Raw genomic sequence first — 72,089 nt, forward strand, 5'->3', positions numbered from 1 at the left:
TAAATTTTATTGTAAAAATAACTATTAATTTAATCAACTATAAGCACTGATTATACATTTTAACAATATTTAAATAAATATAAGTTATTATTATTATTTGTTATTTTATTTTTGAGTATCAATTGTTACAATAAAATTAAGTAATTTAGTTATTTAAATATAATATATTGAAATATATATTTATTATTTTTTAACTACAAATACAATAAACTTACTTGAACTATTATTTATAAATATTATTTATTAAATTTAATCTAATATATTTATTAATCTTATTATTGTTACTAATATTAATTGAATTGTTATTAATAATAAATTATTTTTTAAATTTAATAATTTTTATATAAATTTAATAAATTCTTTAAAATATTTGTTTATTTTATCTWATATTTATTATTTTATAAAATTATAAAAATATTACATAATATTAAAATTATTTACAATATATTTATTTTATCAATAAAACATTTAGGTTTACGTATACATGTTTTTTAAAAACATTTATTAGTAATTAAATAACTAAATAATAATTAATAATAATATAATTCAAATTAAATTTTTAGATTTTTTAAATCACTAATTAATAAATCAATTTTATAACAAACAATTTTTTGTATTATAGTAGTTGTTTATTAAAAATTCAAAAAAATAATATGCAAAATAAAATTTAAATAATCATTTATAATTATCAACTACCAATTAATTTTTTTATGTAATATACATAGTATATTAATTATATTATTTTCATAAAATAATATTTGTTTTTTTATTAATTATTTTTTGTTTATCTTTACTATATTATTTAGATAATTGTTTTTAAAATACTAATTTATAAAAAATAAAATTGACTAATAAATGAATTAATTTATTTAAACGATTTTTTTTGTTGACAAAACATATTGCTATATATATGTATAACTAGTGATAGGATTAATGTTAGGACTGTCTGTGTAATAGATGTACGTTTTTCGCGCCTATCGGACACGTATTGATGATCATTGTCTACACGTAAGCAATGGTGTTGTTGTTGTAGTAATAGGTCGACAATCGGTCGGCTATTCAGGAYARCCACTGCATAGGAACTGTATGTCAATATTGCATAACTCATTGTTGAACAGGTGCTCAATATTTGTAGTAATTTTTGTTTAGGTTGTAAATTATGATTTAATTGATTATTATTATATCTATTATTATTATTATTATTATTATTATTATTAKTAGTAGTAGTAGTAGTAGTATTATAAGCTAATAAACTAAATTATATATCCTTATAATAGCAATAAGTTATTAATAAAAAATTAATTTTATTGCTATTATTATGGTTACCATTGAAATTGTTGTTTAAATTATATCCAAAATAAATGTTATTTTAAAGTACATTTATATGATTGTGTATTTAAATGATTTTTAAAAAAAAAAATGTTTTTTATTAATATAAATGTGTTAAATCTAATTGATAATTACTGTATAATCTAAATTTATCAAAAATTGTCTATAGCTTTATGGTATCAGATTGCATGCATATATTAAATAAATTAATTATATTAGACTATCAAATAGTATAGCTAATGAAGTTTGTATATTATTATGACAAATAAACAATTTAGCTAGATTGGTTATCATAAGTAAACAGTGTATTGATATTATAAGCATATTATGAATGGCTAGCAATCGATCAAATTGTTGGACAAATTGTTTCAATCGTAGACAATAGCTATGAATATATTTCAATGTATTTTCGACCAAATATTTTAATTGTTCGCCAATTATCTGGGATTTATAGGCTATGAGTTCCGTAAATATCATATTAGTATTGATAGACATTATATATATAGGTAATACCAGTATATCATATGTTAGGAGTTTGTAATTGTTTGTGAAATAATAGTTTAATAAATAGAAACTATTTATAGCTACGGATAATAATACGGTTAGTACTGTCAGTATAATAGCCGTAAGCGTCTCGCGCCTAACGGACACGTATTGATGATCATTGTCTACACGTAAGCAATGTTGTTGTTGTTGTTGTTGTAGTAATAGGTCGACAATCGGTCGGCCATTCAGGATAACCACTGCATAGGAACTGTATGTTAGTAATGAAGATCCAATGGTTGAACAGGTGCTCAATATTTGAAATAATTTTTGTTTTGGTTGTAAATTATTATTATTATTATTATAATATCTAGTATTAGTATTATTGTATGAATTTAAACTAAATACAATATCATCGTAAAAGCAATAAGTTATTAATGAAATATATACAAAATTCAAATATCAAATTTAAATAAATCAATAACAAATAATAATAATAACTTATTATTCAAATATTTTTAAAATGCATAATAAGTGCTTATAGTTTATTAACATTAAAGTAAATTTTATTTTTACAACTTATAATTTAAAATTTGTAAATTTAATAATACAATCAAAATATTTAATATACAAGTTATTTAATAATAAAATTTAGTCAAATATTAGTTTGTATGAGTATTACACTATAGGATAGTATTAGTGATAAACATATTATTAGTGTTTGTTTATTGATTGCATACAAACTATAAGCAGTAAAACACATATCACTGGACAATGATTTCAATGAATTTAAAATAATTAAATTTTTAACACCAGAATCATTATTTAAATTACTGTTATTATTATTATTTAATTGACATTTATTTTCAATTGTATTAATAAATTGATTATAACTTTGTGGTAATATATTGCATGCATATACTAAATAAATTAGTTTTACCAGTGCCTCAAATAAACTAGCAATTGTTATTTGAAAACTTAAATTATTAACAATTAATACTATAGTAAAATTAGTTAATAAGTTAATTACTAGTAATATTAATAATAAAAAATTGTGAAATGATATCAATTTATCAAATTGTCTGATATATTGTTTTAATTCAAGACAAAACCTAAATATGAAGTTAAGTGTAAATTTCTGGTAATTATCCGTTAGATATTTCAATTGATTAGATATTATTGTAGATTTATATGCTATAAGTGCCGTAATCAACATATTTGTATTGAATGACATCAGATATAGGGGTTCGGTAGCCAATCCATAGACAGTTACTCTGAATTCATCTAAACTTAAATATATCAGAAAATAACTCATTTGCGATAACCATGCCAACAATAGGGTTAATACTGTCACCGTTATGCCCGTCCATTTCTCGTACCTATCGGTAACATATTGATGGTCGGACTGTCCACCGACTACCACTAGTAATAGGTCGACCAGATGGCGGCCATTCCAGACAATCACTGCATAGACACTATATGTTTGCAATACAAATCCAACTAGTGAACAGATATATAATAATTTTAGTAATTTATTTTTCGATGATATTAACTTTATGAATTTATCATTATCATCATGGACCATTAATAAATTTTTAATATTAATAACTGTTAGTAAACATATCAACAAAATGCTAATAAAAAATTTTAAAATTTTTATATAATTAATTTTAAATTTATTATTATTGTTATTGTTATTATTAATATTATGGCCAAAATACAAATTGCCAGTAAGATTAAAATATTTTATTAGTATTTTCAAACCATTATTATTAGACATTTTAAAACAAGATTTTATTTTTATATTATTGTTAATATTTATTAAGTAAAAATGTTGTTAATAATTTACTTAATATAATTAAACAGTAAAAATATGATTATATTTAAAAAAAACAAATTTATTTATTTATACAATAATTATTATTATGTTTTATTTTTAATATATAAAAACATATGTTTATGAATACATCTAGTTTTTGTTAACTTTAGTCAATACTACTATATTATTTTATTTTCAAAATAATTTTTGTTGTCTAAAATTGTTTTTATGTGTTAATTAATTAGATAATAATTATAATAAAATAGTTTAAATGGATAATTAATATTATATTTTTTACATTAGTTTAATTATATAAATTGTTAACAAATACTTTAATAATTAGTTGTACTGTTTAATAATAATAATAATAAAAATAGTTTTCAAACTAATGATAAACAAATTAATTATTGAAAACAAAATTATATTTGAAAACAAAATTATATTTGAAAACAAAATAATTATAATAATTATTATATATTATAACTTTTTGTTATATAAACCAAATAACAATTAGCAACTTTTTTATTATATCATAATTAGTTGATAATAAAAAACATAACTAATTGTATTATAACTAATTGATCCATTTAATTGACATATTTTTTTTATTAATTATTAGTAAAATAATTAATAAAAAATATTTATTATATGACAAACAAAACAATTAACAATAAAAATTATTAATGAAGTAAACAAAATAATTAATATTATTAACAATAACAAAAAATATACTGAGCTAAAAATAAATTGTTTTTATTTATTATATTTATTTTTTGTTATTGAATACAATTGATATAAAAAACATAATAATAAGTTGATTGTTATAATATTGATTTATTAATTATTTAAAAAACTAAAATCATATAATTTATATTTGTATTTTTATAAATTTTATTCATAGTATTGTTTAATACAAATGTTTTTATTTCACAGTATTTTAAAAAATATGTTTTATTTATTAAATAAAAATATTATTTATTTATCTATTATTAGTACATTTTATACAAATTAATTTATTTTTTTTGTTTAATAAAATTACAAGTAAATTATTAACATCATTATCTATTGAGTAAAAATATCAACTATTATAAATTATAATATAAATATATTTTTAAAAAAATGTCTAATAATAATGGTTTGAAAATACTAATAAAATATTTTATATTTACTGGTAATTTGTATTTTGGCCATAATATTAATAATAATATTAATACTACTACTAATAATTATAATAAATATAAAATTAATTTTATAAAAATTATTAAATTTTTAATAAACATTTTGTTAATATGTTTGCTAACAATTGTTTATATTCATAACATAATACAAGATATTAATAGATTTAATTTTGGATTAACTAAATCAAAATTAATAAAATTATTGCATACCTTATCAATATTGGGATTTTCATTGCAAAGGTACAGTTCCTATGCAGTGATTGTCTGGAATGGCCGCCAACTGGTCGACCTATTACTACAACCGTTTGGACAACCCGACCAACAATACGTTACCGATAGGTTTGAAAAACGAACGGCCATTACGGTTACACTAATAAACTTATTGTTGGCATTGATTACGCAATTTAGTTATTTATCGGTATATTTCTGTTTAAATCACTATAAATTTTCTGTCTATGCTTTGGCTACCGAACCTCTATATCTAATGGCTAGCAATACAAATATGTTGGTTACAGCACTTATAGCCTATAAATCAACAATAATATCAAAACAATTGCAATATCTAACGGAAAATTACCAGAAATTTACGCTAAACTATATATTTAACTATTGTCTTGAATTGAAACAATATATCCAAAAATTTGATCAATTGATATCATGGCATAATAATCTACTTATAATATTATTTACTATTCGCATATTAACTAATTTAACCTTGGTGTTAATTGCTAATAATTTAACATATTTACCAATAACACTAATTGGTTTAATTGAGTCACTGGTAAAACTAATTTATTTAATATATGCATGCAATATATTACCAGAAAGTTATAAAAAATTTATTAATACAATTGAAAATAAATGTCAATTAATTAACACTAATAATAATAACAAAGATATTAATCAGTTAAACAATTATTTGGATATTAAAAATTTAATTATTTTAAATTCATTGAAATCAATGTCCAGTGATATGTGTTTTACTGCAAACAGTTTGTATGCAATCAAAAAACAAACACTAATAACATGTTTATCGCTAATACTATCCTATAGTGTAATACTTATACAAACAAATATACTATAAATTATAACTTTATAATCAAAAATAATATTTAATTAAATTTTATTATTATTATTACTATTATTTGTTGTTATTCTTTAACTAAATCAATGTATAAAATAAATTTATAAACTTATTAAAACTTATAAATTGTTTATTTTTTTTCTATTAATGTTATCAATATTTTTTTTTATTAATAATACATCAAAAAAAATTGTATTAATTTTTAAATAAATTATATATTAAACAAAATTTATAAGTCATTTAATTAATTAGAATTCAATTATAGAAATGTTTTAATTATGTTTACAAAAAAAAATTGTATAATAGTTAATACTTATTGAAAAAAAATATAATTTTAGATTTATATTATTATTTACATTATTTTGTTGGTCTAAAAAAATAAAAATTAATATTATAATCATAATTATTAACATTATATAAAAACATTTATATGTAGAAATAAAATATTTTATATTACTATTTTAAAACCATTATTATAGTTAAGACATTTTAAACAGTATTTTATTTTAAAATAAAAATTAATTATTAAGTATTAGTTAATATTTATTGAAAAATATATAATTATTACTTTATTAGTATATTTTAAAAATAATAGTCTATTAAAAATATGTTTATGTCGTTTAAAAAAACAATTTTTGTTTAATTAATAAATAAAAAATATGTTTAAAAATAAACATTTAGTATATTTAAAAAATACTAAATGATAATTTTATTAAAATAATTTACATTAAATTTATAGCAATTTTTAAAAAAAAATACTAATTAATAAAATTATTATTATATAAAAATTACAAAAAATATAAAAAATATGATAAATAAATAGCATTTATTATAATATTTTTATTAATAATATTAATTAATTATTTTGTTAACCTATTTTTATTGTTAATTGTTTTTTGTTTGTCATATAACAAGTTTATTGTTTTAATAATTAATTAATTTAAAAAATGTCAATAAAATCATCATTAGTTATAATACAATTAGCTAATTGTAATGTTTTAGTTGACTATTATATATATATATATATATATATATATAATAACAAGCAATATACTAATTATTATAATTAATTATTTTTATTAATTATTTTGATTTTGTTTTCATTTATTTGATGGGAGATAAAAATATTATCATTATTAAGATAAGTATTACATCCAAAAAAATTACAGTAAAGTATAGTAAATTAATTAATATGATTGAAATAACGCAAAATAAAAATATTAAAAAAACAATTAACATAAAAACAAATCATTATGATAGTATGAAAATAAAATAATTAATATAATTGAAAAAAGTACTATTTATTAATATAGTTTTTTGTTGATTTATTTTTAAGTTATACTAAATATTGATATATAAGTTTACAAACAATATAATATTAATTTTTTATAATATTGAAATATATTAAATAAATTTGTATATTTTAAAAATTAAGTAATTTTTTTTTATAATTTAATGTGTGTATTATTTTAGTAATTTATTATTATTATTAGTTTATTATTTTTTGAATACTAAACGCTTTTAAAAACATTTTTTTATATAATAATAATAATAACGTTTCTATAAAAAATTAATATTAACTTAAAAAATAATATAATTTTGAAAAAATAAAATATAGCTAAAAATATGTCTAATAATAACGGTTTGAAAATACTAATAAAATATTTTATATTTTTTGGTAATTTGTATTTTGGCTATAATATTAATAATATTACTAATAATAATAATAATAATAAATTTCAAATAAATTTTACAAAAATTATCAAATTTTTAATTAATTTTTTGTTGATTTGTTTGCTAACATTTATTAATATTGAAAATTTAATAGATGATATTGATAAACTAAATTTTGAATCGACTAAAAATAAATTACTAAAATTATTATATTTATGTTCAATATTGGGTGTAATATTGCAAACATACAGTTCCTATACAGTGATTGTCTGGAATGGCCGCCAACTGGTCGACCTATTACTGAAAACGGTTGGACAGCCTGACCACCAATACGTTACCGATCGGTACGAAAAACGAACCGGTATTACGGTTACACTAATAACACTATTGTTGGCAATGATATCGGAATTTAGTTATTTAATGGCATTAATGATATTAAATAATTTTCAAGTGACTAGCTATATATTGGCTACCGAAACCCTATCACTGATGGCCTACAATACAAATATGTTGATTACAGCACTTATAGCCTATAAATCTACAATAATAGCTCAACAATTGAAATATCTATCGGATAATTGCCAGAAATTTACGCTAAACTATATATTTAATTATTGTCTCGAATTGAAACAATATATCGAAAAATTTGATCAATTGATAGCATTACATAATTTTCTACTTATAATATTATTAGTAATTAGTTTGTTAACTAATTTTACCATGTTGTTAATTTCTAATAATTTAACAACAAATTTACCAATAACAATTGTTGGTTTAATTGAGTCACTGGTAAAACTAATTTATTTAGTATATTCTTGCAATATATTACCCAAAAGTTTTATTAAATTTATTAATACAATTGAAAATAAATATAAATTGAATAATAATAATAATAATAATAACAGTAATTTAAATAATGATTGTGATATTAAAAATCTAATAATTTTAAATTCAATGAAATCAATGTCAAGTGATGTGTGTTTTACGGCTTACAGTTTGTATGCAATCAATAAACAAACACTAATAACATGTTTAGCACTAATATTATCCTATAGTGTAATACTCATACAAACTAATACATAAAAAATTATTATAAATTAAAATAAAAAATATAGATTTTTTAATATCATAATTTAATTTGTAATATTAGTAAATAATAATTTATTTATTATTATATTTATAATTAAAAAAAAATTGAAAAATATTTTTCTAATTAATTTCTATATATTCTAAATATTTTTAATTTCATGTAATATTAAAAATATGTTTATTTTCTAAAATAAATTAATTATAATTATTGTATTACTTAATTAATAAAATATATTTTAATCTATTGAATCTTTATAGCAAAAAAAATTAAATAATTTAAGATTTTTTATTAAAAATATTTGTCAATACAGGCGTGGTTGAATAAAAATATTAAAATTAATAAAATTATTGTCAATGTTTTTATATTTATTATTATTTTTTTTAATTAATAAAAATACTATATATGGCAAAATGGGAGTTATTATTATTATTAGTAGTATAGTATTGCTAGTTATAATATAAATATGATAATATTTATTTTATCAAAAATAAAATAATTGATAAACATTTTAATAATTATAATATTGTAAAATAATTTTTTACTATATATTTATATATATATTAATATAAAACTATATTTGATTTAATTAATAATTTATATATCATATTAAATGTGAATTTAATTTATAGATAAAAAATTAAATATCTTAATAATAGTATAAAAAAAATTTTTGCTAAATAATTATTATCATAGCTAGATTATTAATTTTATTATCTATTGATATTATAAATGTTGTATATTTTGTTGTTGTTGATTATTATTTCTAATAGATTTATCTATTAATTTAGAAAAACAAAATTGTTTTTTTTAAAAAAAAATTAATAATTTACATTTAAAATTAATTAATTTTTTTCTAAAAAATGTTTTTCAAATTATTAATAAATAAATTGAAACAAATTTATTGGACATATTTACTCTGTTTGATTGGTTGCTTATATCAGTCATACGATATAAGTAGCGTATATTTTCGGTACGAAACGACAACAAGTATTGGATACGAATCGGAAAACCGGATTCAATTACCGGCACTTACCGTATGTTTGGATAAAATATTTCTCATATCAAAACAATTTCAACAATCGGTCGTAAATCATACTGGTCCAATTACTAATATTAATGATCATGATAAATTACTTTGGAAATTAAATTCAATGACAATCCAGGAACAATTTCAAATATTAACCAATTATAGATTAAAAATTTATTTGTCCAAGCTTAAAAACGATAAAGATATTACACAATGGGCCAATGCACAAATTGGTTTGGAATCAAACATGGTTTGTTTGACGTTATTTATGAACAACAATACGTACAATGAAAATATCTACGTCTACGATAGTATTGATAATTTTCTGGGAATTAACCTAGATAAATTACAACCATTAAGTTCATTGATGGACCATGTTCAAATTAGATTACATTCAAATGGCTATCTGATACATAAATTATGGTCAACTGAACGTTATTTATTTGCTAATATTAAACGTATTAATGATATTTATTTTACACGTACAACATTTATTGATAGTAGTAGTGGGCAGTGTAGCCAGCTAAATTTGGATGATAAACGTAAATTATCACGTACTGTTTACGATTGTACCTATGAATGTATTATTCGGCAATTTCTAGCTAGACACAATCAGCTATATAAGGAATTAATAATCTATAATAAAACATCCCGGGCAAAATTTCAAACAATATTACGACCAGGTTCATTACGTAAACAATGTCAACAAAATTGTACACTAGATACTACTAGAATATTTCAATGTTATCAAGAATATTATCATCTAGATAATAAAGATAGTAAACTAAATGATTTTGCATCCGATGATGAAAATTTACTAATACTAACTGTACGACCAAATAGTGAATTATTTTTAATATATATATCACAATTGAAACTATCGTTTATTGAATACCTGTGTTTAGTCGCAAGTATTACTAGTCTATGGTTTGGTATATCACTAGTTATATGTATTGATTGGCTAAAAAAATTGACAAATCGTTTGCACTTATATTATATGTCTAATGTTATCAATAATAATAATAATAATATTATAAACAACAAAATAATCAAAATTAAAAATAATTTTTTTATATCTAATAAAACTAATAAAAATAATAATAAAGTCTCTAATTGTCAATTAAATAATTAAAAATAAAAATTTACTTTATAACTAAACAATAAAAAAATAATTTCAATTTTATTATTATTTTATTTATGTTCTAATTTATTATAATAATATGTATAACAGATAAAATGTATTTTTAATTAGTTAAATTAATTTTTTTGAAATAATAATAATAATAATAATAATAATAATAATAATAATAATAATAATAATAATAATAATAATAATAATAAAGATATCAAATTGTCGAAAAACTGATATAAAAACAGGAAAAATATATGAATTAGTAATAATGAAACACATCATTGAAAAACATCAAACTAATGAAAAATAAATTAATTACTGGAAAAAAATTAACTATAATAATAATTAGTATACATTATAACTTGTTATTTAAGTATATAAACTAAATAACAATATTTTATTATGTTTTTTTATTATAAACTAATTAATTATTAAATGTATTATGACTAATTGATCCATTTAATTGATATATTTTTTTGTTGTTGTTATTTATTAGTAAAATAATTAATAAAAAAACTTGTTATATGATAAACAAAACAATTAACAACAAAAAAATAACTTATCAAGTAAACAAAATAATTAATATAATATACCGTATATAAACTGTTAATAATAAATGCTATTTATTAAATTTATTTTTTTTGTTAATACAATTGATTTCTTAATACAAAATAAAAAACATAATAATAAGTTGTTTGTTATATAATATTGATTTTTAATTATTAAAAATATATATTATTTTATTAGTATTTTTTTATATTCAATGCAATTTTAATTATAAGCAGTATTATGTTTTATATATATGTTATGTTATATATATGTTTTATTTGTTAAATATTATTAATTATTTTATTATTAATAATAATACATTAAAAAGACTTTTAAAAATCAACTAAAGTTAATAAAAGTTATCTATTGAGTAAATAACAGCTAATATATCAATTAAAATATAAATTTTTGCAAAAATAATGTCTAATAATGATGGTTTGAAAATACTAATAAAATATTTTATTTTTACTGGCAATTTGTATTTTGGACATAATATTAATAATAACATTAATACTACTACTAATAATAATAAATTTAAAACTAAATTTATTAAAATTATTAAATTTTTAATAAACATTTTTTTGATTAGTTTGCTAACAATTGTTTATATTAAAAGCATTATACATGATATGGATAGATTAAATTTTGGATTGGCTAAAAATAAATTGATAAAATTATTGTATACCTCATCAATATTGGGATTTTCATTGCAAACCTATAGTTCCTATTCAGTGATTGTCTGGAATGGCCGTCAACTGGTCGACCTATTACTAAAACCGGTTGGACAGCCCGACCATCAATGTTATACGGATGGGTACGAAAAACGTACCGGTATTACTGTTACAGTTTTTACTCTATTGTTGGCATGTATTATGCAATTTAGTTATTTGATGACAAATTTAAGTTTAGATGGATTCAGAGTAACTGTTTATTACTTGTCTACCGAACCCCTATGGCTGATGGCATTCAATACAAATATAATGATTACAGCTCTTATAGCTTACAAATCAATTGTAATATCTAAGCAATTGAAATATTTTTCGGAAAATTACCATAAATTTACACTAAACTATATTTTTAATTATTGTCTGGAATTGAAACAATATATCAGACAATTTGATCAATTAATATCATTTCATAATTTTGTAATTTTAATACTACTTGTAATTAGTTTATTAACCAATTTTACCATGATGTTAATTTCTAATAAGTTAAGTTTTCCTGTTTTTACAGTTAGTTTAGTTGAGGCACTGGTAAAACTAATTTATTTAGTATATGCATGCAATATATTACCACAAAGTTATAATAAATTTATTAATTTATTTGAAAATAAATGTCAATTGAATAAGAATAATAACACTAATTTAAACAACGATTCTGATGTTAAAAATTTAATAATTTTAAATTCAATGAAATCAATGTCCAGTGATATATGTTTTACAGCTTACAGTTTGTATGCAATCAATAAACAAACACTAATAACATGTTTATCATTAATACTATCTTATAGTGTAATACTCATACAAACTAATACCTGAATAAATTATTATTAATAAAAATAAAAAATAAATAAATATTAGCAAATAACTATTTATTAAAAATATTTGCCAACAAATTTGTGGTTAAAAATATTTTAAAAATAATTAGATTTAATATTAATATTAATCGTTTATTATAACTAATACTATCATATGCTCTAATAATTATAAAAACTAATAATACAATTAGTTAGTTAAATATAAGATATTTTTTAAAAAACTATTTATTTCTAAAACAAATAATACTTATAATTTTTATATTTTTTAATATTATATTTTAATTTAATTCATTCACTGATAACTATAATATAATACTATTAAATATAATAAATTATTATAATTTATATCTAAAAATTATCGTTTTGTATTATTGCTAACCAATATTGCTATTAAAGTTTTATAATATATAAAAAAATAATTATTTATTTTGCAAATTATTTTATAAGAAATAAATGTTAATTTAATTACTATTATAATTATTAATTATTAGTTAAAGAATTTAATTAAATTATTTAAAACATATAATATATATATATATTCAATACACATGTTTTATTTATTTGTTAAACAATTTTTGTATTTATTTAAATAATATAAATGTCATTGAAAATAGTATTGTTTAGTTTAATATTTTTAAATGTAATAATAAAATAATAATAATTAACAAACTTTGTTGTTAATTGATTGAAAACACATTTGTTTAAATATTTGAACATGCAACTATAATATTATTATATATATATATATATATATATAAATTATACTGTATTTACCAATTAATAAAAAAAACAAAAATACACTTAAAAAAAGTACAATATATAACTATTATGATAATTAATATAATTGTTAATTAAATAAATGTAAAAAATATTTTTTTAAAAATAATTTTAATACACTAGTTATAAACATTTTACTTATATAAAAATAATTAAAAATATAAATATTTTATAACATATATTATACATAGTATTATATGTAACTATTTTGTTGTTGTTTTTTTTAATAAATAAATATTTCAAAACTATAATCAAATAAATTAATAATAGTTTACAACAAAATTAAAAAAAACATGTCAAAAGCTAAACAAAATTGTCTAATATTTTCAATAATATTTCTAATGATTACGACATTAATATTACTGACAATTATTATTTACATGAAATCTGTGCCAAAAACAACTAATAATAATAATAATAATAATAACTGGCCATCGGTTAAGACACCGGTCGGTAAAATTGTCGGTACAAGTGTCCAGCGATTGGGCCGTCGGGTCAACTGTTTTCTGGGTATACCCTATGCTGAACCACCAGTCGGTAAACTAAGGTTCAGGAAACCGGTGCCTAAAAACCGGGTAAAAGGTTTGTTTTTTTTTAACTATTAATATATCTATCAAAAAAAAATAAAAATGTATTAATAAAAAACTAATATACAAAATAATATTTAACTTTTTTTTTTAAAAAAAAGTAACAAAATATTGTCTATATTTTTTCATTTTTTGAAACAATATATAATATATTGTAATATATTTTTTAGTTAAATACAAATTTATAATTCTATCAAAAAAATTATTTTTGATAAAATCAATACAATAATTAATTATTATTATTATTATTTATATATATAGTATATATATAAACTAATAAGTATCATATATCAATATATATTTTATTTTTAAAAATAAATAAAATAATAACATTTTTTTTGTGTGTGTGTGCAATAGTTTAACTTAAAAAAAACAATAATTATTAAAAAACAATTTTTTAAAAAACAATATTATTAAAACTTATATCTAAAATTTTGTTTTAAAATAAACTAATTAATTAATTATTTATTTATTTATTTATATTACAGTAATCAAAGCTATTAGACAACCAAACTATTGTTGGCAAAAACAATGGGATATCAAAAATCATTACGCAATCAAACCATTGCTTAAATGGTTTCCCGATTGGACCCAAACGGCTATTGGTGTCCAACGATCGGAAGATTGTCTCTATTTGAATGTCTATCAGCCGGTGCTTACAAACAATACTACTAATAATAATACAAATATAAGTAGTAGTAGTAGTAGTAGTAGTAGTAGTAGTAGTAGTAGTAGTAGTAGTAGTAGTCATAAAAATAACTTAACGGTAATGGTTTGGATATATGGCGGCGGTTTCCTAAGCGGTGCTATCAGTCTATACGATGGTTCAGTATTGGCTTCAACTCATGAGGTACTGGTAGTTACCATTAGCTATAGGGTAGGTATGTTTGGTTTTTTGGCCGCACCTGCCGATGATGATGACGGCAATAGTAGTAGTAGTAGTAGTAGTGGTAGTAGTTATCATGGATTGGCCGGCAATTGGGGACTTCACGATCAAGTGCTGGCACTCCAGTGGATCAAACTGAATATCCATTGGTTTGGCGGTAATCCCGATAACATTGTATTGTTTGGCGAAAGTGCCGGTGCTATCAGTGTTGGCTATCATATGATTTCCCCTAAAAGTCAGCAACTATTTCATAGAGCTATTATGGAAAGTGGCGATCCATTAGTACCGCTGATAATGGCCTCCAAACAGTCACATACACAGGCAGTGGTTGACTTGATTCAGGCCATCAATTGTTCCCAATTGAGTACTAATTCAACGCACCGGGAGATCATTGGCGATGGCATTGAATGTCTAAGACATGCCAACGTCCGGGAAATGTATAATATATCGGAAATATTATTTCAGAAACATTTGGGCGTATTTATGCCGATTGTCGACAACGACTTTTTTGCCGATCATCCGCAAGAGTTGGTCAACAATCGGTCATTTTATTCGGCAAAAGAGATACTCATTGGTACCAATGCTGTCGAAGGTATGTATGTGTATGTGTATGTGTATGTGTATGTGTATGTGTATGTGTATGTGTATGTGTATGTGTATGTGTATGTGTATGTGTATGTGTATGTGTATGTGTATGTGTATGTGTATGTGTATGTGTATGTGTATGTGTATGTGTATGTGTATGTGTATGTGTATGTGTATGTGTATGTGTATGTGTATGTGTATGTGTATGTGTATGTGTATGTGTATGTGTATGTGTATGTGTATGTGTATGTGTATGTGTATGTGTATGTGTATGTGTATGTGTATGTGTATGTGTATGTGTATGTGTATGTGTATGTGTATGTGTGTATGTGTATGTGTATGTGTATGTGTATGTGTATGTGTATGTGTATGTGTGTATGTGTATGTGTATGTGTATGTGTATGTGTATGTGTATGTGTATGTGTATGTGTATGTGTATGTGTATGTGTATGTGTATGTGTATGTGTATGTGTATGTGTATGTGTATGTGTATGTGTATGTGTATGTGTATGTGTATGTGTATGTGTATGTGTATGTGTATAATACAGTTATTTTTATATGTCTATTAGGTGCCTATTTTTCATCATTTGGACCAATGGAAAAGTATTGGAGGAACGATACTATTTCCGAAAACTTTACCAAACAAGCTATCGATGAATTGGTCAACGAGTCGGTACCGGCAATATTTCGGTCGTTGGCCGCCCAGGCGGTCAACTTTACACTCGACGGCATCGAAGACCAAAACAATTCCAGCCAATTGTGGAACCGTTACATACAGATTGTCGGCGACATTATCTTTGTCTGTCCGGACCAGTTGTTTATCGACAAGTTTGCCGATTCCCGGGATCATCATTCAGTCTATTACTATCGTTTCAATAGGATATCTGCTTATCTATCGCACCATCCGAAATGGGTTACCGGTGCCGTCCATAGCGAGGAAATACAATTTGTTTTTGGTGTACCATTGATTGCTACCGATTTGTATACCCGAGAGGAAAGACAACTGAGTAGACATATGATGACTTTGTGGACTAATTTTGCCAAAACTGGGTATAGTATTGTTGTTTAGTATAGATGTGTGTGTGTTTGTATGACTGTGTGTATGTATAGCTTTTTTTATGTATGTATGTGTATATATGTTTATGTGTGTTGTGTGTGTGTGTTTGTTAAACTGACTGTATGTATAACTATATGTATGTATAACTATATGTATGTATAACTATTTTTATATATGTATGTGTATATATGTTTATGTGTGTTGTATGTGTGTTGTATGTGTGTTGTGTGTGTGTGTGTTTGTATAACTGACTGTATGTATGACTGTGTGTATGTATAACTATTTTTATGTATGTATGTGTATCTATGTTTATGTGTGTTGTGTGTGTGATTTTATGACAGTATGTAGTTATTTGCGTGGGTGTGTTTGTGTATATTTATGTTTGTGTGTATATGTTTATAAAATTGCTTTTACTATAAATTTATTATGAATTATATTAATTAAAAAATATTTAAATTTTATTTTATTTTACATTCGGTTTAGTAATCCAATGCCCGATAATCCTAATCAATGGATAGCATATACACCACAACAGCAGCGATATATGATTTTTGATACAAACAATAGTTATTTAACTAATGGTTTTCCCGGATATAAATGCAATGATTATTATGAAATGGCTATAACTAATGCCAGACATATGATTGCCAACAAAATTATTAGTTAATTATGACATTTAATAAATATATATATATTTATAGATTAAGCTATTTATTTGGTATTATTTTATTTTATGTATACTATAATATATTAAATAAAAAAAATAAAATTATTATTATCATTGTTTTTTTAAAAAATATTTATTTATATATTAACTTAATGTTTAATTATTTTTATAATTATAATAATAGTTTTTTTGTTAATTATAATATACAATGTATTTATAATTTAAAAAACAATATATTAATTAGTTATAATTGATTTTTTGTTTAAAAGTTTTATTTTAATAGATTTTTTTAAAAGTAAAATATATTATAAATATATTTATTTGTAAAAAAATGTTGTATCATTGGTTACGATAAATAAGTTATTAATATATATATAATATATACTAAATTATTGATTAATATTTTTGTTGTTTGTTTTTTTTTGTTGTAAGCATAGTATATAATATTTACATTAAAAAACATTACATTTACTAAATATTACTAAATATACAAAAATATAAACTTTTTATATATATAAATAAATTTTATATACATGTATATACAGGTATTTAATCAATAAAATTGTTTTTTTTTAATATTTACATACAAAATGTCATTTCTAACTAACTTTGGAAAAACAAATTAATAAATCAAATACTAAGTAATATTTACCAGAAATTTTGAATTATTTGATTGATTTAATATTTTTATTTTAATAAATTAAATATTTTTTTATCAATTATTATTATTACTTCAAAAAAAATTATTATTATTAAATAGTTTTATTAGTGTAACTAATTGATACTGTATTTGTGTGTGTGTTTTTTAATAAATTAAAATAGTTTATTACTATTTTTAAAAATAAATTAAAATAATAATGTATAATAATAGTGGCTTAAAAATTATGCTCAGATATATAAACTATACTGGCAACTTTTATCTAGGTTATCAGCATGTTAATAAATTTGGTAATAAACTCAATACAAATCAATTGAAAATATTAAAATTTTCAATTAATTTATTTTATATATTGCTAACAACTTATTGCTTTTATAATGATATTATATTCAGTTTATTTCATTACAATAATAATAACAGTAATAATAATAATAATAATAAACTAATTGATAGATTACCGAAAAATAAATTATTACAAATATTAGCTACTTGTTCAACACTGGGCTTCTCTATCCAGACATACAGTTCCTATGTAGTGGTTGTCATGAATGGCCGTCCGATTGTCGACCTATTACTACAACAACAACATTGCGGACACAATGATCATCAATACGTGATCACCGATAGACGGGAAAAACGTATGGGTATTATACTGACAGTTATAACCATATTATTATCAATAGGTATTCATAGTATGTATTTGATAGCCTATGTAATGCTATCTAATTATAAACTGAAATCATATGATATACTAGTATTTCCTGTATATGTTATGGCTGTCAATACTAGTATGATATTTACCGGTCTTATAGCCTATAAATCCCAGATAATTGGCCAACAATTGATAAATTTATCAACAAATAGTAGTAATAATAATACAAATAAGTTTCGACTAAACTATATATATGACTATTGTCTACGATTGAAACAATTTGTCCATAAATTTGATCGATTAATTTCTAGACATAATATGCTATTATTATCTATACTATCGATTAGATTAATATCAAGTTTAGCTAAAATGTTTATTGGCGATAAAAATCTACAAATTAGCCTAGTTGAACTATTAGATAGTCTAGTACAATTTATCTATCTAATATATGCATGCAATTTGATACCAGATAGTTATAGAAATTTTTTAATAAATTTAGAAAATAATTATCTATTAGATTCTACTACTAATACAACATCAACTAATAATAATAATAATAATAATTTAAATAATGATTCTGATGTTAAAAATTTATTAATTTTAAATTCATTGAAATCAATGTCCAGTGATATGTGTTTTACAGCTTATAGTTTGTATGCAATCAATAAACAAACACTAATAACATGTTTATCACTAATACTATCCTATGCTGTAATACTCATACAAACTAATAATGAATTGTTAGTCAATTAAATTAAATTAATTAAAAAATAAATAAATCAAAAAAAATATTGAATAACTTGTTTATTCAATAAAATAAATTACTTTTAATTTTATTAAACTATATTAATACTAATTAATTAATATAAATAGATTTTTTAGTTATTAATAAAAAAAATTAATCAATAAATATTATACAAATCAATAATTAATTATTTTTTGACATTAAGTTAGATATTGATATTTATAACAAATATAAATTAATAAATTATATACTGTATTAAAGTATAAATAAGTTATTTATTTGTAAAACATTTGTAATATTATTACTATTACTTTAGCAGTTAAAACTAAAATGTTTTTTAATATCATTAAATGTAAAATTATTAATTATTATATACAAAATAAATCTATTAAATGTAATAATTGTTATAACGCCTGAATAAATATTATAATTTTTTTCAAAACAATAATTAATCTTTTAGTTTTTACATATATATATATATATTTGTATAAATTTGTAAAATTATAAAAATATTCATTAATAAAAAAACTAATTACAGTAATTTAAAAAATTTATTCATTTATTTAATTAAAAATATTTTATTAATTTAATATTTTATTTTTAAATCCAAGTAAGTTTGTTATAACTAAGTAAAAAAAACTACTATAGAAAATAACATAAAAAATTATATAATTATTAATTAAAACAAAAAAAACTGTATTATTTAAATTAATCATTACTTTAATGATTTATATGTTTAATAAAATTTTAACTAATATTAGAGAAAATACAGCCCATTGATAGCATTTAAATAAGATTTAAATAATTAATTAATAAAATTAATATTTTTAGTTATTTAAGTATACTATTAAAAAAATAGACATAAAATTCAAATATATTTACAACAAAAAATACTAATAACTTATTTGAAATGAAAATCTATTAAAAATATTTTTAAATATCTGAAAATTTTTTTGTTTAAATTAATTTCTAAAATATGATAACTATACTAAAAATATTTTGAATAGCATTTATTTATATCTAATTATAATATTTTTTGTTGTTGAAAATTTTTACTACTACTATAAATATTGTGTTTAAATAAATATAATTATTATATATTGATCTATAATTTTTAATTAACACAAAAATTTTAATTACAAATTTAGTTATTATTATTATTATTACTAATAATATTTGTATAAATGTATTTTTATTTTTGATTAAATTATTAAATTAAAATATATTAAATAAATATTTTATTTGAATAAAAACTATTTATAATAAATAATTATACTAAAAGAAAAAAACAAATAAAAATTGTTGTTATTGTAAACAATATATATATATATATATATTGTTTTATTTATAAAAAATGTTTGTATATTATTTTAGCAATTTTAGTAATTTATTAAATTTTGTATTTTTTTAAATAATAATTGATTGCTTTTTTACAAATTTAATTAATAAAATAGTATTTAACAAAGAAAACAAAACAATAAATAATTATTTATTTATTTTATTAGTTATCAGTAAATTATCAACTAATATAACAATAATTTTATTTATTTTTTTAGTACAATGCCTAAAGATAAAGGTTTAATAATATTGTTAAAATATATCAATTATACTGGTAACATTTATTTTGGTTATCATATTAGTAATAACAATATTAGTGGCAATAAAAATATCATAAAAATTATTTGTAAATTTATTTTGAATTTATTATTTATTTTATTACTAACTTATATCTATTATTAYGATATTTTATTTAGTTTAACTGCTTATAGTACTACTAGTAATAGTAATAATAATAATACTACTAATAAATATACTAATAATAATAATAATAATAATCAATTAAATCATAGCCAACAACCAAAACAAAAATTATTACAAATATTGAATACCTGTTCAACAATGAGTTTTGCAATACTGACATACAGTTCCTATGTTATGGTTGTCCTGAATGGCCGTCCGATTKYCGAYCTATTACTACARCAACAACAACATTGCTTACGTGTAGACAATGATCATCAATACGTGATCAACGATAGGCACGAGAAACGTACGGCTATTACATTGATAATCCTATCAATAATGTTATCACTAATAATAGAAAGTTTATATTTACTATCATTTTATTTGACAAAATACTACAAACTAACAACTAATGATATACTAGCCTATCCTATATATGTTATGGCTATCAATAGTGGTTTGATATTTACAACATTAATAGCATATAAATCCCAGATAATTACCGGACAATTAAACCAATTGACAACAAATATCAATAGATTTACATTGAATTATATATACAATACGTGTCTCAGATTGAAACAATTTGTCCAACAATTTGATCGATTACTAGCCATACATAATATGMTTGTATTATCAATATTTAACATACGTATGATAACTAATCTGGCTAAATTGTTTATCGGTGATAATTTATTACCAATTTCACTGGCTGAACTATTTGATAGTCTAATACARTTAATATATCTAATATATGCATGCAATCTGATACCAGATAGTTATAGAAATTTTTTGATTAAATTAGAAAATAAATATCAATTAGATATWTCTACTAATATTAATACTACTACTACTACTAACTAATATTTCTAATAWTAATAATAATAATAATTTAAACAATGATTACTGATGTTAAAAATTTAATAATTTTAAATTCATTGAAATCAATGTCCAGTGATATGTGTTTTACTGCTTATAGTTTGTATGCAATCAATAAACAAACACTAATAACATGTTTATCGCTAATACTATCCTATAGTGTAATACTCATACAAACTAATGTTTGACTAAATTTTATTATTTTTTAATAATAACTTGTATATTAAATATTTTGATTGTATTATTAAAATTACAAATTTTAAATTATAAGCTGTAAAAATAAAATTTACTTTAATGTTAATAAACTATAAGCACTTATTAAGCATTTTTGACAATAGTATAATATATACAAGTAATATATAAGTTATTATTATTAGTATTATTTGTTATTGATTTTTTTCAATTTGATATAAAAAATAATTATAAAATAATTTATAAATTAAAACATCTAGGTTATTTTATTAAAATATATAATACTTTWTATATTTAAAGTAAAAATAAATATTTTATTTKTAATTTGACATAAATTTTTTTTAAATTGATTTATTTTATTTTAAAAAAATTTATTTATTTTATTTTAGTAAAGAAATAATTTTTTTTTAAATTAATTGTTTATTTCAAAAAGTATCAATGGTTACAATAAATTTAAGTAATTTAGTTATTTAAATATAATTTTGAAAAAAAATAATTTATTTTAAACTATAAATACATATACATTAAAATTATTTTTATACTATTAAGCTGATTATTGTTATGAAAATTGCTTAATATGTTTTTAATTTAATTTAAAAAAATCAAATAAACATTTTTTTATACAATTTTTCTTATTTTAATATTTGCAATAAAATTATTAAGTAAACATTAATTTTTATTTTATATTATTTGTTTATTTCTAAAATATTTATTATATTTAAATGATTATTAAAGAGAGAGAGAGAGAGAGAGAGAGAGAGAGAGAGAGAGAGAGAGAGTTATAAATCATTTTATAACACAAATATAGTATCAATGGTTACAATAAAAACATATTTACAAAAAAATTTCATATAAATAATATTTACAGAAAAAAACATAATTTATTAAATATAATATTAATATTAGTTTAATAAATGGTTATTTTCATACAATTTTAATATATTTATATAGTATCTAAAAAAATTTATTAGTAAATGGAAATTAATTTGATTTTTATGTTTGTTTTTTTTTGAATAACTTATAAATACATTATATTTTAATTTTACTACTATATCAGTATATTAAATAAAAAATAATAATTTTTATATAGGAAACAATGTCTAAAAATAATAAAGGTTTACTAGTAATGCTAAACTATATAAACTATACTGGTAACATTTATTTTGGTTATCATATTAACTCAAACAAAAACAATAACATCAATGGCATCAACAATAGTGTYWTAAAACATAAAAATTTCAATAAAATTATTAAATTTCTATTAAATTTWKTATATATTTTATTAATAACTTATTGCTATTACGATGATATAGTATTTAGTTTAAATTCATACTATAATACTAATACTAGATAATAATAATAATAATTTACAACCAAAACAAAAATTATTTCAAATATTGACCACCTGTTCAACCATTGGATCTTCATTACTAACATACAGTTCATATGCAGTAGTTATCCTAAATGGCCGTCCGATTGTCGACCTATTACTACAACAACAACAACAACATTGCTTACGTGTAGACAATGATCATCAATACGTGTCCGATAGGCGCGAGACGCGTACGGCTATTATACTGACAGTCATAACCGTAATGTTATCCGTAGCTATAAATAGTGTTTATTTAATAGCMTATTATTTCAYAAACAATTACAAACTACTAACATATGATATACTGGTATTACCTKTATATATAATGGCTATCAATACTAATATGATATTTACGGCACTCATAGYCTATAAATCCCAGATAATTGGCCAACAATTRAAATATTTGGCTGAAAATAGCGGCAATAAGTTTCAAYTGAAATATATTCATAGCTATTGTCTACGATTGAAACAATTTGTCCAACAATTTGATCGATTGCTAGCCATWCATAATATGCTTATAATATCAATACACTGTTTACGTATGATAACTAATCTGGCTAAATTGTTTATTGGTGATAAAATTRTACAAAWTTCACTGGCTGAACTATTTGATAGTCTAATACAATTAATTTATTTAATATATGCATGCAATCTGATACCATCAAGCTATAGACAATTTTTGATAAATTTAGATAATAATTATCAATTAGATTTAACTAATAGTATTTATACGACGACTACTACTACTACTACTACTAACACTAATATTAGTAATAATAATACTAATAATTTTAAAAATTATTCAGATATTAAAAATATAATAATTTTAAATTCATTGAAATCAATGTCCAGTGATATGTGTTTTACTGCTTATAGTTTGTATGCAATCAATAAACAAACACTAATAACATGTTTATCACTAATACTATCCTATAGTGTAATACTTATACAAACTAATGTTAATTGAATGTTATTTTTAAAAAAATAATAAAAAGTTTGTAATTATAAGTTAAAAACCAAAAATAAATTGTCTAAATAATTTTATATACTGCATAAATTATAATATAGTAATATTAATTATAATAATTAAAAATTTACAGTTTCAAAATAAAATCATCATAGTATTATTTTAAAAAATCAATTAAATAAACAATTATATAAATGTTTATAAAATAAATATTTTGCACCTTAATAAAATTTAATTATAATAAAAATTTAATAGAAAAAAATCAATTTATAATACATTAATATATTAATATTATTATAATAATTTTAATAACATAACAATAATAATAATAACGTATTTAAAAAAAATCCTATACATTATCCCAACAAAAATAACATTAAAAATAAATTCATATATTGATTAAACTTTATTATTAGTAATTTTATTCATAAAAATAAAATTATAAATTACAAAAATGTCTAAAAATTTGGGATTAAAAATATTGATCAAATATATAAACTATACTGGTAACATTTATTTTGGATATCATATTAACAACAACAACAACAATATCAATGGCAACCATAATAATAATAGCAATAAAATTAAATACATTATTATAAGTTTAATTAAATTTCTAATTAATTTATTATTCATATTATTAATAACTTATTGCTATTATAACGATATATTATTTAGTTTATTAGCTTATAATACTACTAATACTACTACTACTACTACTACTACTACTACTAATAATAATAATAATAATAATAATAATAATAATAATAATAATAATAATAATAATAATAATAATAATAATAATAATAATAATAATAATAATAGATATAATATTAATAATCAATTAAATCATAATTTACAACCTAAACAAAAATTACTACAAATATTGAGCACCTGTTCAACAATGAGTTTTGCAATACTGACATACAGTTCCTATGCAGTGGTTGTCCTGAATGGCCGCCAGATTGTCGACCTATTACTACAACAACATGTCGTACCCAATGATCATCAATACGTGATCACCGATAGACGGGAAAAACGTACAGCTATTACACTCACAGTCCTAACATTAATCCTATCGCTAGTTATACACAGTCTATATATACTAACATTTCATGTCCTAAACACATACAAACTTCAAACATATGATATACTAGCCTATCCTATATATTGTATGGCTATCAACACTGGTATGTTGTTTACGGCACTCGTAGGCTATAAATCCCAGATAATTACCAGACAATTGCAATATTTACATGAAAATAGTGATAGATTTACGCTAAAATTTATATACAATACGTGTCTCCGATTGAAACAATTTATCCAGAAATTTGATAAATTACTATCAATTCATAATATGCTTGTATTATCGATATTAAACATACGTATGATAACTGATCTGGCTAAACTATTTATTGGTGACTATCTATTAGAAATTACCCTGGCTGGTCTATTAGATAGTCTAATACAGTTTATATATCTAATATATGCATGCAATCTGATACCAGATAGTTATAGAAATTTTTTGATTAAATTAGAAAATAAATATCAATTAGATATTTCTAAATCTACTATTAGTCCTAATATTATTAGTAATAATAATAATAATAATTTAACCAATGGTTCTGATGTTGAAAATTTAATTATAATAAATTCATTGAAATCAATGTCCAGTGATATGTGTTTTACGGCTAACGGTTTGTATGCAATCAATAAACAAACACTAATAATATGTTTATCGCTAATACTATCCTATAGTGTAATACTTATACAAACTAATGTTAATTGAATTTTATTTTTATTTTTTTTTTTGAAAAATAAAATTATAAGTTTGTAATTATATCCTTAACTACTTAACTCTCTAATTAGTTTAATATAATGTACACATTTAAATAATAATAATAATATTTATAATAATTAAAAATTTACAGTTTTACAAATAAAGTAATCAACGTATTAAAAATATTATCTAATATAATAAAATAGTTAGCTTTCAAATAATTAAATCAAATAAATTTAGAAAATAAATAAATAAAAAAAGTAAAAATATTTAGTTTTGGTTATATATTTCCATATATGTTTATTATATATATATATATATATATATATATAATCAATAAATTAACAATAATAAAAATTTTATTGATTAATTTTTAGTTGTTATCAAAATAATTAATGTTTGTAATAAAACTTTTAATAATTTAAAAAAAAATAAAAATTTAGTAAAATGTATAAATTTAATAATAAAAAATAATTGTACATTAAGTTAATTTAATAAAAACATTAATTATCTTATTTTATATTATCAAGTAACTTAAAGTAAATGAAAATTTGTTTATATTAATTTTATTTAAAAATAAATCAATACAATTTATACAGTACATTGAAGTAGATGTACAAAAAAAATCATAACAAAATATTTTTACATTAAATAAATTAATATTACTTATATTAAATAAATAATATAATAATAATAAAAATACATAAAATTTTATTATATTGTATATATTATATCTAAAGTGTATATGTACTGTATTTTATTATAAAAAATAGTTACATTAAATATATATATAGGTATAATTATATATAATAATTATATATATACAGTATGTTATTTGACGCAAATGTTATAATTATATTAAATATATATTAGAAATAACTATTTAAAAAAAAAATTTAAATAATTATAAAATATGTATAATAATAGTGGCTTAAAAATATTGATAAAATATATAAACTATACTGGTAACATTTATTTTGGTTATCATATTAACTTAAATAACAACAACAACAACAGTAATGGCAATAAATATAAAAATTCAACTAAAATAATAAAATTTTTAATCAATTTTTTAGTCATACTATTAATAACTTATATCTATTTTAATTTTATAGTATTTACTTATTTTAATTACAATACTATTGACAACAGTTATAATAATAATAATAATAATAATAATGAGAAATTAAATCAAATTAATTTACAACCAAAACATAAATTATTACAAATATTGAGCACCTGTTCAATACTGGGCTTTTCATTACTAACATACAGTTCCTATGCAATGGTTATACTGAATGGCCGTCCGATTGTCGACCTATTACTACAACAACAACTACATGTCCGACCCAATGATCAGCAATACGTGTCCGATAAGCGCGAGAAATGTATGGCTATTATACTGTCAATCCTAACATTTCTATTAACATTAATTATACATAATCTGTATTTTATAACATATTTAAAACTAGAAAATTATAAATTAACTAAATATCAACTACTAGTATATCCCATATATTGTATGGCAATCAATACTAATATGATATTTACGGCACTTATAGCCTATAAATCCCTGATAATTACCAAACAATTGAATTATCTAACTGTAAATAATGAAAAATTTACGCTAAAATTTATATACAATACGTGTCTACGATTGAAACAATTTCTGGAAAAATTTGATAAATTAATATCCATTCATAATATGCTTGTATTATCCATATTAAGCTTACGTATGATAACTAACCTGGCTAAACTGGTTATTGGCGATAATTTTTTACAAATAACCTTGGTTGAACTAATCGATAGTCTAATACAGTTTATTTATCTAATATATGCATGCAATCTGATACCAGATAGTTATAGAAAATTTTTGATTAACCTAGATAATAATTATAAATTAAATTTTAAAACACCAACTACTACTACTAGTATTAGTAATAATAATAATTTAAATAATGATTGTGATGTTAAAAATTTTATAATTATAAATTCATTGAAATCAATGTCCAGTGATATGTGTTTTACTGCTTACAGTTTGTATGCAATCAATAAACAAACACTAATAACATGTTTATCGCTAATACTATCCTATAGTGTAATACTCATACAAACTAATGTTAATTGAATGTAATTTTTTTTAAAAATAAATAAACTTAAAGTTTGTAATTATAAATTATCTCAAGTAATTCACTATCTATTAAAGTCTCAATTTATTGTACATATTATATAGTTAATATTATTTTTAATAATTAAAAATTAACAGTTTCTAAAATTTAATGTAATCTTTAATTTATACTTATAATAATGATAAAAATAATAAAAATAAATATATTTAAAAAAGTGTAAATATTGTTATATTTTTATATAATATTTTTCAAATATATGTAAATATAATTATATTTCTATATACTATTAATATTTTAAAAAATTATTAATAGTTTTTTTGTTAATAAAATTCAATAAAAAAATTTATATAATCTTTTAAATAAATACAATAATTTTAATTTAAAAAATAATTGGTTATTAATTACATATTACGTTCATATTTTTCAAATAAATTATAATCTAAAAAAACTTAAATTATTTTATAAAAAAAATCAATAATTTTTTATCGATTATTTTATTGTTATAATAAAAATTATTTATATTCAAAAAATTAGTATAAATAAAATAAGATGAATGTACTGATTATTAACTTTTTTTTAAAAAAATGTATTAATTATTTATATAATAATTTTATTTTATATAAAGTACATTAATTTTTTTTAATAAATTTAATTGTAAAAAAATCAATACAATATACAGTACATTGAAGTAGATGTATAAAATCATACATTAAATAAATTAATATTTTTCATATAACTTATATTAATAAATAAATTGCATACAATAATAATAATAATAATAAAATAAAATAATTTATTATATATTAACTAAATTATTAATAAAGTGTATATTTTCATTTAAAAAATAGATTAAAATTAATAATAATAGTAAAAATATGTGAAACACAAAAAAATGTATATTATATTTATAGTATAAAACTTTTAATTAAAATCTTAATTAGTAATAAAAATTTAAAAAATGTATAATAATAGTGGCTTAAAAATATTGATAAACTATATAAACTATACTGGTAACATTTATTTTGGTTATCATATTAACTCAAACAACAACAACAACAATAGTAGTGGAAATAAATATAAAAATTTAACTAAAATTATAAAATTTTTAATAAATTTATTATACATATTATTAATAACTTATATCTATTATAATTTTATAGTATTTACATTATTTGCTTACAATACTAATAGTTATGATAATAATAATAATAATAATATTAATCAATTAAATAATACTATGCAACCAAAACAAAAATTATTACAAATATTGAGCACCTGTTCAATACTGGGCTTTTCATTACTAACATACAGTTCCTATGCAGTGGTTATCCTGAATGGCCGTCCGATTGTCGACCTATTACTACAACAACACAAACATTGCTTACGTGTAGACAATGATCATCAATACGTGATCACCGATAGACGGGAGAAACGTACGGCTATTATACTAATAATCTTAACCATTATATTATCGATAATAATTGAAAGTTTATATTTTATAACATTTCTAATATTACATAATTGTAAACTACAAACATATGCTATACTAGTATATCCAGTATATTGTATGGCTATTAATACTAATATGATATTTACGGCACTTATAGCTTATAAATCCCAGATAATTGCCCGACAATTAAATTATTTACAAGAAAATAATGAAAAATTTACGCTAAAATTTATATACAACACATGTTTACAGTTGAAACAATTTATGGAAAAATTTGATAAATTATTAGCCATTCATAATATGATTGTATTATCAATATTAAGCTTACGTATGATAACTAACCTGGCTAAACTGGTTATTGGTGATAATCTATTATTATTAATTACCCTGGCTGAACTAATTGATAGTCTAATACAGTTTATATATCTAATATATGCATGCAATCTGATACCAGATAGTTATAGAAATTTTTTAACTAATTTAGGAAATAAATATCAATTAATTATTTCTACACCTATTACTAGTACTAGTACTACTACTACTACTACTACTACTACTACTACTAGTAATCGTAATAATAATTATAATTTAAACAATGATAATGATGTTAAAAATTTTATAATTATAACATCATTGAAGTCAATGTCCAGCGATATGTGTTTTACAGCTTATAGTTTGTATGCAATCAATAATAAAACATTGATAACATGTTTATCGCTAATACTATCCTATAGTGTAATACTTATACAAACAAATGTTAATTGAATGTTATATACTGTATATACTGTATATATTAATATATAACTTATACAATAAAAAAATTTGTAATTTACAATATCAATAAATAATATTTTTTTTATACTAATATATCATATAATATAATTGAAAAAATTGAGTGACAATAAAAAAATATAGTTTATTAATACTGTATTTACATTTATAATATCAATCATTATATATATATATATATAACATTGAAAATATATATATGTATAAAATATTTAACTCAATAATAACTGTCAATAACTTAATATTTTTTTTTTGTTTGAAAAAAATTGATTTATTATTTAAATAAATTCATAAATAAATTTTATTTACAATTTTAGTTTATTTAAATTATAATCAATAATTTAGCTCAATCATATTTTATTAATTTTAATTAACATAAAATATTATTATTGATTTTTTTTATTTATAACAACTTTTGCAATAATTTTTTTTTATTAAAATAAGTAAAACCATATAATATTATTATTAAGTAAACATTAATACTAATAGTGTTATGTAAATATTAATTTTCTTAAATTATATTTTATCTATAAAAAAATATATTAATATTTTTATTATTATTGATTAGTTTTTTTTGAGAGAGTAATAAACTTTTTTTTATATACTAGTATATAAAAACACAAATACAGTATCAATGGTTACATAAAAACTTATTAAAATAAAATATTTTTGTTAATTTTTTTACACAATTCAAAAAAAAACATTTTTATTGGATAAATATCTATTAATAATAATTAAAAAATAAAATAAAAAATTGTTTTAATGTATTAGTATTTCTAGTGATTTATTTAATATTTGATTAAAATTAAAATATGTGATTGTTTTTTATTATTCATATTTCAAATAATATATATATAGTGTTTAACAAACAAACTAAATAAAAAACAGTAACTACTCTACTATTAGTTTTTAAAAAAATAATTTTAAAAAATAATAAATTAATATAAATAATTTTAAAAAATAATAAATTAATATAAATAATTTTAAAAAATAATAAATTAATATAAATAATTTTAAAAAATAATTAAAAAATGTCTAATAATAATAAAGGTTTACAACTAATGCTAAACTATATAAACTATACTGGTAACATTTATTTTGGTTATCATATTAACAATAATTATTGTGATAGTAGTGGTGGAAATAATAATAATAAATATAAATATTACTTAAAAATTATTATGAAATTTATATTGAATTTATTATTTATATTATTGATAACCTATTGTTATTATAGATTTATTATATTTACATTAATTGCTTATAATACTACTACTAGTAATAATAATAATAATAATAATAAATTAAATCACCATAGATTACAACCTAAACAAAAATTATTGCAAATATTGAGCACCTGTTCAATACTGGGCTTTTCATTACTAACATACAGTTCCTATGTAGTGGTTGTCCGAAATGGCCGTCCGATTGTCGACCTATTACTACAACAACAACAACAACATGTCGTACCCAATGATCAACAATACGTTATCACCGATAGACGTGAAAAACGTACGGCTATTACACTGATAGTCATAACGACAATGTTATCCATAATTATTGAAAGTATATATTTCTCGACAATTCAAACCATAGATATTAATCAATTGCAAACATTTGATATATTGGTATATCCTGTATATGTTATGGCATTCAATACTAATATGCTATTTACCGGACTTATAGCCTATAAATCACTGATAATTACCAGTCAATTGAAATATTTATGGGAAAATTTGGATAATTTTCAACTAAAATATATTTACAACTATTGTCTCCGATTGAAACAATTTGTTGCAAAATTTGATGGTTTAGTATCGTTTCATAATATGCTAGTATTGGCAATATTAAGCTTACGTATGATAACTGATCTGGCTAAACTATTTATTGGTGATAATCTATTACAAATTACCCTGGCTGAATTATTAGATAGTCTAATACAATTTATATATCTAATATATGCATGCAATTTGATACCCGATAGTTATAGACAATTGTTAAGTAAATTGGAAAATAAATATCAATTAGATATTACTAATACTAATAATATTAATAATACTGAAACTATTACTACTATTAAAATTAATAGTAATAATAATAATAATAATTACATAAATAATGATTATGATGTTAAAAATTTAATTGTTATTAATCTATTGAAATCAATGTCCAGTGATATGTGTTTTACGGCTAACGGTTTGTATGCAATCAATAAACAAACACTAATAACATGTTTATCGCTAATACTATCCTATAGTGTAATACTTATACAAACTAATGTCAATTAAATGTCAAAAAAACTTATTATAATAGTTATTAATTTTTAAAATAAAATAAAGTTTTTTTTTTGGTTTTTTAAGATACTAAGCAATAGTCTAAATGATAAAAATTATATATACTGTATATGTTATTGTGTTTTATTTTTAATTTATAAATTACAGTTTATAACAATATTATTAAAATTTAATTATTTTTTTTAATATTATCAATCTCATTGTATTACAAAAAATAAAACTAATTTTTATATAATAATATTAATTACTTATTAACTATAATATTGTAATAATTATAGAAATATTTCATAATAATAAAAAATATATTTTAAAACAATATATATATATATATATATATTATTTATATATTATTTATATATAGATTATTTAAATGTTTTATTAAATAGACTGTAATTAGTTTAGTATAAAATTATATTATAAAAATTACTAATTAAAAAAAATTACTAATGTTTTGGCAATTTATCAAATTAAAAAAAAAATTTTATTATTAGTTTAAAAATAAACAATACATGTTTTTTTTAATGAAATGCTTGCTAGCATTTTCAAATGGTTTTATATATAATTATTTATTTAACTAATTAACTTCTTTATATATAATTGGTAAATTTATAATATTAAAATAATATTAATTTTTTGATTATTTACAAAATGGGAGATCTATTATTATGATATTATTTATATGTATTTATTAAAATATAATAAAAATATGTTTAAAAAATATATTGATTATTATACAACAAAAAAATCAATTTAATATTCATATAATAAGTTTCTACTAATTAAAATATGTGTATAAATTATTATTAATATGTAATAACAAATCTATTTGTTTACAAAGTGGGAGATATTTTTATTTTAATATTTTTTTTGAGATTTATTATTTTAATAATAATTTAATATTTCTAATATTAATATACATTTGTAGATTATAAACTAAAATATAGCATTTATTATATTTGATTGAATAATATTATAATAAATTAACTAAATATACAACTAATTGTGTGTTACAGTATATATCAATATATATTAAATGAGTAATAATTTTTAAAAAAAATTTGCATAAATTGTTTTTGAACAAACTTTTATTATTATTATTATTCAAAACTACTTAACTAATAAAAAAAATAATGTCCAAAAATGTTGGCTTAAAAATATTAATAAAATATATAAACTATACTGGCAATATTTATTTTGGATCATATATTACAAATAATAATAATAATAATAGTAAATTTTTAATAATTATAAAATTTTTAGCTAATTTTCTATTTATATTGTTGATAACATATTTTTATTATACTAGTATAATAGTAATTGGTTTCAATAAATTTAATGTTCATTCAATTAATTTCATACAACAATCAGTATCTAAATATAAATTATTAAATATATTGCAATCGTGCGCTAGATTTGGCAGCCTATTGTTAAAATACAGTACCTATACATGTATTGTACTTAATGGTCGATCAATTGTCCAATTATTGATGAATCGTCGACATTATCAGTACGTATCAGTCAATTACGAAAAACGTTTGGCTATAGCACTGGTAGTTATTACAGGGATGTTAGCCTTGATATTTGAATTTTTATTTATACTAACAGCTAAACTATTGAATAATAATAATAATAATAATAATAATAAATTTTTAAATACTATATACGATTGGCTAACTGTTCCCATTTATATAATTGGATACAATATGAATATGATATTTACATTACTTATAGCCTATGAATCTTTAATAATTAAATTTGAAATGAATTATATTTTGTCAAATTATTATCATTATGAAAAATTTACATTAATTATAATTTATAAATATTGTATTCAATTGAAACAATTTATAGAAAAATTTCAACAATTATTATCTGTACATAATTTTCTATTATTAACAGTGTTTACAATGAGATTGTTATTTGATTTGACTAAACTATTTTTTAGTAATTTTCTATTATTAGATAATAATTTCCCACTAATCATAAACTATATTTGCACTACCTTGATACAATTTATTTATTTAATTTATTCGTGTAATATAATACCTGAATCATATAATAAGTTTGTTAATAGTTTAGAAAATAAATATCTATTAGTTAATAATAATAATAATAATAATTTTAATAATATAGATATAATTAAAAATTTAATTTTAATTAATTCAATGAAATCAATGTCCAGTAATATGTGTTTCACAGCATATAATTTGTATGCAATCACTAAACAAACATTTCTATCGATAATTGCATTAATAGTATCCTATRCTGTAATACTTATACAAACAAATATTGATTAAATTAATTTAATATAAATTTTATTTATATTTATATATATAACGTATATATTTAAATCAATATAGATTTATGTAATTATTATTATTATTAACAAATAATTTTATGTAAAAATGTTTTTAATAAATTAAATTGCATTGAAAATATTTATTCAATATTACTGTATATATATATAAAATWTATATATATATATATATATATATATATATATATATATATATATATAGAGAGAGAGAGAGAGAGAGAGAGAGAGAGAGAGACTTAAAATATTAGTAATGATTAGATAGTTATAATAAAAATAAATTTTATAATAAAATTATTTTTAATWTTTCTAATTRTGTTTTAAGTATAAAAAATATTGTTGAAAAAATATAYATATAATATTTACAACAACAACAACAACAACAAATAATAATGTCAAAAAATACTGGTTTAATAATATTGATAAATTATATAAACTATACTGGCAACTTTTATTTTGGTTATCATTTATTTAACAATAGCAATAATAATAATAATAATAATAATAATAAATTATCATTGTCAATAAAATTATAATAAAACTTTAATAAATTTYCTAATAATTAGCTTGGTAACCTATTGTCACTATACAAACATATTGGATAGTTTTGTTGAATTTGATGGCCATAATCTAAAACTATCGGGTGGCAAATTTAAACTAATAAAACTATTACATACATGTGCTATACTAGGATTTACAATACTAACATACAGTTCCTTGAATGTAATCCTATTGAATGGCCGTCAAATTGTAGACCTATTGGATAAYAACAACAAATAAYAATCAATACGTGTTAGATAGTAGTAGTAATAATCGGGAAACACGTACAGGAATTACTGTAACAATTRTAACACTAATGTTAAGCCTATTGATTAATATAAATTATTTTCTAGCCTATTATGTACTGGATGATTTTAAATTTCAATTAAATGATTTGTTTATATTTCCTATATATTTCCTAATTAACAATATAAATATGTTATCCATAGGACTATTAACATATAAATCATTGATAATTCGCAACAATTAAATTATTTCAACAAAAATTTGGAAATRTATTCAATTGAATATATTTACGAATATTGTTTGAAATTAAAACAATTTGTTGAAAAATTTGATAAATTATTTCAATTAAATAATATCATAGTATTAGTTATACTATCTATTAGAATAATATCTGATTTGATCAAGCTAGTTTTAGGTAATAGTCAAATARTTCATCTAGCACTAGTTGGCCTATTTGATAAGCTTGGTCATTTTATTTATTTAGCTTATGCATGCATTATTATACCAACAAATTACAATAGATTTCTAAATAATTTGGAATATAAATTTCARCTAGCTAATAATCAAAATAATAATAATAATAATAATAATAATATAGATATAATTAAAAATTTAATTATTATTAAATCATTGAAATCAATGTCCAGTGATATGTGTTTTACTGCTTATAGTTTGTATGCAATCAATAAACAAACACTAATAACATATTTATCGCTAATACTATCCTATACTGTAATACTCATACAAACTAATATTAATTAATTTAATTTAATTTAATTTAATTAATTAAAATATAATTTATATTATTAAATTGACGAAAAATAATATTATTTTACATATTACACAAAACTCAATGATTTAATTATTTATTTATTTTTACAAAATTTTATTGTTTTATATTTTATACGAATCAATTCTACTGTTTAAATGTAAAATTTAATTTTATTTATCCATTAAAATAATATTTAATTAAAATATTACAGTTTTTGTTTAATTTACAAAATAATAATATATAATTATAATTTACCGTTTTAATTACTAAATTAATATTGATTTTATTTATATATCTATAATACAGTTTTTCATTTTAATAATGTTATTGAAAAAAAATAAAAATTACATATTTATGTAAATATTTATTTATTAAATACAATAACTAAAATAATAAAATATAATTACAAAACACTATTTTTTGATTAATATTTATTATTTCTATTTTTTTRGTATTAAATAAATATTATTTATCAAATATCCAAAATAATATTATTATTAAATAAATTATAATTATTAACAAAAAATTTATTTGGAAATATTTGCTAAAATTATAAGTAAAAAACATTTTTTAAATTTATTAATATTAAAAAATCTATAATTATTAAAATTTAAAATAAAACATTTTGATAACTAACACAATTTTTGTTTAAAAAAATGTCAACAAAAAATATAAGTGGTTTAAAAATAATAATTAAATACATAAACTATACGGGTAACTATTATTTTGGACATCAAATATTTATCAATAATAATAATAATAATAATTCAAAATTAGTAATTTTGATAAAATTATTAAAAATTTCCCTAAATTTTCTAATYATATTACTGATAACATATTGTAACTATGAAAATATATTGAGCAGTCTAAATGATTTTGTTAATTTAGAAACTAAATTAACATTATCAACAAACAAATTTCAACTAATAAAACTATTGCATACCAGTGCTACAATTGGCTACACTATCCAGACATACAGTTCCCTATTTACAATCCTATTGAATGGACGTAAAATTGTTGATCTACTAGTTGGTCGAAAAAATCGGTACGTTTCCCGCAAACAGGAAAAACGTACGGGAATTATGTTAACACTATTAACCTTAATGTTGACTATAGTTATACAAACTAATTATTTTATAGCCTATAACTTGAGGTTAAATGTTTGGTTACATGATTTTCTATGGTTACCCATATATATATGATTAACTATAATATAAATCTAATATGTTTGACATTAATAGCCTATAAATCGTGGATAATATCTATACAATTAAAATATTTGACAAATAATTTGGAAAAGTTTACAATTGAATATATTTATCGATATTGTTTACAATTGAAACAATTTATCAAACAATTTGATAAATTATTTGAATTTAATAGTCTATTACTATTAGTTATACTATCAATTAGATTAATTTCAGATTTGAGCAAGCTATTTTTAGGTAATAATATAATTTTATATTTAATGTTAGCTGGCTTATTGGATAAGCTAGTACATTTTWTATATTTAATATATGTATGTAATATTATACCCAAAAGTTACAATAGATTTTTAAATGATTTGGAAAATAAATTTCACCTAGTTAATAGTAATAATAATAATAATATAAATAATTCAAGCAAGTTAAATTTAATTGAAAATTTAACTATTATTACATCATTAAAATCAATGTCCAGTGATATGTGTTTTACGGCTTACAGTTTGTATGCAATCAATAAACAAACACTAATAACATGTTTATCATTAATACTATCCTATGCTGTAATACTCATACAAACAAATATTGATTAAATATTAATTATTTTATATCTAATTATATTACAAATCTTATAATTGAATTTTTTTATTAAATATAATTTGATATTTAATATTAAATTATTGTGTAAATAATTATTATTTTTTATTGTAATCTAAAAATGTTTTAGATATATAATTATATATTGCTTTTATAATAATAACAATAAAATTAAATGTATTTTTTCCAGTAATATAAATTAATATCGATTTAATTTATAGAATTGTTTTTTGTATTTTAATAATATTTTCAACAAATAATCATAATAATTAAATATTTTTTTTTAATAATTATGATAATTGATTAAAAATTTCAATCAAATTATTGATTAAATACTATTAATGATCAGTAAAAAAAGTATAATACATATGTTTATCATAAATAAATCAAAATAAAAAAAACTATGTTTATATAAATACTTTAATTATATTTATACTGAATAATGTAAATATTAATAACATTAAAATTTTAATATTTAATAAAAATTTCTATATATATATAATACAATTTTTTAATTAATTATTTCAATTATTTGTCTTTAATTTTAAATAATATATTCAATAAATAAAAAATAATTGCATTGTTAGACTAATTAATGTAAATTTTTATTTAATATTATTGTACTTATAATACATTTATTTTTTTTATGTTATTGATTATTGATTTGTATGTGTGTGTAAATAAAATTTAATGTTATATTATATTTGCTATTATCTAATTAAATGTAAAAATTAAATTAAAATTCAATATATATATATATATATACTAAATAAATAATTATAATCTAATTTAATTGTTTGATTTTAAACATTTGTTTAAACATTGAAATACTAAGCAAAAAAAATATATATATTTATAAAATAATAAATTAAATAAAATAATAATTTTAAACATTTAATAGATATATATTTTTATTTTTTTTATAAATAATATTTAAAAAAAAGATATTTATATATATGTTTAAAATGTTATTAAATTCACTAAATAATTGTAAAATAATTATAATAATTATTAAATTTATAATTATTATATTATTATTATTATGTATTCCTGAATATAATTGCAATGATTATACAGAAAACTCTGGTCGGCGGCCATCAGTTGATACACCCGTCGGTAAAATTATCGGAACAAGTGTCCAGCGATTGGGCCGTCGGGTCAACTGTTTTCTGGGTATACCCTATGCTGAACCACCAGTCGGTGAACTCAGGTTCAGGAAACCGGTAGCAAAAAAACCGGTAAAAGGTTTGTAATAGAAATAATTATTTTATATTATTATTGATTTTTTACTAAAAAAAAAAGTTATCCAAAAAAAAATATATATATAGATATAAATATTAGTTAAATAGTTTTTGAAAACTTAGAATTAAAAAATTTTTTCTTTATTAAAATATCAATTATTGGATTTGATTGTATTTTTTGTTGTTGACTACATTTAATATTATTAATGAAAAATAATAATATTGTTAATTAATTAGTTATCACTGCTTTTATATACTGGTTTTTATAAAATAATAATAATTATTTTTATTTTTTTTAAAAAAAAAGTTATAAAAAATAGTTTATTAATATTTGTTTTTTTCTGACATTAAATTTATTGAAAAATATTAAGTATTGTAATAATTATATATATATTAAATTAAATTCATTAATTAGTTATCACTGCTATTAAACAACCGGATTATTGTTGGCAATCGTCAAAGTCTTACAACAAATATTATAATAGACAAATGAAATCGTATGGCAAATGGATAACCGATTGGACGGACAGTATGGCTGGCATACGGCCATCGGAAGACTGTCTCTATTTGAATGTCTATCAGCCGACGGTCGTCATCGACAAACCGACAAACAGGACAACAATGACCGATAACAACAACAACAACTTAACGGTAATGGTCTGGATATACGGCGGAGCCTTTCGTATTGGTGCTATCAGTCTGTATGACGGGTCAGTTATGGCTGCCAGTCAACAGGTACTGGTAGTTACCATTAGCTACAGGTTGGGTGTGTTTGGTTTTTTGGCCGCACCTGCCGACGATGATGATGATGACGGCACCAGTAGTACCAGTAGTAGTAGTAGTAGTAGTTATCATGGATTGGCCGGTAATTGGGGTCTTCACGATCAAGTACTGGCACTTGAGTGGATCAAACAGAATATCCATTGGTTTGGCGGTAATCCCGATAACATAGTATTGTTTGGCGAAAGTGCCGGTGCTATCAGTATTGGCTATCATATGATTTCCCCGTTAAGTAGTAACGGACAACTATTTCATAGAGCTATTATGGAAAGTGGCGATCCATTAGTACCGATGATAATGGCTGCCAAACATACCCATACCCAGGCAGTGGTCGATCTGATAAAGTCCGTGAATTGTACCCAACTATTAGCTATTAGTACTACTACTACTAATTCAAGCCATAATAATACTAATAATAATAAGCAGATCATTGATGATGGACTTGAGTGTCTCAGACAAACAGATAGCCGACAATTGCAGGACATATCGGAAACGGTTAGTAAAAAATTTAAGGAACAGGTATTTCTACCTGTAGTCGACAATGACCTATTGGTTGGTCATCCGCAAGATTTAGTCAACAATCAAAGTCTGAAATATCCAGTTAATGAAATACTTATGGGTACTAATGCTGTGGAAGGTATGTATGATTGTTGGATATATACCTTAGACTACCTGAGCTATTGAGAGAGAGAGAGAGAGATAAAAAATATCTAACCCATTGTTGTTGTTTATTTAGGCGCCGAGTTTGCATCGTTGGGACCGTTGGCCAAGTATTGGCATAACGATACTATTGACCGAAACTTTACCAGACATGCTATCGACGAGTTTGTCAATCAGTCGGTACTGGAAATGTATCAAAATCTGGCTCAAGAGGCCCTGGGTTTTGCTTTCGATGGCTTAGACCAGCAAAACACGACACAATTGTGGACACGTTATATCCAATTGATTGGCGATATTATCTTTGTCTGTCCCGACCAGTTGTTTGTCGATCAGTTTGCTGGTGACGACACCTCCAACACCGATGGTGGTGTCGTTACCAGAAATCGTCGTACTGTCTATTACTATCAGTTTAAACATAAACCTAGACACATATCTAGTGGCCCAAAGTGGGCTACAGGTGCCGTACACGGCGATGAAATTGCATTTATTTTTGGCTATCCTCTGGTAGTCTCGGATGAATCAGTTTATACACGAGAGGAAAGACAACTGAGCCGTCAAATGATGACAATTTGGACTAATTTTGCCAAAACTGGGTAAAGTATTGCTGTTTAGAGTAGATGTTTATGTTATGTGTGTGTGTGTGTGTGTGTGTGTGTATGTGTGTATGTTATGTATGTGTGTATGTGTATGTGTATGTGTATGTGTATGTGTATGTGTATGTGTATGTGTGTATGTTATGTGTGTGTATGTTATGTGTGTGTGTATGTTATGTGTGTGTAAGTTATGTGTGTGTATGTTATGTGTGTGTAAGTTATGTGTGTGTATGTTATGTGTGTGTATGTTATGTGTGTGTATGTTATGTGTGTGTATGTTATGTGTGTGTGTGTGTGTGTGTTATATATGTGTGTGTTATATGTGTGTGTGTTATATGTGTATGTTATGTATGTGTGTGATATGTATGTACAGCTCTTTGCAAAAATATTAATAATTCTATAAAATTAATTTTAAACATGTTTAATAAATAATAATTAAAAATAATAATAAATAAATAATAATTTATAATATAAATAAATCAAATAATAATAAATTAATATTTAATCTTGTCCCCGTTGGCCGCGATACAGGCTTCAACCCTGCGCGGCATGCTATCAATAAGGGACTCTATGTGATTGGGGACAACAGTGTCTCAAATTTTTTGGATTTTTTCGGTCCAATTGGTTATGGAGCGATCCGGGTCTTTCTCCAACTCGGCCTTCATTATCGCCCAAAGGTTTTCGATTGGGTTAAGGTCTGGAGAGTAGGGTGGCCAGTCCAATACAGTTTACCCCTCTCTCTCCAGCCATTCCCGTGTGGATCGAGCCTTGTGGGCCGGAGCATTGTCTTGCTGAAAGACAAAACCATCTGGATATAATACCCAGATGGTTTCCATATGCTCCCCGAGGGTTAGTTATTAACCCTCGGCATTAATAGACCCCCTGGCCATCATGAGGGTTGTGGTAGCTCTTGAAGAGATACCACCCCAAATCATGATAGCCAGGCCGTGCCTCAAGGCTGATCTGGTGGGTCTGGTCCGCCCCCAGAGCTTAATCGTGTTGCGGAACAGCTGAAAATAACTTTCATCGCTGAACGCAACATTGGACCAGTCCCGATTCCGGTTAGAATGGCACCATTCTAACCGGGTATTTTTTTGCTCAGGGGTCAGGACTAATGTCTTCTTTGGCACCCATTTCTTGAGCCCTGACCTCTGTAGAGAGCGCCAAACCGTTCCAAAGAGGGCTTCCTCTTCTGTGAATCTCTGAAGCGATATTCTGGCTGCTTCTCAGAGGGTTATTGAGTGCCAATAGGGTGATCCGTCGCTTGTCATTGGCATCCAATTTTGAAGGGCGGCAACTTTGTGGAGCTCTTTCGGCTCCCGATCCCGCGTTAAACCGCTTAATACAGCGGTAAACTGTGGCCGGGGTATGTTTGTTCTTGAGATGAGGTCCTTGGCTTTGACTACCCCCCGCCTCCAGTGCCAAAGGAGTGTTTTTCGGGTCTCTTCTTCTGGTCCACACATGTTATGAAAAATGCTTTTCAAATGGATTTTTAAAATGATTGATATATCATGTGATATACCAAATGAAAGGATATTTAATCCTTTATTTAAATATATAAAAATAATCCCCATATCTTTAATGATATCAAAGTTATTTGAGTTTAAAAATTTTTAATATTTTATCAATATATATGCAAAGAGCTGTATGTTATGTGTGTGTGTGTGTGTGTGTGTGTGTGTTATATATGTGTGTGTTATGTGTAAATGTTTGTGTATGTGTGTAATATAATAACTTTTACTAACTTTTTGTTTGCTATTAAATTATATTATTTACTTTTTTTGTTAAATTTTATATTTTATTTATTTTTATTATTTATTTTTTTTGGTTAGTAATCCAATGCCTGATAATCCTAATCAATGGATAGCATATACACCACAACAGAAGCGATATATGATTTTTGATACAAACAGTAGTTATTTAACTAATGGTTTTCCCGGATATAAATGCAATGATTATTATGAAATGGCTATAACTAATGCCAGACATATGATTGCCAATAATAATAATAATTAATTTAAATATAATTAGATTAGTATTTAGAATATAATTATTAAAAACAATAATTATTTTATTTTTTTAAAAATTATTTATTGAATTATATTATGTTATTATTAATATTATATTACTTTTTTCTTAATAGTTATCAAAAAAAATTTATTTGTTTTATTTGTTTTTATATTATTTCATAAGCAATTTTTAGATTAAACGCTATATTATTATAAATAACATTTTAGTTTATTTATTTCAACTAAATAATAATAATTATCTTTAAGAGTTAGAAAAGTGAAGAAAATAATATATTTTTTATAAATATATATAACTTTTTTTTTATTTTATTTTATATTTATATTGAAATATTTTTTATATTTTTTTTAATAACTAATATAAATAAAATAAAAATAACCTAGTTTGTTATATTTAGTAGATATTTTCAAGTTATAAAAATTATTATAATATTAAAACATATATTAACAATAGATAATAAAAAAAATAGTAAATTAATTAATTTAAAAATTTTATATTCATTATATATACAGTATATTAATATTTTAATAAAATTTAATTTATACATTAAACTTAACTAATATATAATACATTAATGTAAATATTAATTTATATACTGTATATACTGTATATACTGTATATAAAAGCCTATTTATTAATAGTAGTAAACATTTTATTATTATTTCAATATTATGCAAATTAAACAAAATAATAACAAAATAATCAATATTATATTTATTATACATTAATATATTGTTATATATATAAATACTATTATATAAATTAAATGTTAATATATTATTAGAGTTAATAGATTTAAGTGCACTTAAAAAATATTTATTCAAAATTTTAATTAAATTACAGTTTAAATAATAATTATTAAAATAGTTATCATATATATACTATAAAAAATACAGTATATATGTTAAGCTAATGTAAGTTAGTTAAATAAATCTTTATATTATTTTTAGTTAACTAAAAGATTACAACCAAAAAAAAAAATCTAATTATAGTAACTAAATTATTTTTTAAAAAAAACTTAAAAACTAATTTTAATAAAAAGTAATACAATGTCAACAACAAATAATATCAGTGGTTTAAAAATATTAATAAAATACATAAACTATTCAGGCAACTATTATTTTGGTCATCACATATTTATCAATAATAGCAATAATAATAATAATAATAATAAATTGATATTTTTAATAAAATTATCCAAATTTTTAATCAATTTTGTAATTATATTACTGATAACATATTGCAACTATGAAAACATTAGTGGCAGCCTAAATGAATTTGATAATTTTAATTTTACATTATCCGAAAAATTTAAATTAATAAAACTATTGCATATTTTAGCAACAATTGGCTACACTATCCAGACATACAGTTCACTATTGACGATCGTATTGAATGGCCGTAAAATTGTTGATCTACTAGTCGGTCGACCAAATCAATACGTTTCCGACAAATTGGAAAAACGTACGGGAATTGTGTTAACATTGCTAACATTACTGTTAAGCGTAACTATTCATATAAATTATTTTATAGCGTATTCACGTTTTTCCAGACAATTAACAATCGATGATTGGCTAAAATTTCCAATATATGTCATCAATATTAATATGAATATGATTTGTTCGGCACTGATTGGCTATAAATCGTTTATAATATCCAAACAATTGATGTATATTACGAAAAATATAGGCAAAAATTTTGAATTAAAATATTGTTTAAAATATTCAAATCAATTGAAACAATTTATCAAACAATTTGATAGACTATTAGGTTTGAATAATTTGTTGCAACTGTTTCTACTATCTATTAGAATAATTTCCGATTTGATCAAGCTATTTTTTTCAAACAATCATAATTTACATTTATCATTAACTGGCCTAGTAGATGAACTAGTACATTTTATTTATTTAACCATTGCATGCAATATTATATCTGAAAGTTACCAAAATTTTGTTAATAATTTGGAAAATAAATTTCACCAAGTCAATATTAATAAAATTAGTATTACTAATACTAATACTACTACTACTAATACTACTACTACTAATACTACTACTACTAATACTACTACTAATAATAATTCAAACAGGTTAAATTTAATTGAAAATTTAACTATTATTTCATCATTGAAATCAATGTCCAGTGATATGTGTTTTACTGCTTATAGTTTGTATGCAATCAATAAACAAACACTAATAACATGTTTATCACTAATACTATCCTATAGTGTAATACTTATACAAACAAATATTAATTAATTAATTTATTTACTTATTTCAATCAATAGAAGTCATCAAAATTACATTGTTTTAAAAAATTTTGTTATAACTATTATTTGATTAAATTAAACAAAAAATAAAACTTTAATTTATTATATAACTTAATGATTAATGTAAAATTAAACAATTATAACATAATTTATAACTTAATCTATTAATAAAAAAAAAATAAACATTTTATATCAGTTTATTAGCAGTAAAAGCATTTCAATATAAATGTGAAATACTTTATAAAATGTTTTATTTATACAAAAAAAAATCTATAATATGATTATTATTATTATTATTATTATTATTAAACTTAATGTTATTTCCAATACTTATTTATATATCATTGCTTTTATCAAATAAAAATAAAAATAATAACTAATAATTAATAGATAACTTAATAATTTATTGATTTTAATAATAACATAACATAAACTCTCTATTAATAAATAAAATTTTAAAAAATTATTTAACAAATTATTAATGTTTTTAATAATTATATTCTAAATATTAATCTAATTATATTTAAATTAATTATTATTATTATTGTTGGCAATCATATGTCTGACATTAGTTATTGCCATTTCATAATAATCATTGCATTTATATCCGGGAAAACCATTTGTTAAATAACTATTGTTTGTATCAAAAATCATATATCGCTGCTGTTGTAGTGTATATGCTATCCATTGATTAGGATTATCAGGCATTGGATTACTAAACAAAAAAAAAGATAAAATTTAATAACAATAACAACAACAATAACAAAATTTTAGTAAAAGTTATTTTATTACACACATACACAAACATATAAAAATTTATACACACATAACACACACACATAACATACACACACACACACATAACATACACACACACACATAACACACACACATAACACACACACATAACACACACACACACATCTACTCTAAACAACAATACTTTACCCAGTTTTGGCAAAATTAGTCCAAACTGTCATCATTTGACGGCTCAGTTGTCTTTCCTCTCGTGTATAAACTGATTCATCCGACACTACCAGAGGATAGCCAAAAACAAATGCAATTTCATCGGCGTGTACGGCACCTGTAGCCCACTTTGGGCCGCTAGATATGTGTCTAGGTTTATGTTTAAACTGATAGTAATAGACAGTACGACGATTTCTGGTAACGACACCACCATCGGTGTTGGCGGTGTCGTCACCAGCAAACTGGTCGGGACAGACAAAGATAATATCGCCAACCAATTGGATATAACGTGTCCACAATTGCGTCGTGTTTTGCTGGTCTAAGCCATCGAAAGCAAAACCCAGGGCCTCTTTGGCCAGATTTTGATACATTTCCGGTACCGACTGATTGACCAAATCGTCGATAGCATGTTTGGTAAAGTTTTGGTCAATAGTGTCGTTATGCCAATACTTGCCCAGAGGTCCCAACGCTGCAAAGTCGGCGCCTAAAACAACAACAACAATAGGTTAGCTCAGGTAGTCTAATGGTCACAGCTATATACAGTATATACACTATTATCATACAATACCTTCCACAGCATTAGTACCGATAAGTATCTCATTAATTGAATACTTTAGACTCTGGTTGTTGACTAAATCTTGCGGATGACCAACCAGTAGGTCATTGTCGACTACCGGTAGAAATATCTGTTCCTTAAATTTTTTACTAACCGTTTCCGATATGTCCTGCAATTGTCGGCTATTTGTTTGTCTGATACACTCAAGTCCATCATCAATGATCTCCATATTATTATTATTATTATGGCTTGAATTAGTAGTAGTAGTAGTAATAGCTAATAGTTGGGTACAATTCATGGACTGAATCAGATCGACCACTGCCTGGGTATGGGTATGTTTGGCAGCCATTATGAATGGTACTAATGGATCGCCACTTTCCATAATAGCTCTATGAAATAGTTGCTGACTTAATGGGGAAAGCATATGATAGCCAATACTCATAGCACCGGCACTTTCGCCAAACAATACTATGTTATCAGGATTGCCACCAAACCAATGGATATTCAGTTTGATCCACTTGAGTGCCATGACCTGATCGTGAAGACCCCAATTACCGGCCAATTCATGATAACTACTACCACTACCACTACTACTACTGGTGCCGTCATCATCATCATCGACGGTAGGTGCGGCCAAAAAAACCAAACACACCCAACCTGTAGCTAATGGTAACTATCAGTACCTGTTGATTGGCAGCCATGACTGACCCGTCAAACAGACTGACAGCACCCATACGAAAGGCACCGCCGTGTATGTAAACCATTACCGTTAAGTTGTTATTGTTGTTGTTGTCGGTCATTGTTGTCCTGTTTGTCGGGTCGACGACCGTCGGCTGATAGACATTCAAATAGAGACAGTCTTCCGATGGCCTGATGTCAGCCATACTGTCCGTCCAATCGGTTATCCATTTGCCATACGTTTTGATTAGTTTTTTATAATATTTGTTGTAATACTTTGACGGTTGCCAACAATAATCCGGTTGTTTAATAGCAGTGATAACTAATTAATAAATTAATTATTTATTTATTTATATAATTATTACAGTACTTAAAATTTTCAATAAATTTAATGTCAGAAAAAAACAAATATTAATAAACTATTTTTATAACTTTTTTTTTTAATAATAAATAAAAATAAAATAACTATTTCTATCAGTAAATAAAAGCAGTGATAACTAATTAATTAATTATTTATTTATTTATTTATTTATATAATTTTTACATAAATAATATTATTAAATGTGAAGACATCAAAAAATACAATCAAATCTAATAATTGATATTTTAATAAATATGTTTTTATTTTAAATTTTAAAATCTAAGTTTTCAAAATATTTAACTAATATTTATAAATATTTATTTTTTTGATAACTTTTTTTTAAGTAAGAAATAATTATTTCTATACAAACCTTTTACCGGTTTTTTTGCTACGGGTTTCCTAAACCTTAGTTTACCGACTGGTGGTTCAGCATAGGGTATACCCAGAAAACTGTTGACCTGACGGCCCAATCGCTGGACACTTGTACCGATAATTTTACCGAAGGGTGTATCAACTGATGGCCGCCGACCAGAGTTTTCTGAATAATCCATACAATTATATTCAGAAATACATAATAATAAAAAAATAATTATTAAATTTATAATTATTAAAATTGTTATACAATTATTCACATTATTTAATAACATTTTTAAAAAATATATATATATTGTTTGTAAAAATGTAAATTTAATATATTTGATAAAATAAAACTTTATATCTATATATATTAATTGTTTAATTGGATGTTAAAATTTATTTAAAATTTAATTTGTTTTGTAATGTTTTTTAAAGTATTAAATTTTTTGTTTTGTTTATTTTTGAAATTGTTTTAACAAATGTTAACAAATAGACAATTAAATTATAATTACAGTTAGTTTTTTTAAATTAATTTTTTTTTTGATTTTTTTAAAATTTTACATTTTTTTTGATTTTTTGATTTTGATGATTTTGATTTGATTTGATTTTGATATGATTTTGACATTTGATTTTTACATTTAATTAGTTAATAGCATGTATAACATTATTATTTTATTTACATAGACATAACAAACAAACAAAAAATCAATAAAAACATTAAAACATTATAATTATAGTTATAATAACTACAATAATATTAAATACAAAAAAAATGTTGTTTAATATATATATATATATATATATATATATAAATAATTTCATCTAAAGGTTCAGTAAATAACTTTTTTTATTATTTTATTTTTTATTTTAAATCAAAACCAAATAGACAGTCGTATTGATTATCATTTTTTATTAAAACATTTTATAAAATATTTAAATTAGTTTAATATTATAGCATAAAATAATATTAATTATATAAAAATTTTGTTTTAATTATTTGTGTAGTGATTGTTATAAATAAAAAATGTATTTTTTATAAGTATCTAAATTAGTTTATTTTAATTAAATAAAATTATTTTATAAAATGTTATTTTCAATTTATATAGCATATGATAAAATAATATATTCTAACATAAAACATATGATGACAACAAAAAAATATTTATTAAATAATAAAATAGTTTTAAACTAATTGATAATTTATATACAATTTCATTATGTATTAGTTTGTATAAGTATTACACTATAGGATAGTATTAGTGATAAACATGTTATTAGTGTTTGTTTATTGATTGCATACAAACTATAAGCTGTAAAACACATATCACTGGACATTGATTTCAATGAATTTATAATAATTAAAGTTTCAATATTACATACATTATTATTATTATTATTAAATTGATATAAATTTTCTAGTTTATCTAAAAATTTCCCATAACTATCTGGTAAAATATTGCATGCATATACTAAATAGACTAGTTGTACTAGGGCATCAAATAAGCTAGCTAAATTTATCAATAGATTTAGATTATTACCAAAAAATAGCATGGTAAAATTGGCTAACAACCTAATAAACAATAGTATTAATAATAGAAAATTATGTTTTGATATCAATCGATCAAATTGTTGGACATATTGTTTCAATTCAAGACAATATTGATAAATAAAATTTAAGGAAAATTTCTGGTAATTATCCGATAAATAATTTAATTGCTGTGATATTATAGTTGATTTATAAGCTACTAGTGCTGTAATCAACATATTTGTATTGAATGCCATCAGATATAGGGGTTGTGTAACCAATTCAATGGTCGATAGTTGAAAATTATCCAAAATTAAAAATGCCATAAAATATGTAAATTTCATTATGATTGCCAACAATAGGGTTATTAGTGTAACCCAAATAGCCGTACGTTTTTCGTACCGATCGGTAACTGATTGATGGTCGGGCTGTCCAACTGTTTGCAGTAATAGGTCGACCAATTGACGGCCATACCAGACACTAACTGTACAGGAACTGTATGTTTGCGCAGCAAAACCTATTGTTGAACAGGTATGTAATATTTGTAGTAATTTATTTTTTGATGACCTAAATTTTAATCGATCAAAATTCAATATTGGTAAAATAATATTTATAATATTACAATATGTTAGCAAACATATTAATAAAAAATTCAGTATAAATCTAAAAATTTTTGAATAATTTAATCTAACTATTATTGATTTATTAGTATTAATAGTTTTATGATTATTATTATTATTATTATTATTATTAATATTATAACCAAAATAAACATTTCCAGTATAGTTAAAATATTTAATTAATATTTTTAAACCACTAGATGTTGACATTTTTTTAAAACAAAATATTTAATTTTTAGTATAATATTTTAAATTAATAGAAAATTATTATTACTATTATTATTAAACAATATATAAAAACAAATAATTAGTAAAAAGTTATTCAATAACTATGATGTTTACCAAAATTTTTGTTACAATAAAATAGACTAAAAATAAAATAATTATTATAACATAAATATATTGATTATATGCATAAAAACATTTAACATAAACACATAAATAATCAATTTATTAATACTTTTTATATATAATAAATACTAACAATAATTACTATAATTTTTTATATAATTGTTTTTTATCTAATAAATATTATTTATAATGATATATATTTTATTTGCTATTTTAGTGTTAATTATTATATATTTTATTGATTATAATTGTAAATAACAATAATTTATTTTTTGTTGTTGAAAATAATCAATAATTGCAACTAAACAGCAATTATATGTTATACAAAAGTTTATATATATATTGTATTAATTAACAGTTTTTATTAAATAATATATACTACAAAATATTTTTTTATAAATTAACAAAAAATAATAATTATTATATTTTATAGAAATTAACTTAAACTATTTACTAATATAATAATTGAATTAATACAAATTATAATTATAATGATATCTATGACCTATTGATATAACACTAAAATATAGTATTTGTATTTAGATATCAATATTTTGTTATTAAATAAAATAAAATAAATGTCAAAAATAAATTATTTATAGATTTTTTTTTGTTTTCTGTAAAACAATTTGTTTTATGCATTAGTTTGTATGAGTATTACAGCATAGGTTAGTATTAGCGATAAACATGTTATTAGTGTTTGTTTATTGATTGCATACAAACTATAAGCTGTAAAACACATATCACTGGACATTGATTTCAATGAATTAATTAATATTAAATTTTCAATAATATTATCATTAGTATAATTATTAGTATTATAATTATTACATAATTGATATGTATTTTCTAATTGATTCAAAAATTTTAAATAACTATCTGGCAGTATATTGCATGCATATATTAAATAAATAAACTCAACTAGGCTATCACATATACCAGCTAATGTTACTGGTAGATTTCGATTATTACCAAAAAATAGCATGGTCAAATTGGATATCAATCTAATTGATAGTAATATAATTTGTAGAAAATTATGAAATCGTATGAATTGATCAAATCGATGGACAAATTGTTTCAATCGTAGACAATGTAGATAAATAAATTTTAACGAAAATTTCTGTGAATTTTCTAATAGATATTCAAATTGTTGGGATATTATCGACGAATTGTAGACAATTAATGCCGTAATCAATAGATTTGTATTGAATGCCATTATATATAACGGTTGTACTGCTAGCTCATAGCCAGACACTTGAAAATTATCGATAATTAAAAATGCCATAAAATATATCAGTTTCAAACATAATGCCAGCGATAGGTTTAAAACCGTTACCCAAATACCTGTACGTTTTTCCCGTCTATTGCAAACATATTGTTGATAATGATTATTAGGTGACTCTACTAGTAGTAATAGGTCGACCATTTGACTGCCGTACCTAATGTTGCAAACAAATATTTACAAAATATTAGGAAAATTTCTAGAAAATTTCTAAATGAAATTTATATCTATGGGATCTCTTACCTCCACCATGGTTATAATTAAATATAAGTATTAATTATATATTTTTAATAATTATATATTATTAATAATTATATAATTTACATAAAAATATTTATTATTTCAAATAAAAAAAATTATTTATTTAATTATATTAAAATATGATATACAGTATATACTGTATATTAGAAATGATAAATAAAATTTTTCATAAAATGATTATTATTATTAAATAATAATAATTAGTTTATATATATATATAGGTATCCATTTTTTTGTATAATATACAGTATATATATATAGTATTATATCTCATTAATATATAGTATTACAATATATCTATAAATATATGGGTGGATCCCATATAATAATAATACAAATAAAAATTTCTATGGAAATTTATTTTATTGAAAAAAAAATAATTTTCTAGAAAATTTCTAGGAAACATTTTTTATTTTTGCACATACCTGACAATAAAAGTATAGGTACTGTATGTTTGTAATGTAAAACCCATTGTTGAACCGCTAAGCAATAGTTGTAATAATTTTGATTTTGTTGAACGAAACATTAGTTTATCAAAATTTATGATTAGTGTTAATAAATTTTTTAGATTAAAATATGTTATCAAACATATTAGGATGAAATTAATTAAAAATTTTATGATTTTTATATAATTTAATTGAAATTTTTTATATTTATTATTATTAGTATTATTAGTATTAACATTAGTATTAATATTATTATTAATATTATGGCCAAAATAAACATTGCCAGTAATATTAAAATATTTTATTAATATTTTTAAACCACAATTTTTTGACATTTTTTTAAATAAAAATATATTAATTTAAACATATATTATATTTTTTTAATAATAAATTAAGTTATTTATTTTAATGTTAACCATTATTTTATGTATATTAAAATAGACTAAAATAAAATATTATTATTTGAAAATATTAAGTAATTTTTTTACAAACATTTTTAATAAATAAAATAATTAAATTTATTTAAATTATTAGTAAATAAAATAATTATACTTATAATAAATAATAGATTTTATTCTCTAAATAAAACATATGTTTAATAATACATAAAAATTAAAAATAATTATTTAATTTTCTTTATTATTATTAGATTTGTATGAAAAAAATAATTATTTATCATTTCTTATAGTTATTTAAATTTTATTGATTATTATTATTGTAAGAAATAATTAGTTTATTAAATAATATTTATTAAAAAAATTGCTGTAAATTTAATATAATTATAAAGTTTATGTTTTTAGCTATTAAAATACAATAATATATTTATGATTTTGTATGAGTATTATAGCATAGGATAGTATTAGTAATAATAAAATTAATTATATAAAAAAATTATTTTAATTATATAACATAAAATATATTTTTTTAAATAATTATTTTTAAAATTAATAATTTTAATTTATTTATATCTCATATTTTTTATCTTAAACTAATTAATATTAGTTTGTATAAGTATTACACTATAGGATAGTATTAGTGATAAACATGTTATTAGTGTTTGTTTATTGATTGCATACAAACTATAAGCTGTAAAACACATATCACTGGACATTGATTTCAATGATGAAATAATAGTTAAATTTTCAATTAATTGTAAACTATTTACACTATTATTATTATTAATATTATTATTACTATTACTTATTTGATATTTATTTTCCAAAAAATTAACAAATTTTTTATATGATTCGGGTATTAAATTGCATGCATATACTAAATAAATTAATTGTACTAGCTCATCAAATAAACCAGCCAGGGCTAATGATAGATTTTTTTGGCTAACAAAAAATAGCTTGCTCAAATCAGATATCATTCTAATTGATATTATTGTCAATAATAACATATTATGTTTAGATAATAGACTATCAAATTTTCCAACAAATTGTTTCAATTCTAGACAATAATCATAATTTAATTTCAATTGAAATTTATTCAGATTTTTTTCTAAATATTCTAATTGTTTTGATATTTCATAGGATTTATAGGCTATTAGTACCGTTGATATCATATTTATATTGAAATCAATCAAATATACGGGTATTAATAGATAACTGGTTAGCGGTAATGGTTTAAAACCATTTACCAATTGAAATGATAGTATATAATTGCCAGCAATACTAACGGTTAGTATTATGGTTATACTAATTAATATAATTGTTGCACGTGTTTGTTGACGTTTGTTGTCCAACACGTGATTATGATTTTTAAAATAGGACTTACTGTCCATTAAATCGACAATACGTCGACCATTTAGTAGAATAATAATGTAGGAACTGGTAGTTTGTAGGGTATAGCCAACCGATGCACATGTATGCAGTATTTGCAACAATAATGTCGATTTTGATGATTGTCTAAACATAAATTTGTCAAATTGATAAATACTATGTATAATAATTAGACAATTATTATATAGGGTTAGACCAATGATTAATAAATTTATCAATAGTTTAATAATTTTAATTGACCAAGCTGCAAATTTATTATTATTATGATGATTATTATTGTTATCTAAATCATGAGCAAAATAAATGTTGCCTGTATATTTTATATAGCCAATTAATAGTTTTAATCCACCATGATAATTATTAGACATTTTTTAAATAAATTTTTTATTATTTCAAATAATTATGTTTTTTAGATATTTTTTTAAAAGATAATTATGATATAATTATCTATTAATTAGTTTTAGAGTTTTACAGTTTAGCTATAAATTTATACAAAAATTTATTGTATTATTTTTATATAATACAATAGTTATACAAATATTGTAGCAATGGTTACAATATATAAGTATAACAAAAAATATATAAACACAAAATAATCTATTAATATATATAAACTTTGTTATTTTATAAATATTTTAAATGTTATATATGTTAATATTATTTACATAATTATTATTTGAATAACTAATGTATTTATATATGAAAAATAAAATTATTGTTTTCTATTTTTTAATATATGATAAACATATTCATTTAAAAATAATATAAATTTTTACTAAAAATTAATTATTGTTAGCTTAATCTATAATTAAGTCTAAATAATAGATAAATAATATTTTATTTTATTTTTAAAATACTTATTTCAAATGTAAATTATATTTTATCTGTTTAAAAATTAAATCGTGTTTTGAAAAAAAAATATTTATTTTATATTAATTATTTTGATTATTGATTTATTTATATTATGATCTATAATAATAAATATTTAATAAATAAAATGCATTTAGTCTATTATAGTTTATTTTCTTAAAAAAAATATTGTAACAATAGTTACAATAATACAAATCATAAATATCAACAAAAGGTTTTTAAATAAAATTATTTATTTATAGTGTAATATAATAATTAAAAAATATTAAAATAATTACTWTAAAAAAATAATTTTGAAATGTAGTTAATTATATTAATAGCAATAGAAAAATATTTTTAACAATTATGAAATAATAGAAATATAGTATTATTATTTTAGTACTTAAATTTTAAAAACAATAAAATAATTAATAAAAAAAATATATTTATTAAAATTAGATAATTATATAATTAGTATTAAAATATTTCTAACAAATATGAAACAATTAAAAAAATGTATTTTATAAAGTAATATTGTATAACAAAATTTTTAATTATTTAAATTGCATTATTATTTTATAATTTATCTTAATTTCTATAATATTATTTTGTATATATATAATAAATATAAACGAATTAAAATAAATTATTATTTTTTAAAAAATATAAATAATATTTTTAATTTATAGATTGCAATTTATATATATTTTTTGTAATTATTATTAACTAATTTTGGTTAAAAACAATAATTGAATGACAGTCAGATACTATTCTAAGTAAAGCTAATTTTTAAATTTAAGTAATATATAAAATAATTTTTAAAAATATATTGAATATTTATTTTATTCACTATTGATTTATTTGTATTACCTATACGTAGTAATAAGTTATAAAATACATTAATTTATTATATTTTACTTAATATTAATATTGTAACAATGGTTACATTAATAAAAATAATTTATCAACAAAAAAAAGGTTTTAAAATTATTAAATTTAAATTAAATTATAATAAAAATTTGTTTACGTGAATTTTTTTCAATTTTAAATATAAATAAAATTGTAAAAACACAGATTAATTTTTTGAAAATTTTAAATTGTTTTTAGTACTTAAATTAAAAAATATAGATAATAATATTATTAAAATTTAGTATTAAAATATTTATAACAATTATTAATACAGCACTAGTTGTATTTAAAAAATAAATAAAAATTATGATTATTTCAATTGCATTATAATATTAAAATTTATAATTATTTCAATTGCATTATAATATTAAAATTTATATTATATTCAATAACAATTATTTTTGTATATGAAATAAATTATTAAATAAAAAATAAGATTTACAAAAAATTGTTTACTATATATATATGTTGTAATAATATTTCATTTTTTTGTCAATATAGTATTACTTTCCAATATACTGTATGTACTAAAACTAAAAAGTTTTAATTTTAAAAATATTAATTATTAAAAGTTTTAATTTTAAAAATATTAATTATTAAAAGTTTTAATTTTAAAAATATTAATTAATTAATAATTATGAAATTGAATAATAAAAAATTAACATATTATTTCCTATGTATGTTAGGCTGTATGTATCATACATATCGTTTAAGTGAACTATACTTTAGCTATAATACGGTAACTAATGTTAAATATGAAACTATGGATAGCGTATCGTTGCCCGGGATTACTGTCTGTAATTATAAATCAAATTTATTAAGTAAACAATTTCTAGAAAAAACATTACGCAATAATTACAACAACAAAACTATTACATTAAACGATCAAAAATTGTTGTCTAAACTATTAGACCGTTTAACAATAAATGAACAAGCTAAACTAATGGCACCATTGAATCAATGGTTACAATGTAAAATCAATGGACATTTTAATTGGTCTCGTACAAAACGTAATTGTTCAAGTATAGTTAAGTATAAAATATCCATAGAGGTTGCATTGTTATGTACTACAATATTTGCTGATGATAATAATAATATAAATTTTGAACATGATAAAAATAATAACAATAATAATAAATTTATGCTACTTAATCGTGATACACATTTTATGATAACATTAAAACGTTTACCAAGTAAATATAATTCAAAATATTTCATAGTATTACATGATCGTTCAAAAATTATAACTAAATTAAATCGTGAAAATCTAATCAACCTTGATTATAATAATAATAATAATTTAATCTATCAGCGTACTATAATTAAAAATTACGTTTATGGACGTAATAATAATAATAGACAATGTTTTTATAGTATAAATATTGACGATTGTATTAAGCAATGTGTTAATAAATTATATCGTTTAGAAATTAATAAAAATTCAACGCTAATATTTACGTATAATCTATCGAGTCAATTGTTAACCAAATCATATTATAGTATTGATAATCTTGGTAACTATCATAACCAGTGTTATGGTCGATGCCAAAATCGTTTAATTTGTTATCATGAATATTTTCGTTTAAATAAATTAACTATACCAAATCGTTCAAAACAACCAAACGATTATCAACAACGATTAACCATTAGACAATCAACCGATCCGACTGTGGTTATTGAAATTCATTTGAAACTAACCTGGGACGAATATCTATGTCTACTAGCTAGTTTATTTGGTCTATGGTTCGGCTTTAATCTATTGTATCTGGTTGATTTAACTAGATTTCTAAATAAATATTTCAGTAAAATTAAATTTACAAATAAACTACAAGCATTAGTATTGTTGACTAAATCGACATGGTTAATCAATAAGATAAATAATATTTATAATGATAATAATATTGTTGTAATTAATATTCAAAACAATTATAATAATAGTAGTATTAATAATAGTAATAGTAAAAGAAATAATACTAATCATAATAATACTATTAATAATAATAATTACTGGAAATTAGTTAAATCATATGTAAAACAAAATGAGCCTAAATAATTTAATAACTATTTTATTGTTGATATTGTTATATTAATTTTAAATATAAATATAAAAATTTTAATCCTCACAAAAAAATAAATGAAGTATTGTTATTTAGTAAAATATTTTTTTCTATTAAATTAAGTTATATTTTCATAGTACAATTTTTGCAATAAATTTATTGTAATATATATATATATTTATTAATTTTAATATAAAAATATACATGCAATTAAATTTTTATAGATTAATAATATTAAACAAAATTAACAATATAATATTTTAAATTACAATACATAACATAAATTTAACTTAACTATAAATAATAATAATAATAATAATATTTTTTTAAATGTATAAATTATTTTAGAAAAAAAATTTTTTTTTTTAAATATATGTTTATTTTCAAACAATTATTTACGAAAATAATATCTATTTGAATGATTAGTAATAACATGTGGGCGTATAACTGGTAAAATTGTTTGCGTAGTTGAATTGACTGTAAATACATTATTAATTGATTGTGCTTGTTGATTTTTATTGAAAATATTTCTAAAATAATCAGGCAACGATAACACTGTCGATTGATAATCGACCATGGCCACTAGATTAAAACCAAACCATAACCCTAGTAAACTGGCCACCATACATAGATATTCGTCCCAGGTCATTTTCAATTGGATTTCAATGTAGACAGTTGGCTCAAATAATTGACCAAAATAATAATAAACAAATTTATCATGCGCATAATTATTATTGTTTTGTTTAAAATTTTCTAGTCTAAAATATTCATGATAACATACAATACGTTTTTGACATTGATTTTGACATTGATTTTTATAGTTTACGTAATCGCTATTTGAATTATATTCACGAAATTTCAAACTATTATTATTATTATTATTATTATTATTATTAGCTAATTGATTATATGTTAGAATATTATACGTAAACGTATTATTATTATCCACGCGAAACCAATAATCAATACATTGATTCATACAATCTTCGCGGGTTTGACTAAACATACATTGTTGCTGTTGTCTAGTATTGGTCGACCAATAAGCGTAATTAATTATTACGGTACGCTGATATTTTTTTGTATATAATAAAATAATTATTTAGGGAAATTAATTTTTCATGATCCAAACTAACCTAAATCTAGTTGAACGATCGTGTATTAAAAAATAAAATTTGCTATCAAAATCAACATCAACATCATTTTTGTTTGTCGTTAATTTACGTATTCCTAGATGAACAGCTGTATCCAAATTAGCTAGTTCAATTTTATTTGTAAATGGACCATCAATAATTTTATTATTATTATTATTATTATTATTATTATTATTATTATTATTATTATTATTATTATTATTATTATTATTATTATTATTATTATTATTATTATTATTATTATTATTATTATTATTATTATTATTATTATTATTATTATTATTATTATTATTATTATTATTATTATTATTATTATTATTATTATTATTATTATTATTATTATTATTATTATTATTATTATTATTATTATTATTATTATTATTATTATTATTATTATTATTATTATTATTATTATTATTATTATTATTATTATTATTATTATTATTATTATTATTATTATTATTATTATTATTATTATTATTATTATTATTATTATTATTATTATTATTATTATTATTATTATTATTATTATTATTATTATTATTATTATTATTATTATTATTATTATTATTATTATTATTATTATTATTATTATTATTATTATTATTATTATTATTATTATTATTATTATTATTATTATTATTATTATTATTATTATTATTATTATTATTATTATTATTATTATTATTATTATTATTATTATTATTATTATTATTATTATTATTATTATTATTATTATTATTATTATTATTATTATTATTATTATTATTATTATTATTATTATTATTATTATTATTATTATTATTATTATTATTATTATTATTATTATTATTATTATTATTATTATTATTATTATTATTATTATTATTATTATTATTATTATTATTATTATTATTATTATTATTATTATTATTATTATTATTATTATTATTATTATTATTATTATTATTATTATTATTATTATTATTATTATTATTATTATTATTATTATTATTATTATTATTATTATTATTATTATTATTATTATTATTATTATTATTATTATTATTATTATTATTATTATTATTATTATTATTATTATTATTATTATTATTATTATTATTATTATTATTATTATTATTATTATTATTATTATTATTATTATTATAACTAGTAATACGTGGCTGCAATACTATGTTTTGTCTATTAGTTGTATTAATTTTCAATACCGATATATTAGTATTATTTTGATTGAACAAATGTTTAACATTATTAGGTAACAATAATAGCAAATTGAACATGGTCAATAAATTGAAACCAAACCATAGCCCTAGTAAACTGGCCATCATACATAGATATTCCTCCCAGGTCATTTTCAATTGGATTTCAATATAAACTGTTGGCTCAAATGATTGTCCAATAAATAGTTTATAATAATTATCAGTATTATTATTATTAGCATCATCATTATCATCATGATCCAGGTCATCTTTATCTATAACTGTTTTATCTAAACGAAAATATTCATTATAACATTGTAAACAATTCCGACATTGACCTAGGCATTTTTGTTTATAATCTAACCAATCACCTGGATCAATTTCTCTGGTTTTCAATTGACTGGATAAATTATAAACGTATAGTTGCGTATATGTTTGATTGGTATCCCTGCGATACAATTGGTCAATACATTGATCCAGACAATTATCACGTGTACTACTACTACGCATACAACGGTTAGCATGGTCAGTTAGCCAATTAGCTTTATTCAATATAATAGTACGTTGATAACTTAGATCATAATTATTATCCAGGTTGATTGTTTTTTCAAATTCCAAATTATTCAATCTAAATAAACGATCATGTACAAATAGAAAATAATTATCTTTTCGTAGTTTGGGTGTTAATTCACTAATAGTTATATTAACTAATGTATCCAGTTTATTTATTTGCAGTTTATTTTTTAATCCAATATTTTCATCAAGATAATTTTTATCATCGATATTATTATTATTATTGGCAAATATTGTTAGACAAATCAATTCCGATCCAATTACTAGCGTATAGTTAGCCAATTGACTACAATCCATAATATCTAGCTTACCATCACTAATAGTAATTGAACAGTTTAACCAAAAATCAATAGGTATTAGTAGTTTAGCTTGTTCAATTACTGTTAAATTATTTATCAAATTATTATTATTATTATCCATAACTAGTTTACTAGTATTTTTCAAAAACATATATTTTTCATTACAAACTGTTATCCCGGGTAACGATACACTATCCTCCGTATGATATCTAACATTAGTTACCGTATGATAGCTAAAGTATAGATAACTTAATTGATATGATTGATAGATACAACCCATCAAACATATTAAATAAAATACAATTTTAAATACAAATTTATTATTATATTTCATATTTTTTTATTATATATATTTTTAAAATTATTAAATTAATTAATATATTATTTTATTAATTAATTATAAATTAATGTATATTATTAAAAATATTATTTTTTACTACTTTAAAGTACTATACTTTACTAATACTACTAAAATAATTACTTAATAAAAATTTCAATAAAAAATATATAATTATTTATATGAAAATGTTTTTAATATTATAATAATTAATAGATTTAAATAATATTATAATCATATTATTTGAATCATCAGAATATTATTATTATTATTATTATTATAAATATTATTTCTATTGTAATTCAAATTAATAGTACATGTATTTAAAAATATATACTAATATATATTGTTATCATTGAATATCATAATTAATATATCGTATAACATATTAATATATATTCAAATTATTTATATCCTATTATTATTTTTTATATATAATATAATATTTTAATATTTAATAATAAATTATAATAAATTTAGATTAATTTGAATATTTTATTCAATATTATTTGTTAACTTTTTATATAAATTATACTAATTTTAGATGTCTATAAATTTTTTGTTGTTGTATATTATTTTATTATAATAATTTGTTATTTAGTTGTTTTTAATTTTATTGATTAATGGAAAATACATATATATATTAATTTATTTTTTTACTATCAAATATTATATACTATATTTTGTTAGTTAATATTATTATTAAGCAATATTTAATTATAAAGTAATGCATATATTTTATATTTAAATATAAAAAATCGTCTAATGGTATAAACAATTATAATAATTTATATTGATTAAATAATTACGATCGATTAACAAATATAATGATTCAAATCAATATTGCAATAAAATAATAATTAAACTAAAATATAAATAAAATAATGTTAAAAATATACTATTAGTTTTTTATTGAAAAATTTAATAACAAATATAAATTTTTAAAAAAGATTTATATTTATTAAATTAATATATTTATAATTTATAATTTAGCATAAACATTTTTATTTAATTTGAAATTAAATTTATTTAATATATAATTTATAAGTTAAAGTTTGAATTTAAAAAATAAAATAAATTTACTTATTAATTAGTTTAAAAAATTATTAATTAATAGATAGTAATAGTGATAAATAAAGTTAAAAATAATTAACAATAATATACTATTAATTATTAAAATGTCATATTGAATTATAGTTTTAAATGCAAACATATAATTATAAAAAATATAATTATTTAGGAAAACTATATCTATTATTATAACTAATAATACGTTGTCTAAAAATATTTTGTGTATTTGTATTTAATTTAAATAGATTTATATTAGTTGATGATCCTGGTGATTGTTGTTGTTGATGATCACATTTAAACAATTTTTTACCAATTTTTGATATCAACAATAGATAGTTGAGCATGGACAATATATTAAATCCAAACCATAACCCCAATAAACTAGCTAGCATACATAGATATTCCTCCAGGGTCATTTTTAAATTAATTTCAATATAAACAGTTGGTTCAAATGCTTGTCCAATATTGAATTTAAATAGAAATTTATTATTATTATTATTATCATCAGGGTCATTATCTTTTTTCAATATAGTTTTATCTAGACGAAAATATTCATGATAACATTGTAGTCGATTTAAACATTGACCTAGACATTTTTGTTTATAATTTAGCCAATCAACTGGATCAATTTCCCTGGTTTTCAATTGACTAGATAAATTATATACGTATAGTTGCGTATATGTTTGATTGGTATCCCAGCGATACCATTGGTCAATACATTCATCTAAACAATAGTCTCTACCGGTACTATACATACATTTATTATCCAAATTAGCTTGATGATTATTATTGTTATTGATAATAATAGTACGCTGATAAGTTAAATCGTAATCGTTATCTACTGGTATTAAATTTTTATAATTTAAATTATTCAATCTAAACGATCGATCATGTACCAATAGATAATAACAATCAAATTCATTGTCTATGGGCGATTTTTCTATCATTGCTAATCTAACAAATGTATCCAGGTTATCAATTACCAATTGTTGATTATATTGTTGAATTTTAGTATTATTATTATTATTATTATTATCGTTATCAATATTAGCAAATATTGTTAGACAAATTAATTCCGATCCAATTACCATGGTATAATCAATTAATTGGTTACAATTTGTACTATTTAAATCCCCTATTGTAATTGAACAATTTAACCATGTATCTATTGACTTGAATAGTTTAACTTGATCATTTACTGTCATATTATTCAATTGATTCATAACTAGTTTACTATTATTTAATTGAGTTTCGGTTAAAAACATATATTTTTGATTACAAACTGTTATACCGGGTAACGATACACTATCCTCGGTATGATATCTAACATTAGTTACGGTTTGATAACTAAAATATAGTTCACTTAATCTAAATGATTGATACATACAACCCGTTAAACATATTAAATAGTTAACAATTTTCAATAATAATTTATTAATGTATTTCATATTTTTTTTTTAAAATTTAGTTTTTAATTTTATTATAATTATTATTTAACTATTTATTTAAACAAACAAAAAATATAGTTACTTTATATACATAGATTTGATAAATGCATTACATTTTTAAACATTGTTTTAAAGTAAAAAAAGTAAGTAAAAATATATATATTTAAAAAATATATGTTTAATTTATGAGTAGATATTTTTTTCAGGATTAGAAATTATAAAATAATTAATGTTGAAAAATAGTTTTTTTAAAGTTTACTTTTAAATATTTTTTATAAATACTGTTAGTATGTTATTTGAATATTATTTTATTACTATTGTTTTTATCAGAAATTTGTTATTAATAATATTATTGTATTTTTTTTATTATAGTTTGTTATTTAGTTATTTTAATTATTAGTTAGACTTTTTTTTGTCTACTAATATCGATTTATAGAATAAATATTATTTAAATTTTATTATTATTAATAACAAATATTATGTTGAATTTTGTTATTCAATAATTTTTATTTTTATTTTCAAAGACAAGTCTAATAATTGTTTTTTATTTATTTATATATTTTATTTACATTTGAAGTTTTCATTACTAATGATATTTCAAGTATTATTTTTTTTTAAAATTAATATTATTGTTTTAATATTTAAAATAAAATATTTAATAATTCACTTATATATTCATTGCAAAAAAAATCAATTAATATTATAGTAATAAAACAAATTATTTTAGTTAATTTAAAATATATTTTATAATAGATTAAAATTAATTACAATTGATTACATTATAATTTATACTACTGAACAATAAACTATTATATTATAATAATAATTATTATTTATAATAATTTATTTTAAAAAAAACTTTGACAGTATTACTACTACTAATAATAAAAAAACTAAATAATTTTATTTTTGATTTTTAAAAAAGTTCAATAATTATTATTATTTTATGCTAGCTTTACAAATAATGTATTTTATTATTATTATTTTTTATTTTTTCCACATTGAGTTATATTATAATTTTTGATTTAATTATCATTTAATGTTATTTTTTTGTTATAAATATCGATTAATATAAAATTAGTTTATTTTAATATATTTTATATTAGCAAAAAACATATTATATATTCAGTATATTGTTTTCATTTAATATCAATAATATATTTAAATTTATTTTATATTTGACATGTTTATCATAAATTCAATTATTATTATTTATTATTACTATGTTTACAATCTTATAGCTGTTATAATATTGTAACAAAAATAATATGTTATGAATATTATTATTTTTTTTATTAAAAAATTATCATATCTACTAATATATATATATATATATATATATATATATATATATATATATATATACATTTATATTAATAATAAAAATAAAACAATACTACTAATTAAAAAAATTAATATATTAAAATTTAGATTTTATTTAGTAAATTATATTTTATACTTGTTTTATGATAATGTATTGTATTTTTTAATATTATTATTTGATGTGTTTTTTCTAGAAATATCGATAAATATAAAAAGATATTTTTAGTTGTTATGAATTTATTATTAATTTATTTAACAAGTTTACCATAAATTCAATTTTTATTATTATTAAATTTACATTAATATGTTGTTCAAAATGATTGTTATTTTTAATGTAATCTTGATTTGAACTATACATTGATGATGTCTAATATTAAGACTATATATATATAAAGAAATATATTTATTTTAAATTAATCAATTTATTATTTATATAAATATTTAATTAATTAACAATAATTATAATTTTATCCGAATTATAATTAGTTTACTATAGTTTTATATAAATTTTATAATGAATATAAATTAATCATTGTTAGTGATTTACAATAAATTAGTAAAAAATATAATTAAATTATAGCTATTAATGTTTTTTTTATAGAAAATTAAGTTTAATTTAATTTAATATAACTTTTTCATATTATAATCGGTATATTTAAGCGTATTTTAATTGAGATTTATTTTTATTTCATATTAATTACAGTCATATTTATAATAATAATTATTATTAATGAGAAAATGTCAAAAAATATTATTATTTTAATTTAATTTAAAAAATTAATTTTAATTATGTCTAACATGGGATCTAACCAATTGCCGGCTATTATTATTATTATTAATTTTTAATACAGTAATATTATTAGTAGTATTACTATTAACTAAAGCTAATGATTGTTTTGATTGTTTTTTAATTAGAAAAAATTGTCTAGCATTATTATTTAGAAAATTTTTCACAATTAATAAAATTATTATTTAATACAGTCCTAGTATCATGTATTGTTAATTTAAAATTTTTCGATACGTTTCTAATTTCTAGACTAATAAATGTATTCAGATTTGGTAATCGAAATTTATTGTCGTTGTTGCTGTTATTGTTTTCAATTGTACCATGGTAATAATCGTTATTATTATTATTATTATTGGAAAATATAGTTAGACAAATAGAATCTGGACCAATTGCCCAGGTATAATTAGCTAATTGGCTACAATTTAGATCCAATAGATCGCGACCATTATCAAATAGTTTACATTTAATTAATTGATCTATCGGTCCAATTAATCTAGCTTGTTCATTTATAGTTAAATTATCAATTAGACTACTATTGTTGTCGACCAATAAAAAATGATTTTTATAACCACAAACAGTAATCCCGGGTAACGATACACTATCCTCGGTATGATATCTCAGATTAGTTACGGTTTGATAGCTAAAGTATAGTTCACTTAATCTATACGATTGATACATACAACCCATCAAACATAGGAAATAGTAAACAAATTTTAATAGTAATTTATTATTGTAATTCATATTTTTATTTAAAAAAAATTCAATTATCTAAATTTAATTAATTAAAATAACAAAATAATATATTTATATTTATATATCTTTTTTTTATTGTTTTTTATATCTTATATTTTTTTACTACTGCTAAAATACAATAACGACTACTACTACTAATACTACTACTATAACTAAAATAATTATTTACAAAAACATTAATATGAAAAAATATATTTATTTGGGTGCAAATATTTTTATTATTATTACAATAATACTGCTGTATAATTTAATAATAAAATTAAAATATTATTTAAATCACTAGAATATTATTAGTAATATTATTTTTAGTATACTTATATGAAAATAAATTACTAAATATTTTATTATCATAATTAATATATAACTTATTATTTTACAAATTATTTGAATAATAGATATGGAGTATTAATAATAATAATATTTCTAATATATTTACTATTTTTACACTTTAAATATCATATTATAGTTACTATAACAACAGTTAAATAAATTTAAAAAAATAAAATATATTTTAACTAACTATAGTATGTTTATATTGTTAAAAAACACAATTATTGAATTACTTAATTATTAAGTTTTATAATTTTTTAACCGTTAACTCTTAATTATTTATTATTAAATTTTTTTAATTAACATAATAAAATAGAGTAATTAGATTTTTATTTTAATATTTTATTTTTATTTTTTATATAACAAAATATATTTATATTAACTATTGATTATTAATTAAATAATAAAATATTTATTTTATAATTATTTTTGTTTAATTAGATATTTCTTATAATTAAATTAATTAGTATACAAATTTTATTTTATGCAAATTAATAATAACTAAAGTTCATGTTTATAAATAAAATTATAATCATATTGTATAATTCAATATCCATTGATATAATTTTATAATAAGTAAAAATAATTATAATTAAATAAAATTATTGTTGAAAATAATATCTATTCAACAATCTTGTTACACGTGGTCTTATTATATTATCAGTAATAATAATATTATTATTGTTATTATTATTATTGTAGTTTATATTAAGTACTGATTGATTATGGTGATGATGATGCTGATTAACAATATTTTTTATTAAAATAAATTTATTAACATGTTTACGTATCAACATTAGATAATCGATCATGGACAATAGATTGAATCCAAACCATAGGCCCAATAAACTGGCCATCATACATAGATATTCCTCCCAGGTCATTTTCAATTGGATTTCAATATAGACAGTCGGTTCATATGATTGCTGAACAGTTAGTTTATAATAAATTAGATTATGAATTAGATTATTATTAATTTTATCTAGATAATCTATTGATTTTTCTATACGTATATATTCATAATAACATTGTTGACGATTCAAACATTTAAGTTTACATATTGATTTATAATGAGTTAAATTATCCATTAGATAAATTGATTGTAATTTATCCGAGCTAGCTAAATTATAACTGTAAAGTATTGTATAGTAGCTATTGTTATTATTATCCCGATACAATTGATCAATACATTGATCTAGGCAATATTTTTGGGTCATACTAAACATACAGTTACCATTATTAGACCAACTATGGGCATAATTAATATAAATAGTACGCCTATAGCTAATGTCGTATGTATCGTCAATGGACATAAATTGGTCACCATATAAACTGTCTAATCTAGTTAAACGATCGTGTACATTTAGATAATAATAAGAACCTTGATCCTTTAACGAAAATTTTGTTAGCGTTATATTAACAATTGTTTTCATATTATCATCATCATCATCATCAATTAGCTTATTTTCAGTATCATTATTATTATTATTATTTGAAAACATAGTTATACATATAAATTCCCAACCAATTGACCATGTATAATTAACTAATTGGCTACAATTACTAGCTGCTTGTTGATTATTATTATTATTATTATTATTTAAACCAGCATATATTAAACATTCAAACCATTTATCCAATGGTCCAATTAGTTTAGCTTGCTGATTTATTGATAAATTTTCATTAATCATATCAATCATATTGTAATAGACGTCTAACGTAATGTTTGGCTTATAAACTTCTAGATATTGAGTCCATAATATTTGGGTTTTACGTACGCAAACAGTAATCCCGGGCAACGATAGGCTGTCCTCTGTATGATATCTGACATTAGTTACCGTATTATAGCTAAAGTATAGTACACTTAATTGATAGGTTTGATACATACAACCCATGAAACATAGGAAATAAAATAAAATTTTAAATACAAATTTTGTATTGAATTTCATTATTTTTTTATTAATAACTTTAGTAATAATACTTTTTAATATATAAGAAAAATTAGTAATAAATAGTAAATTATTTTAATTAATTTAAAAAATTAAAAAAAGCTTTAAATATTTTTTTGAACTATATTTGAGTTTATTTCTAAACTATTGTAAACTTAATAATAATTATTATTATTAAGAAAATAATATTATTTTGCAAATATAGTATTAATACATTAATAATATTTAACAATAGAAACTAATATAAATAAATATAATTTAAAAAATAGAATAATTATAAAGTAATTATAATAATATTTAAAAAAATTAATTTTTGTCAAAAAACAACTATTAATATTATATTAATTAAACTAATTATATTGTTAAGTATAATTAAAATAATTAATATAATTTATCTATAAGATAATTGTTTTGTTTTGTTATAAAATACAGTTTAGTAAATAATAATAACAGTTTAATTGATATAATAGTTGAAAATTATATATAAATATATATTGTACTTTATTTTTGATTATTTAATCTAAAAAAACTATTATTTTGAAATAAGTTTTTATTTTAATTGCTTTATATTAATTAAATAATAATTATTGAAATATTAAGTTATAACTAATATTATTAATATTATAAAAATAGATGTGTTTTTATTTTAATTATATTTTTTTGTTATTAATGATATATTCAATCGATATTTCTATAACAACGACTATTTACACTATAGATAAAAAATTTTACAAAATATAATATTAATATCTATTTATATTTATTAATATATTATTTGGTACGATTTTATTATACAGTTGATATTTGATTAAAATATAAATAAATTTTAATATTTCATAAATAAGTTATAATTATTAATTAAACTAAATATTTTTTAAAAAATTAAAATATTTAAACTAATTTAAAAATTATACAATTAAATTCATAAATTGAAAAATTTTGGGTATTATTTATTCAAAATTTTTATTATTTAGATATATATATATATATATGATAACAAAATCATTAAAAAAATAAATTGAATTTAAAATTAATATTTGAAAAAACAAAACCATTTTACATATATATAAAAAATTAATCCTAAATTATAGATATTATTTATGAAAATGATATCTATTTAAATTGTTTGTAATACGTGTGCGTAATAATTGATTTGCTGTATTTAAATTACTAATATTAACTAAATTTGATTGATTAGTTGTTAATGTTAGCGATATTAATGATGGTGCTTGCTGATTATTATTATTATTAGTTTTATTTAAAAAAATATTGCTAACATAATCACCAGGTAGCAATAATAGCAAATTGAACATGGTCAATAGATTAAAACCAAACCATAGCCCCAGTAAACTGGCCATCATACATAGATATTCATCCCAGGTTAATTTCAATTGGATATCAATTAGGACAGTCGGTTCATTGGATTGTTGTATATAAATCATATGAATGTGTTGATCTGGATAATTTTTATTTATATCTAAACGTAAATATTCATGATAACATACTAGACGTGAACG

At 19.9% G+C, this 72,089-nt stretch overlaps 3 protein-coding genes across 3 annotated transcripts; 2 read left to right on the forward strand and 1 right to left on the reverse strand.

The window, feature by feature from the left end:
• Positions 1-14,059: 14,059 nt before the first annotated feature.
• LOC128954121 (acetylcholinesterase-like) lies at positions 14,060-17,461 on the forward strand. Its single transcript, XM_054299688.1, has 5 exons — positions 14,060-14,261; positions 14,755-14,934; positions 15,016-15,744; positions 16,307-16,787; positions 17,278-17,461. The coding sequence occupies exons 1-5, from the start codon at positions 14,060-14,062 to the stop codon at positions 17,459-17,461; spliced, it is 1,776 nt and encodes a 591-aa protein (XP_054155663.1).
• A 1,202-nt stretch (positions 17,462-18,663) lies between these two features.
• On the forward strand, positions 18,664-42,057 carry LOC128954122 (carboxylesterase 5A-like). The gene is made up of 5 exons (XM_054299689.1): positions 18,664-18,763; positions 39,857-40,024; positions 40,436-41,155; positions 41,264-41,437; positions 41,537-42,057. Exons 1-5 carry the CDS (start codon positions 18,664-18,666, stop codon positions 42,055-42,057), a joined length of 1,683 nt encoding a protein of 560 aa, XP_054155664.1.
• A 1,094-nt stretch (positions 42,058-43,151) lies between these two features.
• Positions 43,152-53,833, reverse strand: LOC128954123 (carboxylesterase 5A-like). The gene is made up of 8 exons (XM_054299690.1): positions 53,733-53,833; positions 53,109-53,203; positions 49,282-49,449; positions 48,530-48,872; positions 48,175-48,465; positions 47,885-48,120; positions 47,299-47,800; positions 43,152-43,503 (listed from the first exon to the last, which is right to left on the reverse strand). The coding sequence occupies exons 1-8, from the start codon at positions 53,831-53,833 to the stop codon at positions 43,152-43,154; spliced, it is 2,088 nt and encodes a 695-aa protein (XP_054155665.1).
• Positions 53,834-72,089: the final 18,256 nt, after the last annotated feature.

The sequence above is a fragment of the Oppia nitens genome, unplaced genomic scaffold (assembly GCF_028296485.1).
Source record: "Oppia nitens isolate AA-2021 unplaced genomic scaffold, nextdenovo-longstitch-racon4-pilon3 scaffold25_pilon_pilon_pilon, whole genome shotgun sequence".
NCBI classification, from domain to species: domain Eukaryota; kingdom Metazoa; phylum Arthropoda; class Arachnida; order Sarcoptiformes; family Oppiidae; genus Oppia; species Oppia nitens.

Bases quoted from the DNA above. Each gene is read 5' to 3' on its own strand.
- LOC128954122 (XM_054299689.1), top strand. From the start codon at position 18,664: ATGAATGGCCGTCCGATTGTCGACCTATTACTACAACAACAACATTGC. The intron at 18,764-39,856 runs GTATTATACTGA...ATGATTATACAG, and splicing joins TAGACGGGAAAAACGTATGG to AAAACTCTGGTCGGCGGCCA. The intron at 41,438-41,536 runs GTATGTATGATT...TTGTTTATTTAG, and splicing joins GGGTACTAATGCTGTGGAAG to GCGCCGAGTTTGCATCGTTG.
- LOC128954121 (XM_054299688.1), top strand. From the start codon at position 14,060: ATGAAATCTGTGCCAAAAACAACTAATAATAATAATAATAATAATAAC. The intron at 14,262-14,754 runs GTTTGTTTTTTT...TTTATATTACAG, and splicing joins GCCTAAAAACCGGGTAAAAG to TAATCAAAGCTATTAGACAA. The intron at 14,935-15,015 runs CTACTAATAATA...GTAGTAGTAGTC, and splicing joins GCCGGTGCTTACAAACAATA to ATAAAAATAACTTAACGGTA.
- LOC128954123 (XM_054299690.1), bottom strand. From the start codon at position 53,833: ATGTTTCGTTCAACAAAATCAAAATTATTACAACTATTGCTTAGCGGT. The intron at 53,204-53,732 runs GTATGTGCAAAA...TTGCAACATTAG, and splicing joins ACCTATACTTTTATTGTCAG to GTACGGCAGTCAAATGGTCG. The intron at 48,121-48,174 runs GTCCATGAATTG...TACTAATTCAAG, and splicing joins GCAGTGGTCGATCTGATTCA to CCATAATAATAATAATAATA.